Source organism: Dermacentor andersoni, chromosome 1, assembly GCF_023375885.2.
Source record: "Dermacentor andersoni chromosome 1, qqDerAnde1_hic_scaffold, whole genome shotgun sequence".
NCBI classification, from domain to species: domain Eukaryota; kingdom Metazoa; phylum Arthropoda; class Arachnida; order Ixodida; family Ixodidae; genus Dermacentor; species Dermacentor andersoni.
This window is the reverse complement of record NC_092814.1, coordinates 386,644,044-386,716,132: the sequence shown is the minus strand read 5'-3', so window position 1 is coordinate 386,716,132 and position 72,089 is coordinate 386,644,044. Positions and strand designations below refer to the sequence as shown.

Genomic DNA, 72,089 nt, shown 5'->3' with positions numbered 1-72,089 from the left:
TCATGCCGGACTCCAATCTTGACAACGGGGTACGAGTGATGGGATTGAGCCCCCAATCCTGACAACTGGCTGAGAGCGGTGAGATGGACGTTGCGACGTGGTACTGTGTCTGCGGTGAATGCTTGGTTCTTGATTTGACTCTCTAGGCTTCATTCCGTGGTTGTTCTGTTTAGAACAGTGGGGAAGCTAGATTGTTGAGTGTTAGCTAGGTTGTGTTTTCCTAGCTAGATTTAGCGAGCAGGACCAAGGCAGTAAAGCAGCAATCATGGGGTTAAAGAAACTGCTGAGAGAAGAATTGTTGATTGTTGGCGAGGAACTGGGCCTAGATATACGCAAGGAAATGCTAAAGTCGGAATTATTGGAGCGAAGTTCCGAACAGGCCAGTGAGGAAGAAATTGAAATGGGATTCGAACTTCTAAATAAAGATAGAGAAACGGGAAAGAGAAAGAGAAGAACAGGACAGAGAAAAACGAGAGAGAAAGGAACGCGAGTTAAAAGAAATGCAACTTGAACTTGAAAGCAAACGTTTCGAGTTGTCTCAAGGAAGTGAAGGGGCTCTGGGATGATCAAGTGAGGCAGAGTCATACCGCATGGACAGGCTATTAAAGCCATTTGAGGTCGGGACCGACATTTGCTTGTTCCTAAGCCATTTTGAAAGGACTTGCGAGAAGATGAACTTCGGTCTGAGTACATGGCCACAGCGGTTGCTGTCTATGTTGCCGTGTGAGGCGGCGGAAGTAATCCCCAGACTGAGGGCACAGGATGCATATGATTATGCAAAAGTTAAGGCTAGTCTCCTGAAGAAATACCGCCTTTCAGCCGAAGCTTTTCGGCAAAGGTTTAGGAGCACCGGCAAGAAAGATAGCGAGGGGTATCCGAAGTTTGCATATGGCTTAAAGGCCAACCTAGGCGAGTGGCTGAAAAGCGCGGAAGCGTACGACACCAGAGACATGATCATAGAATGCATTTCTAGAGCAATTTTGCTAAAGCATCGCCCAAGCTGTGAAATTGTGGGTGCAAGACAGAGGGAATGTAAACACTGTGGAAAGGGCGGCTGATTAGCCGAAGAGTACGCAACGCGTATAAAGTTGAACGCCGAAGACGGAAACTGGGACGGTCGAAATGGACCGCGGAAACCATTGCCGTTCAAAAAGGGTTCGCAGACTAGACGATCGGAGCCTGTAGACGTGGAGGAAAAGCCCGCAGAAAAGATCGGGGAGAAACTTAACGGAGAAACCGCACAAAAAGAACACCAAAGAAAATTCGAATCTTTTAGACCAATTCGCTGTTATAAATGCCACAAACTGGGACATATAGCTGTAAACTGCGGGAAGCCTAGCGTAGTTTTCTCCTACGTGGAGGAAGAAGACGAGAACATGGAATTTTTAAGTCCATATCATCACGACCTGCAAGTTAACGGCAAACCGTGCCGAGTGCTAAGAGACAGTGCTGCCACGATAGACATTGTCCATCCGTCTTACGTGACGGTAGATGACTTCACCGGAGAATTACCATGGATCAAACAGCTTGTAGAAGAACACAGCGTGTGTCTGCCCATGGCCAAAGTCAAAATCAGTGGACCATTCGGGGAGCTAGAGACTGAGGCTGCAGTTTCCACATTTTTGTTACTGCAGTACCCTTACATCTTTTCTAATCGTTCGAATCAATTACTGCATGACAAAGGGCTTAAACTGGGAGAGGGCATAGTAGAGGCATTGACGCGAGGCCAAGCTCGTAAAATCGCGTCGCTTTCGGCTGAAAATACACAAGTTGCTCCAGCGGAAGCAGAAAAGGGGATAACTTCAATACCTGAATCCGAGCTAGGCTCGAGGGATGAAAAATCAGTCGAGGAAAGCCTGCCAGCTGACCAGCTCAATGAGAGCGCATCAGTAGAGTGTCAAAGATTAAAGCCTGCAAGAAGAGCAAGCTGACGCAAACGCAACCGAGACAGGGTCGTTATTATCACCCACCTCAAAGAACTATGATAAGCTCTTACGTGTGGATAGAGAGTCATTGGCAGCCGAGCAAAAGAATGAGAGCTTAGCTAAATTACATCACACAGCTAGAGAGGACATTGCTAGGCGCAACCTGACGATACATGAGAGAGGAGGATTGTTGTATCGGCACTACAGAGATCGAAAGGGTAGGATTTTAGATCAGTTAGTCGTATCCACTAAGTATAGGGAGGACCTTTTGAGTCTCTGTCATGGAAATGGGTGGTCCAGCCACCTAAGCATAAACAAATCAAAGGAAAGATTGCTTATGGAATACTACTGGCCTAGCTGTTTCAAAGACGTAGAAAACTTTGTAAGATCATGCCACGCGTGCCAGCGCTCTGGTAAACAAGGAGAGACATCGAAAGCTCCACTGAATGTAGTGCCCGTAATAACAGATCCTTTCAGACGACTTGTAATAGACAAGGTAGGGCCTCTACCAAAAACAAAATCGGGCTACAGGTACTTCTTTACCATGCTGTGTCCGGCTACAATGTTTCCAGAAGCATTCCCTCTCAAAGAGCTCAGCTCCACCGAAGTAGTAGACGCGCTTTTGACAGTGTTTGCACGAGTAGGGTTTCCAGCCGAAATTCAGGTGGATAAAGGGTCAGTATTCACGAGCGCACTGACTTCCACATTCTTGCAAATGTGCGGGGTAAAATTAATACACAGTTTTGTCTATCACCCTCAGTCAAACGGTGTAGAGAGGTGGCATGCAGTGCTTAAGCGAGTTTTGCGTGCGCTCTGTTACGAGCATAAGGAGGACTGGGAGAACTGTCTGCCGCCAACTTTCTTTTCTATGCGAACGGTTCCACATGAAGCGACAGGGTTCTGGCCAGCAGAACTAGTGTATGGGAGGACACTCCGTTCTCCACTGAGAATGTTAAGAGAGATGTGGGAGGAAAAGGGGGAGTCCAACAGTGGTTGAATATGTGCTAAATCTGCTGGAACGGCTAAGCGCAACCCAAGAACTAGTCGAAAAGAACATAGGAGTAGCTCAAAAGACCGCCAAATTCTATTACAACAAGAACGCGAGGCTTCATACGTTTAACGCCGGAGACCAGGTAATGATCCTCAAACCTTCAAGAAAGAACAAGCTTGAAGTTCACTGGGACGGGTCCGTTAAAGTGTTGCACAAACTTTCAGATACTAACTATGCTCTCAAAATGCCCGGTCGCAGGAAGGAGGTGAGGATATATCACTGCAATTTGATGAAGCCGTATATAGAACGGAGCGGAGTCGTTAACTATACCACCAAAGAGCAGGATGGCACTAGTTGCAAGTTTAAGGAGTATAGGGCGACCTCCAACTCTGAAATCGGCCTAGAAGAAGTAGTAAAACATTCGGTAAGCTCGCACGCTCTAAGACCCGAGCAGCTAGATGAGCTAAAAGGGGTGTTCGGGGAATATATCGACAGGTTGAGTGATCGGCCAGGTAGAACCGAACTAATAACGCATGAAATAGAGCTGATATAAACCGAACCCGCGAGATCAAAACCTTACAGGGTGTCTCCAAGACAGAGGGAGATTATGGAGGCAGACATAAAGCGCATGCTAGAGTTGGGAGCCCGCTGAGAGTGGCCACACGTCACCGCTAATACTGCTAGAAACCCCTAACAAGGCCTCTCGTCCGTGCGTTGACTACAGGAAGTTAAATGCCATCACTAGGGATCAGCTGTACCCGATACCCAACATTGAGGAACGAATTGAAAGAGTTAGCGCTGCTAAATGCATTTCAACTATAGATCTCGTGCGGGGGTACTAGCAAGTTCCCCTTTCAGAAAGTGCCAGCCGCTATGACGCATTCATCTCACCTGTAGGCACTTTTCGCCCTCTCGCACTCAGCTTCGGGCTTAAGAACGCGCCATTTAGCTTCTCTAAGTTAATGGATATTGTCCTGAAAGACTTGCAGAGGTTCGCCTTGCCATATCTGGATGATGTAGCAATTTTTTCGGACAGCTGGGAACAACACGTATCGCACCTCAAACAGGTGTTCTCATGGTTGAGGGAAGCGGAAAAGTGTAGATTTGGGTGTTCGCAGGTTACTTATCTGGGCCATGTTGTCGGCCAGGGCACGAGACGGCCAGCCGAGCTGAAAATAGCTACGATTGGAGAATTTTCTCAGCCGCGCACGAAAACAGACTTTCGTTCATTTTTGGGACTTGTGGGGTACTATCAACGGTACATTCTGAATTACTGGCAAATGGCAAGTACATTAACGGACGCTCTCCGAAAGGGAGCACCGAATAGCGTACACTGGGATAAGGACAAAGAGAACGCTTTCCAAAGTTTCAAAACGCTATTCGTTTCTCATCCTGTGCTTCGCACGCCAGACTACACAAAGGAATTCATAGTTCAATGCGACGCAAGCGACAGAGGTATGGGCGTGGTACTTAGTCAGGTCGGCGACGATAACGAGGAGCATCCTATCCTCTATGCCAGCCGTAAACTAAATGTACGAGAGGAGGCCTACTGCGCTTCAGAGAAGGAATGCGCTTGTTTAGTTTGGCTCGCCCAGAAGTCGTGTTACTTGTACGGAGCGAAGTTCATCTTCGAGACCGACCACTGTCCTCTGACGTGGCTCAATGAGATGTCACACAAAAATGGCCGCTTGATCCGATAGAGCCTCACTCTCCAAGAGCACAACTTCTCCGTTAGATATAAGAAGGGAAAGTTGCATAGCAATGCGGATGGTTTGAGCAGGCTAATTTGAATTCTGCGTGTCAGGGTCCCACCTAAATTTTAGGGTTACTAGTGTTAATTTTGTTAAAGATAATCCCCTCTCATTTAGCAGGATTCCCTCCATGATTGCTGAATTTGTCACCATGAAATTGCTTCAAAAATTGGCATAGCGAAATGCAGCATATTTTGTTTCTGCACTTATGTTTTTTTGAAGCCTAGCGGGTCTAAAGTGAGAGCCAATGTACGTCATCTCGGCGCAGAGCCGTGTTGTAGGGTTCATTTTGCAGTTGCCTGTCCTTGTTGGATGTTTTGGGACGGTGACATCATTACACAAGTGGTTACGGCGATCCAAGACATCACCCGCTGGCCACCAGCCGTTCTCTTCCTGCCCAGCGGTTATCAGCGCTGGACAGTCGAGACATTCCGGGCCATGGAGGCGTTGTTAGGAACGGCTCAGCTGATGTGCAAGTGTTGCCAGCCAGTTGCGACGACGGCGGCGTCAAATTTCAAGGACTGCCACCATTACGCTCTTGCCTCGTCGCCGTTGTGACTGAATGAGTTCGACGAAGCAGGCTTTGTGCCGCAACACGACACCACCAACCGGGTCGGCCGCGAGCGGTGGAGTTGCCGCGGGAACGTCGTCGGGGGCCCCTTCCCACGCGCCGACCAACACGCAGGTCAATGGCTACCCGGTCGCGCTGCGAGGGTCAGCTCCAAGTTCTACGAAGTCGGTGTGACGTCGGTTCCAGACCGGACCGTGAACCTTTGTGCGTGTGGGTGCGTGTGTGTGTGTAAGCCGTCCCGGAGAGAGGCGGTGTGTTTACAATGACTGGACGAACGTTTCTGCCCCCTTGGAATCAAGGGGGGGACCGAGTGTTTATAAACCGCTGTTGTGCGGATGCTCGACACAGTTTCTTAAGCAGTCATGTTGGACTGAGACACTCTCTCAAGCAATCGTGTTAGACTGACGTACTTTCTCTCGAAGTCATGCTAGACTGGTGAACTGCATGTAAATGCTGTAAATAAACCCTTATTCTTCGTTCGCGATGAGAAGCAGTCCTTCCCTTCATCAACGTCCTCAGCGTGGATAAGTTGGACGACGGCGTGGGCCAGCTGCCTTCTAATTCACTCCTGCTAACAAACAGAATATTGGTCATTGTCAGATGTCGTAAGTCTGTAGTTAGTCTGATGTGTCTCAAACAGCACTTGTGACACATCCTAAGCACGTGTCCAGTGTGCCCCCTCCCCCGCACCATCTCTGGCTGTGCCCTTGTTCCAGCCATAATTTGAGGATCATATCTGCAAACATAATGCTCAGTAGGAATGAAAATATGGTCCTCCAGTTCAATGGATACAACTGGATGTGCCTATAGGAAAGAGCAACAACGCTTGTTATGGCAAGCTTACCCACATTTCAATAATAACAAGAAAGTTCACTGCGGCCTGCATCTAAGCTTACTAAAAGGCATGGACTTTTCATTTACGAGGTGCACAATGGAGTTCATTTTGGCAGACTCGACTAGTGCTGCAGTTTGAAATCCAGCATTTTACATTCTTGAAGGCATGTAAAACTTGCAATTAGATAGCAGTTATTAGTTTATTAGAGCATCTCTTTGTTTTGTGTACGACAGACGAACGACTGGTAACACGGAATTAAATCAACGTTTTTTTTTTTCGTGTCTTCACTAAAAATAAAAAAAGCCATTAACACAATTTGACCTGCCACGCAGGAGCAAGATGCACACAATACGCTTGTAACCGCGGAGGAAGGGTGATTTAGCTGTTCATATTTATTTATTCATATACCCTAAAGGCCCATTCGGGCATTACATAGGGGGGGGGGGGGGAGCCAGTTAGATTTACAAACGTGTAAAAAAAAGAGCATTGGTAATGTGACATAACTCAGAAACGCCAACTCAATAGCAAATGCACAAGCATGTCCAAAACATCAAGCGTATGAAAAGCGCTCTTGCAATTGTAATTTCACACAGCATCCGTAATATTCTATGCCGATGCATAACTCGCTGCTTGACAATTCACCGATTTCGTTGACATAAGCACCCATTCAGATTCGCACCGTGCTCTAAAACCGCAAAAGGAGACATAAAATCACACATATAATCACACTATTTCAACACATGAGCAAAAACAGTTCAGTCTTAGGGCTAAACCCCATGACAGCGATTTAGTGCGCGACGGCGATGAGCGACGGCTTCGAGCGACAAGACGGGCCAGCACTTTGGGGCTCCCAGCGTTCTCTTGTGTTCCGTCTGCATTTCGACACGGCACCGCTGCACTACTGGACTACAGCAAGGTGAGCAATTTTGTTTGACAGTCTGCGACGCACTTCAAGCACATTTAGGCTTACTGCACAAAACTGAACCTACATAGTGACGCAGTTATCAAAAAACAGCTCCGCCGTCCAAGCCTAGTTAATTTGAGTTAATTACTCGTACTGGGAGATGTTTGTGACGCTTTCTATGAGCCCAAGCATAATTATAAGTTATTTCGGTAGTTCTTGGGCACGCTCGCCGCACTTGGCTTTGTGACGAAAAGAACCTGCCGTGTCACGCAGTTTCGCGTGCACTGAATCTTACCGGGACAAGTTTTGGCGCTTTCTCTGACACAAGACATTATTGTAACTAATTTCGCTACTTTTGGGGGTACTTTTGAAGCACAGTGGCCGCGCTCGGCGTAGTGGCGCAGTTAGCGAAAAGCAGCTCGGCTGTGTGCCGCAGTTAGTTTCGCGTGTACTGAATCTTACTGGTAGAAGTTCGTGACGCATTCTCTGACCCCAAAAAGTATTGTAATTCATTTGGTAACATTTTGGAATACTTTTGAGGCATGCTCGCCGCACCTGGGGTTGTGAAGCTGTTAGCAAAAAAGCAAGCGGGCCATAGTGCGTTAGTTTTATGTATACTGAATTTTAGTGGGACAAGCTTGTGACGCTTTTTATGGCCCTGCAACAACATATCCCTTGTTTCTGTACTCAGGCTTGTCGAAAACGCGACGAGCGATTGCCGAGAGTGATAACACGGGAGTGTGTTGCTTGCGCCGGCAGGATACGTAAAACATAACACTGAGGAGCTCAAGAACTTGGCATTTGTCTTCTGAGCGACTGAAAACAGGCTTTGAACCCACAATTCAGTCTTTAGTGCGACTAGAAGGCATTCTGCGAGCGTGTAACATGGTCTGGCTGAGCCTGTCTTGTAGCCACCTCTGTGTACTTGGCGTACCATCGCGTCGACTGAGGCCAAGTTGTTTTGGAAACGGGCAGTCACTCGTGTATTTGTGCTCTTAAAGTGCAGCAAATAATGCCCAGGAAGGGAGGCATGCTTGAAAATTGGATGTTTTCTTCAGATTTTATGGCATTGTTTGGGAGCAGTCTTTGCTGCGAAATGTACGTAAAAGTGAATTTATCTGTAATGCCGCTCATTCACCACTTACGCACGTTTCGTCTCTACACGCAACATTCCTGTTAGGTCAATATACCAAAATGATACATGCTTGTAATTAACTTTTTTTCAGCTGATGGCATCCGGTGGAGCTTCGCACGGCAACGACTGCTGCTTACCTGGTGCCACAACTTTGGATGAATGCAGAGGAAGCCCGGAACGAGCATTTATAGAGAGCAAAATAAACATTTCATCATTTCAGAAGACGTCTTGCATTTTCTTTATGAAATTGCAGCTGACAGATTTGGCGGAGTCTTGTAAAGGTCGTTCGCAATCATTTTTGCTTAATAATGAAATGATTCCACGCCAAGGCCACGCGTGGTTCAGCAGAAGCGAAAAAAAAAATGCCGCGTGGAGCCGGTGTGGCGTGCACCAACTGTTGTTCAATACGCGCGCGACCAAAACCGACACCGGAAGGTGTTAATACCATCCGCTTGGTGTGCTACAGTCAATTCGGCCGCTGGGCTCTATGGAGTGTCCGCTCTTGTTGAAATTCTTTCTCTATGCTCTCACTTCAACGCGAACTTGGCAGGCGAGAAAAAAGAAAAAGACACGAAGCCATCAGCTTTCTCAGGTCGGCTAGCCTTTGAACCCACAGCAGATTACCTCCAAGATAGAACGCGCGCGACTGTGTTCAGCCCCTCATCCTCCTCCTCCTAGCACTGCGCACATTTCCCGGCTGCCCCCTTGCACGCGCATAAAGGCGGCGCGCGCGCTCCCCGTCTTAAGGCGCGATCACAGTGGCGGGAAAACGCGCAACGCAAAACGTTTTCCGTGCGCCGCTTCCCGCAAAAACCGGTTCTTCTCCCGCAGACAGGCTGCTGTGCCGTCCCGCAGAGCGATGGGTCCGGTAGCTATTTTTCCCGCGCCGCTGACGAGAACAGCCAATGGGGGCCGACCGTGAACCGTGACGTCGGTCCCAGTTCAGTGACCCCGTCGGCGGAGCGGAGGCTGCGGGCGTGCTGTGGGACACTCGGCGGTTGCTTTGCCAGCATGAACATGCGACTTGAGGCGACGGTGCAGAAGCAGCGAACAAGCTAGGATAAGTACGTTTACCGTAGCCAACAGCTCATCGTTCGAACCAGCCATCCTCGTGACAAAAAGGGCGACGGGAGGAGAGCTAGCAGGCGATCAAGACGACGACGGGGGAAAGGAGCGCGCTTTCCAGTCTTCTCTGGTGTCACGTGACTATCCCCTTCTCTCTCTGCTCGTTAGGGTCCTCCCTCAACGCCTCCTCTCTCTACATTCCAAGACAACCGCAGCGAGAAAACGCGCGCAGTGTGAGCGTCATTCCGAGCAGCTGCGACGCAGCGTCGACGATAACGCTGTGCCGCTGCGGGAAGTCTCCCGCTAGTGTCACGCGCCTTTATTCCTTTTAGTGCGCGAGGAGACGCCGCCGCACCAAGAACTATCCTTCTCGGCTCCCTCGCATGCTTTCCCTCACACCTACACCATACGGCGCGCGCTTGCGATCTTATCGCACTTTGATTTTATATGAAACGTCACGGCAGCATCGACATCAACGGCGACAACGAAGACGGTGGAAATTCACCTGGAGTGGGCTTATAATTTATATCGCAATATAAGAACACGTTGCAACTTACAATAATAAATTGTACGGTTCCTTTGCCGCAGATCTCACCACCCAACACCGTAGATCATTTAACCGTATAGTACACCGCGATTTTTTTTTTTCTTCCTTTATTTCTTCTAGGAGCTTGGCCAACGTTAGCTGGGGCGCAATATATTTTGACATGACATATAATATCGCCAACGTAAATCTGAGAAAGAAAATAAATGAAGTTCATTTCTCAGAAACTTTGCCAGATTCTTTTACGTGTTATCTTCATGGCATACTTGTGCACGTTTATTCGTCAGTAAACGGGAGAGAGCATAATGCGAGTGCACAAGCTTCAGTACACCCTGCGCTATATCTAGTCGATGAGGGTAACGTCACCAGGGCAAGTCGACCGGGGAAACATAAATACATTGATACATACATACGTACATACATACATGCATACATACATACGAACACGCGAGCGCGCGAGCCGACGTCATCACGTAATTTTGATAAAGACATCTTGCCGGGATTTAAAAAAATTAACCGACGATTACGATACCCCCTAATGCGAATATTGAGCGCAGCTGTTTAGGTGCTTTTAATTCGCGATATATGGTGATAAAGAATTTGATTCTGAACGACAGCGTCTTCTCGGCGGTGGCGCTGAGACTCTGACAGTTTGTTTAGCAGTTGCGGCGTGCGAAGCACTTCCATGGGTTGTGTTGCTCATTGTCATTGTTCAGAAAGAGAGCGTGAACAGGGGAACGCGTGGCTCGCGCGGAGCGTATTCTCGAGCAGCTGCGGCGGGGGAGAAGTAGCACATTCGCAGTGGGTCCGAAGCTCTCGCCAGCGCTTTGTTTCCACATATGATATCCATGAACACGCTCGCGGCATGCCTCGTCGCCGCCGTGTAGCAGGTCTCGTGCGACACCCCGCTTTCCATCTCATCCTTTAGCCGTACTCTTTTCCGCTTTCTTCCTTGCGATATCCTGTCAGTCTCGCCGCCCTTCATCTGCAGCTGGGCTCCGCGTTCGCTCTTTCATCCTTCACTGTTCTCGTTCACTCGTTTTCGCCCAGGACGCCCGGGGACACCGACGCTAAACGCAGGAACGGGCGCCTAAGTAAGAACTGCGCTCTAAAAATATACACAAAGTACGCCTGTGGCTGATTAGAGCGCATGAGATGGTCAGTCGTACGCATGCATTCCTGCCCACGAACCCGAGAGACGGAGCGAGCTTTTGATCTCGCCGCTCGCCTCACAAGCGCTGACCAATGTGTGCTAAGCAGCAAAGAGCGAGAGCTAACGAAATTCGCTGTCGCTATGGTTACATCGCGCCCAGGTGTCTGCGTAAGCGTTGGGCACCGTTCGGGGCGCCTCTGAAGCATCACGAGGACCTCGGCCAGCGTTGCGCAGTTAGCCTCGCTCGAAAAGTATTACAGTTTCACTGCGCATCTCCTCCAGTGTGTGCATGTTTGTGTGTTCTTCACGCTTTCGCAGCGTAACATTATGGTAACAGCGGCTGCGGTGACGACTCAGTGCCTATCTGGGCGGCCAAGCAACGATGCGCAGCCCTACGAAGCGAAGGCTCGTATCCGCACGCTTAAACTTCGTGCCAGGTGGACGATTGGCCAACCGACTTACATTGTCTCGCCTCACGCCCTCTGCAAATGTCCTTATCTGAGCCCACTGAAAACAAAAGCAAACGAACCAGCACGGATTCTTAAGACGCGTACTTCTATGCACCCTTTCCATTTGCAACTATAGACTAAAGAGCCAATTACCGAATGAGGGGCGCAGTATGAGAAACATGGTATGCGCAGCTGTTGTACCTTTTCGTGACTTCCAGGTGAAGCGATGATAAAGAAGTGACACAAGTGCTGTTTGTGTTCGATCAACATTTCTTGCTTTCAAAGCGCATGCGTGATAGCTTTTTTATCAGAGCAATATCATTTGCGAATATTATTTGGCCCCCTAGGTAACTGGCGATGCTCCTGCGTGTCTCCCCGTTTTGTTAACTAAAACTGAATATTGGGTGAGTTCGTGAGGGTTGATTTCTTTAGTCGTGTTTTTCTGTGGCGCCGTTCCAAAGAAATGAGCTTTTCTCAACGTAATTATGTCAACTTCAGGTGCTAAAATTATGGATTAACATAGTACGACTGGGGAAGTTTAGAGCACCGACAAGTGGAAGGGCAACTGTCCTAGAAGGCTCTGTGTATTCCCCAAACTAGTGACGAAATGAAGGCACTAATCGATAGCCAACAATGCACGTTAACGAACGTGGACTGTCCACATTATGTCGGTGCGGAGGTTGTAGAATGACCACTGCACGATGACCTACGCACAAGTGAAGCACGAAATCTAAACCGTGTGTATGAAATATCCCACAATTTAAAAACTCAAAGTAGAAAAAAATCTGGGGGGAAACACAAGAACCGCAAGCGCTTCAGCAAGCCGTCTTTACAGCTGTCAAAGAATGCATACTTTCCATGTGGGAAAGATTGGTGTTTTAAAGTACAAAAGCTACACATGTGCTGCGATTGGACAGCTTAGCGGCAGCTTAGGTGAGGTCTTCAATTTCGTTGCAATAGCGCCTAGGCGGGCCCTTGACTGCCGCCAGAAATATGAGCCCACCAAGGGCGTTGAGGGAGGTGCAATGTGAGCGCGCAAACGTCTTTGCTAAGCCTTGTGTCACGCTTCGAGTGAATAGATTCAGCCGGATGGAGTGGGTGTCGTCATAAGAAAACCTATAGACTACAAGTATCGTGCGAAGCCTCTCTGTGCTTTTAAATTCTCATTTACTCTTTTTTTTTTATCATAAGAAAAACAGCTTTCTATACAGAGTGAGGCAGCATGGAGTGCAATCAACGCGTAAGGCAGAGTACGTGTACAGGTTTCGCACCGGAAATGAAGCATTTCTTTCTTTTTCATTTCTCCTTCATTTTTTAAAAATCAAGTGCCTGAAAGGCGACTTTCGCGTATCAATCAAGGGTACTTTTTATCGAATATTGATGCGAAAAGCACGAATTGTGTAATTTTTGCACATTTTAAGGTATAATTACTATGACTTCCTGGTGTTATTTACTGATGCCAGAAGCTGAAAAGCTGCCCAGAATTCCCTTTGTGGTTCACAAAGGGTTATGGTCACTTATTCATGTTTAGCCTAAAAGACAATGAAGAGGTCGAAAACATTTTAAGTGAACGAGCACTGCCTACCAGGCAACATACTCATTTTTGATGTAGCCAATTCCGTTCGAATGCACTGTTGTCAGTATGTATGGATTGGACAATTTTCCTTGCCACGCGCGAACTATAACTGTTAAGGTGGTGTCGCTCCCATTGCCTTCTTTGCGCTCGCGCGAGTGCCGCTTCACCAGCTGAAGCGGTAATTGCCATCGCGGGTATGGATTCTTAGCGCTGCCAGGGCCTCCCGGGCTTGGTTGTTCGAAATGGCTTCGCGGTGCCAAAACGCGGCCCGTGCGCGCCGCGCCGTTTGCGTAAAAGCTTCTATTTTAGCGCGGGTGTGCGAGCTCTTAGCGCTGGGGAAAAATCGGTCCGCCGTGGACAGCAGTGCGTGACGAACCAGAAGCGCCTGCGCCAGTCCACGCCTCGATGCAAACTGCTGCCGCGCTCCGCATTTTTTCTTCGCGGCTTCAGCAATCCCTAGGGACATTACGAAGCGCGGCAGCTGCGAGAGGCGCCGAGGTCACACTTGCTTTGCCTCGCGAGGAAAGCGAACGCTTCGGTGCCAAGTGGCCGCGCATCTGGGCTCCGTGCAAGTTCAGCGGAGAAACGGAGACTATGCATGCGAGCAGAGCGAAGAAACCGCGCCGTCGAGATTTCCCCGGCGTGTCGCGTGAGCGAGAAAGTGAACAGTTGCAGATTGTACGCGTAAGGAACGAAGGCTGTGGGATGTCAGGGGAAAGGAACACCTTCTCCTTTGCTCCATACATCGCTTTGATCCCGCGCATATGCTTCAGCTGGGCGCAGCTCGGGATAAACGCATTTCCTGCTTTAATGCACGGGTCGCTGCTTTCGAGGATGCGCTAGTTAGTGGAGGCCGAGGCTTGCAACCACGGTAAGAAACAGCCGCTTGGGGGTGTGTCTTCTAAATGTGCATTGCTGGTGAAGACGCTGTAATACCACGATTCTCCGTTTTATGGTTGCCTCAAGTTACGCGCGCACTATAAACCACATCTGAGAACTTGTCCTTTAAGGTACCTTAAAGGCAAACACTCAGTAACGTTTCATTGATGAATCATTCTTTTATTACGCCAGTCAGATTTATTTTGTGCTGAAAGATCCAATATTTAAAAAAAAAAAAACACGTTCAGAAAGTGAACATTGATGTGATGTTACGGGTCTTAAAGTTCTGTTTTTAATATATGGGTCCTTGTTTTTCAGGAAAAGTTATTGAAACACTTCCTAAGTTCAGCCTTTGGCTCTCTTAGAATGCAATGTAGTCTATCCTTAGCGTTAACAAATTAACTAGGCCCGAGTCGATAACGTCAAAATCGTTTACGGCACGTCTCCAGGGTGACGGAACTTAAGAGGAAGCTTTAGCTCGGGTGCTCCTATCTAAATACATGTAAACAGAGAAATCATTTTTCTCGGCAACAACTGCACCAAATTTGGCGAAGTTTGTTCCATTTAAAAGAAAAACGTAAAATCTACCCTATTGGAAAATCCTATTTAAATTCAAACTGGGTTATACAGGTTTAAACTGGTTTTAACAGGGACCTGTTTAGCAACAAACAGGTATAAACAGGACCAGTTTACACACGAACAGGTTTGAACGGGGTCCCGTTTGGCATGCAAACAGGTATAAACTGGACCAGTTTACACACGAACAGGTCTGAACGGGGTCCCGTTTGGCATGCAAACAGGTATAAACTGGACCAGTTCACACATGAACAGGGCTGAGCGGGGTCCCGTTTGGCATGCAAGCAGGTATAGGCACGACCAGTTCAAGCAGAAATGGGTCTTAACAGGGGCCCTGTTTGCAACTAAACTGGCTTATACTGGACACAGTGGCACCATATAGGGTCGCCTGTTTGGCACAAAAGCTGGTTTATTCTGGAGCTTTGTGGCAACCATACTGGATGGTATCATGCATACGAGTTTAATGCTTGAATAAAACTGGGGAGGAACTTTTTATTGTTCGACATCCTGACAATTTAGCCCCTAGTGCTAAATTGGGGCCATTATCAAGCTCTACAGAAATTGCGTGACCACCTCGGAACATTCACAGACCAAACTGCGATATGCTAGCTGCGAATTTCAAACCGATTCCCGGTCCTGCCCAGTTGAAAAAGACACAGGAATTCCTGCTGCAACTACAGCAATTTCTGTTGTACGACAGAAGTTCCTAACGTTTCTGAAGTTGCGACAGACATTTCTGACGTTACGACAGCGATTCTGACGTCGCAACAGAAACATTCGGTCGCGACGGCCAAGAGTTCTGAAGTCGCAACAGAAGCACTTTCCGTCGCGGCCCTTTAAAATGTCAGCTTCGCATCGGTGGTGTACACTGTACTTTTTTTCTTGCGCGGTATTCAATCGTGCTTCTTTGGAGCCGGCAGTACTGATAGCACCGACACCGGCATTAAAGTCGACGTTGCCAATTGTTATAATTGTGCCGTGACGACGCGGCACCAGCAACGCCCTACCGGCCTCCTCAAAATCGGCCGCTGATCAAAATCATACCATCTGCGGGAATGGCTGCGTATCCGCTTTGTTTTATTTGGTAAGATGGGGCATACAGGCCTGTGGACTTACATGTGCGGTTACACTGACACATTAGTTAATTTCCCAGAAATATTGCACAAGCATATACGAAGCGGGAAAGAAGTTTTGGATTGTTCCACAAAGTTGCGTGAAAAGCTGTCTCGCTCGGGTCTCATTAATCTGGTACAGCGCTGCCGTGAGAAGCCAGTATTCTGTCGAGATGAAGACTCACCCACGAGTGTTTATGTAGCTATATAGTATTGAACACACGAATTATATGCGAGCTCAAAAGTGTAAAGAGCAAGAGACAACTGTCGAAATTAGCAGTAACAACCCTCAGTGTCCCCGGTCACCGTTGTCTGTTTCTGAATTTCGTATGAAATATGGATATCGTTACAGCAAAATCGATGGTCTAGCACTCCACGATGTACCTGTCGATGGTAACAACACTTTTGCTCATCTAGAGATGCGGCAGTTGACGCGGTGAAGTGAAAGCGCATCGTGGCTTTTAAAATGCAAATGTAAACAGCAACCCAGACAGCAATTTACACTCTTGACATAGCTTCAACATACGCTAGCAGTGATGTTTGGCGTGGTGCAGTGGTAAGATGCTTGTCTCGGAACCGTCAGGTCCAAAGTTCGAATCCTAGGCAAAAGGCATTTTTTTTTTCTACTTTTATTTTTTTATTTTATCTCGTATTAATAATTTTACATAACCTTAAAATGACCTCTGTCAATTTTTAATCAAATATTGATCAGGAACTACAGAATTTTCGACTACAGGGCGTCACACTACAGAGAACAGAACGACAGTCACAACGTCCCAAAATACGACAGACTGAAAATTTGCTGTTGTGTTTTTCAAGTGGGTGAGACGTCTATACGGCGTATACGCAGATTGCTGTCCTCTCTATTAAAAGCAACGTTGCTGAAACACGTCGTACAAGACGCTGTACGACTCGCATAACATCGAAATACAACGCCGTCACCATCCATGAGATCACCGAAAGCACGGTCGCTTTCGGTGGCGGCCTACAGATGGCAGCACAGGTAGCGCCGGTAAAGTTACAGGTGATATTATTTTGCCGTCCTCAGTTGTCGCCACATGTGAGTGCTTGCTGCATTGACGCCGTCCGATGTAGTTGTTTAATCGTGTGTACGCTGTGCCGAGAGAAATTGTGGTGCATTTTGTATGCATTGAGAATCACAAAACCCCTGGGACCGCGTAATGTAGCCCGCAGTATCCTTCGTGTGGTGCGCCGATGTCGAAGATATGACCCTTCGCGCTTCCTTTGTTCCGGGCTCATGAACAGGATCTCCTCCTCTGGCACTGTCGCATCGTATCGCGCTGTACGGAAGAATTTGGTGAAAGTTGTGCTCTTACGTCCTGTAGTTGATCCGCAATTCAACAGTGTGTGCGCCGGAAGGACCGTTGGTGCAGTCGATGCCGCGGCACCTGTGACGCTAAAAGGAGCGTTTTCCGAGTACGCCTAGAAAGGTAAGTCCGGCGCTTGCGCGCATTCTTCCTGTCGGTAACACTGAACTTAGTGTCACACATTACTTCCCCCCTCTCCTTTGGCTTCTGGATTGGATTGGCGCGGCTTGCTACGTGCTTGCGCGCGCTTTTCCGAGCGCAGATTGATGTGCGCCTGGTTTCTGCACTAGGTATGTACACCATCACTTTTCCGAGCGCAGATTGGTGTGCGTCTGGTTTTTGCACTAGGCTCTTATACGATCACTCGTCGCTGCTTTCCTTTTCTCTGGTTTGATTCGGCGCGGCTAGGTGCAGGCGCGCATATTTGGTGTGCGCCTGCTTTCTTGCGCTGGTCTTTGAACACATCGCTCGCTGCTCGCGCTTATATGTAAGAAAACGCTGCGCCGCTGGCGTACCGTGTACGTAAGCGAGCAGCAATGCCGGGAAACATTCATACAAAAGCAAAGGGTCAGAACTTTGCGCTTTGTTTTTCATTACTTTGTCATGTACCTTCACACTGGGTAGCGCCGAGCGATCGCTTCTAACAAACGCAGAAATGAGTCTTTGCAGCGCGTGTGGCCATTAATTGACTACACAACACAGCCATGTGAGGTGCGACTCCAGGCGGAGAGGAGGTGGCGCTTCACTTTCTGCATGCCAATAACTTTCCATTTTTTGCGTGTGAACGCCCGTGATCGGGTCCACAAATTTCATGCTGTCTGGTTTAGTTTCCCATTGCAGATTGAGGCTCACTCCGTTAGCATCCACTAAGTTCGGGATGCAGTTGAATGCGGCCCATTCATCACTGTGGATGGTGGTCCCCGGTTCAACGTTGGCTGCAATAATGGGGCCTAGCGTCGCCGCGTCTCGTCTGTCTACCTTGAATAGTCGGAACTGCCCGGTGGTCACGCAGGTCATGCCGAATACCGATGGTCCAAGGTCTGCAATGCCGCCGTGATTTTGCCGGCTCGGCGGAACCTTGTCACCCGTCATCAGGCGGCCCCGATTGTGTTTTCGCTTGCCGCGAAGGAGGCATTCATCAATTTCCACAATCCTTCGGGGCCATCGAGTGGGTGTCGCGCCAGCAACTCGTCCCGCACGACTTCACGAGCTATCACGGGCGTTCACACGCAAAAACTAGCAAGTTAATAAACTGAAGCGCCACCTCCTCTCCGCCGGCTGCAGGGTAACTGCACCGCTGCTGGAGTCGCACCTCACATGGCTGTGGTGGGAGTCAATTAATGGCCACACGCGCTGCAAAGACTCATTTCTGCGTTTTTAGAAGCGATCGCTTGGTGCTACTCAGTGGTAAGGTACATGACAAAGTAATGGAAAACAAGGCGCAGTTTTCTGGCGCGCTTACGTACACGGTACGCCCGCGGCGCAGCACTTCCTTATATATAAGCGCGAGCAGCGAGCGATGTGTTCGAAGACCAGCGCAAAAAAAAAGCAGGCGCACACCAAGTATGTGCGCCTGCACCAAGCCGCACCGAATCAAGCCAGAGAAAAGGAAAGCAGCGACAAGCGATCGTAAAAAAGCGCTGTGCACAAACCAGACGCACACCAATCTGCGCTCGAAAAAGCGACTGTATAAAAGCCTAGTGCAGAAACCAGGCGCACATCAATCTGCGCTCAGAAAAGCGCGCGTAAGCGCGTAGCGAGCCGCGCCAATCCAATCCAGAAGCCAGAGGAGGGGGGGCAGTAATGTGTGACACTAAGTTCAGTGTTACCCTTCCTGTCTATGGTTCGTGAAGTGTGCGTTGTTGTACGTATCGCAAGATCCGTACAACTACCGGATCCGGATTTGTAAAGCAGCAAGAATTATAAATGTGCTTTTCAAATGGTTGTTCTTCATGTGGCAGTGCACATTTAGCAAAAAGTTCCATGGAAATTGCCCTAAAACGTATTCATGTTACCAACAGCTCTATCTGTGGTTTATTTACTTTCACCTATGAAGCACGCTAGCGCGGGTGGTTCTTTGATCTAAATGGGCACAAAAATTCAAGCAAAGAAAGTTACTGTTTGTGTACATAATTTTTCATTAAGAAATGGTATAGTCATTTCTAGAAGTAGTACGTCGATGTGTCGTCGTCACAGCTAACAGCTGCGCGAGATAGCACCCGATTTCTTCGTCGACGCATGGCCAGATTTTTAGCTTGTATGGAAATTCTTCTGTTTATAGTGTGTCGTCAGATGACGTGTATTAGTGTCCTGTGTGTTTTCGTGTACTTGTAAAGGATTCCGATCTAGCAGAGAAGCCGAAATTACATAAGCAATGTTTCTTTTTAATCGAAAAATCTTTCTCTTTTCTGTATTGTCTCTCCAGAAATGAGGTGGTCTGTTGTAATTTTAAGCGCATCGTCCTTTGGGAGCAGTGCTTTGTTGCGCCGCATAGACAAGTTAGGTTTTGGAACGCTTTTCATGTCCTAAGGAATTTTTTGATAGTACAATTCACATTTCACGTTATACAGCTGTACGTTTGTGTGAACCTTTTCATAGTAGATTCATGTTCTCTACAGTTCGATTTACGTGTTATTTAACCGCCTGTGATGTTACAATCAGATATTTGCACAACCAGTTGCAGCTTCATGTAACTGGTTGTATGAGACTTTTTTCAAAATATGACGTGATCTTTTTATATCACAAGTTTGCAGTTTCAGCAGGGATTACAATAAATAAGTATTTATTATTATTTAGGGATGGCAAGATTTTGTGAACCAGAGGCACCTCCACATATGCACCTGCGGCACTTCTGCAGCCTCAACAGCACGGAAAAGTACCTGATGTGCATGCTGTGACAAGGTGTGTGCAAAGCAGTTGCTGCCACTTACAAGAGCTGCAGATTTTGTTGGTATCATCCATGTTTGGAAACTCCTGAATTTTTCGTGGGTTTACAAATGTGGGCTCATTTTACAATTTTATTAATGTCATTTTAGAAAGACAATGAAGTTGTGTTGGTTAAGATGTTTTAAAGCTGTTGAGAGATTGATGGTGTGACATTGTTAAAATGCATGTAAAAAATTAATTATAATGGTACTTGTACTGCTTTATTATTAGCGATGCAATATCTCTAACGAGAACATCAGAGGGGCACGTGCTTTTAGGAAGTTTAGTCAGATAAATTCCTGAAGCAGCGTAAAGCTCTGTAATCTAAAAAAAAATGTTGTCAGTTACTGGTTTCAAGTTCGCTGCTGCTTTTCGTGCTGCACGACAAGTTAAATAATGGTTGATAATGTGTGTGTGACGTAATAGTTCTGCGCAAACACACGAGGTGGAGAGAAGTAATTAATAAAGGGAAAATCAGACATCCACCCGCTCGTACCATTTGCAACAAAGGAAACCTGTATGTGTTCCTCAAAAGGAAAGCCGCACAGTTGAAAAAAAATTCGTCCTGGTCCGGGACTCGAACCCGGGACTACCGCCTTTCCGAGGCAGCCACTCTACCATCTGAGATAACCAGCTGGCTAGCACATGGCAGGGCGAAGTCGAATTACTTGACAACGCGAAGCAAAAGCAAGGGTTTGACATAATATTTTTTTCTCCTTTATTAATTACTTCTCTACACCTTGCGCATTTCCGCAGAACTATTACGTCAGACCCTTGCCTTTGCTTCATGTTGTCGACAAATTCGACTTGGCCCGGCCATCTGCTAGCCGCCTGGTTATCTTAGATGGTAAAGCGGCTGTCCCGGAAAGGCGGTGGTCCCGGGTTTGAGTCCCAGACCTGGACGGTTTCTTTTTTTCAATTGTGAGGCTTTCCTTTCGAGGAATCCGTACGGGTTTCTTTTGTAGCAATTGCTACGAGCGGGTAGATGTGCGATTTTCCCTTTATTAATAATGTGTGTGTGTATGCAACAATGGGGGTGCTGAGAGCAAGCTTTAAAATAATGTGTGCTATGTCCCCAACAAAGAACTTAGTGTCTGCAGCATTTTTACAAAATATTATGTTCACAGGTTGGCAGGTATGACATAATGTACAACAATAATGTACAACACTTTTGCTGTAGATGCATTTTCATAACGTCCATTTTCTGTCTACTTGAATCGTATATATAGAATTTGGCCCACCTTCAGTTTGATCAAGTTACATAGGTAGCCCCCTCTGAGTTAAATATAATTAGGAGCTATTGTAGATATGCATGATATACCTACTCACTGTATTGTGACAGATATTTTTAGGGACTGTGTTGTGAGGCATGCTTTACCTGTATGTCTTGCTGCAGCTTGCCTGACAAAAGCATAAATGCTTTGCCCACCTTTATTATTATGCTTTCATGTAGACTTCTAACATCTGTGCCCACATAGACTCCATGTTCTTAATTACATTTTTCTAAGTATTCACTGTTGTGCATTACATTATTGTGTTACATTACTGTGCATTACATGTTTTTCTTTGTTTTATTTTGGAGGGGGTATTCATTTCTATAATAGTACAGAGAATAGGAGTTCAAAACAAAAAGCCACGAAAGGTGGCTTAAAAGTGTATGAAGCTTGGAATTCTACATTCCATCCCCTAAAGCGCTACCAGTAGTAAAAGATTCCTAATTGTCTTTTTTAGAAGCTAGCTGCCAGATACATAGTCCCATTAGGAGAGTATGTTATTTTTTCTTCTTTGGTCTGACTTGTTTTGTTGAATGTTCTCCTTGTTCAGAATTTGTTTTCTTGCCACCTCATGCAATACTCCAACTGGAGCCTATGAGCTATGTGTATAATAAATAAGTAAATTCCTAAAGCATGCAACAAACCATGCAGCATAGCATTTAAATGTTGCCAGTTTATAATGCTTCTTGAGTGCAGCGCATCATGGAGCTTGAGGCTGATCTCTTCAGATGTAAAACAAATTGCAGGGTATGAAAATGTGGTCCTACAAACTGCTGGTTACGCATGTCAGTCAGCCTGTTGCAGTGGTCACAAGTGAGAATGTAACCAGAAGCTGGGCGTGCTCGGCCATTTTGCATATGGCACAGGATAAAGCTTCACCTCTGCCATTGCTTCTCTTATAATAATGGCCTCCGAGTATACATGCCGAGTTATGCTTCTGGGGACACCTATTAGTTAACCTTATCAGGTTAGCCTTATGCCATTAGCCTTATGGGTGCTATAATGTTGCAGTGCCTGCAGGATGGCCAGCATTACAACACATTAAAATTATTGTACAAGTCATGCAATGGTATCGGGATTGGCCCACCAAGTGACAACCTTTAATTACACTATACCTGGGATCAGCTCACTCAGTCAGGGAGACATCCATGCATAAGGGGAGGGGTATGGCAAATAGAGGGCGTTCGATTAATCTTTCTCACATAGATAGCTGATACATATAATCTTTCTTAAATTGGATGCTTTGTTGCTCAAAGTGAAGTTACTTATGGGCATAATGTCAGCATTTCGATCCTATTTATGCTTAACGAAAGTTGCTTTGTTCAGTGTCACTTTTTATATTGTTTCGCTTGTGATTCTAAGCTCACTTGTTTTATAGCTGCTGTAGGTATGGCTGGACCTGGAGAAGAAGTGTAAGCAGACCATGCTATGTTGCTGATCTGCGCTGATCTCCACATCCAAGTTGGTCCCGCGACAGTTGGGCACCATTGTGCCTTGCTTCATTGACAAGGTGATATAATATGGTGAGCTTGTACTTCAATATCGGTATTGAAAATTATGTTAAGGAAAAAAGACAAGGATTGGTCTTTATGATAGATACACTCATGTTCTTTCTTTAAGGTGTTCTTTTGACACTGTTCTGCATGGACAAATTTTTAGAGAATTATAACAGTCCTTTATTGCAAAGTGCCATGGCGCTAGTTTATGCGTTAAACTAGCACTCTTTCATCAAAAAAAGCCTTATTTAGCACACAATTCACAAGGAAAGAAAGGAGGCAACAGGACAGAGTGCTACTAACAGTTCAGTATTATTGCTCGCACAGTGATATTGTGCAAAAGGTGAAAGGGGGAGAATAGATCTGAATACATGCTGTTCGCACAGAAACATGGTGAGTGTGACACTTGTTTTACAATGATAAGAAGCAGTCTCACTGTCTAGTAATTCTCTGCATGGGGAGCTAGCGCTAGGTTCCTCGTCATACATATAAGAAAAGCCTCGGATATCTCTCCAGCGCTTTTGTCTTTATATTTTGTCACGATCAAGCAGCTTTCAAACATAGGTGCATGTGCGCCGAGAGCAGTGCACTACCACTGCTAACTGACCCATGCATCAAGTTTGCTTGGTCACGCTGCCAGTCATTTATACATTGGCCGGTTTATCCGATGTAGCCTCTACTGCACGAAATAGTATGTGATAGACACTGCACCTGTGTACTGTACGTGCTTTGTTACATGATTTTTTTTTCATAGATAGTGATGCAGGCCTTTTCATTATTTACATGCCTACACAACAAACCAAGCCAGCATGAGGCAACTGTTCTCGGCACGAAACAAACTTGATTCGTTAGTTTTCGTTCATTGGTGCGATCACACTAAGGCAGACAAGCTTGTAGGCTGTGCTTCTGCAATTTGTACAGCACACTGACAGCACTGGTGTGGGCCTCATCTGTGGGCTGACTTATGGCACCTTCTACAGCGCAGACCACTTGTGTTGGGCGAGGCACCAATGTTGACGTTTGTTCCCTTGTGCAAAACAGCAGTCCTAGGTTTTGAGTAGTTGTAGGAAGACAAGGTAAACACAACTTCCGTGGCTTGAGTGGGCTCATTTCTCTTGGGGCATCTAGCTTTTTTTCTTGCAACTGTGCAGAGGTGCTTCCCTAGAGTCTGTGTGAAAATGGCATAGAGTTGTGCATTCGGGAACTCCTGAACAATGATCTGCTATAGTTAGGGCTTTGCGAAAATGCACTGTCTACCAATTGGTAGAAGGTGCATTATTCAGCCACTGATTTCCTGTTGGCATGCTTGCACTCGTGCTGTCAGTAATTTCTTGGCTTGCCGAATTATCTTGAGGCCCCACGCTGATGATGCTACCGATGTCGTCATGTGCAGACTTTTCAGGATGAGGTTTTTTGCTTTGCAAATGTTGTTGAAAGGTAGGTGGTGCTTACAGGTAGCTATTCTAGATATTAGTGGAATGAATTGGCCCATCTTGCTTCATCAAACATCGTCACGCCGACATCAGTTGCACAAACAAAAAACCTGGCCTACTCGCAGCGTCGTGCACGAAGAAACAAACAAATCAGCTGCTGGATTGTCTTGACATGACATACTAAGCTGAGACCGGAACTGCTGTAGCTACAAACCAGGCAGAGACGATGATGATGAGCAGGGATTTGCAGTAGCGCCACTTCGTGGGGCAGCAAGGAGGCTCCGTTCAAAACAAAAATGTCGTTCAGCAAGTAGAACCATGCAACGGTCAGAGTCGGTGCATGGTGCTCTCGATCAAGTTGGCTCAAGGAGTGTCCGAAAAATCAGACGAGAGGTTGCAAGGCGACCGAACTTTCGGAAGTTGTTATACATTATGGTCCATGGGGAGAATGGCGGTGCCGTGAAGCAGACCGAGTAATCAAGTCCGAATTTTCGGAGTCCGGAAAATCAGTCGGCGACTGTACCTATACCTATGTGTCTATGTATACCTAGGTGCAACAGTGTTTGCTATGATCTGTGCAAGAATTGCTGTTGCCCGTAGATGCCCAACATGTCGGGTGTCAAGTTGTAAAATACCTTGCAAAAGTGATCTACGGAAAAATACCGCTTCTGCTATATTTCGCTTTTGCAAGAAATTTTGCGGCTGCTGGCACCTACCTTAAAAGGCTTTATATGGTCTTCGCATGGCCAGGGCCTTCTACTTTTGTGAGTTTGCTTATCTCGAAATTTACCCCGGTTTTTATAACTTCAAGTTGGCGGGATCCCTAGTCTCCTTTAACGTGTACCCAATAGACCTTACATAGGGGTTTTGGCATTTCCCTGCCATCTAAATGCAGCCATTGTGGCCGGGATTCAATCCCACGCCCTCTGCCTGAGCAGCGCAATGTCAAAGCCAGTACACTACGGTATTTTGCTGGCAGAAGGGTTTAGTTTCTGAATAATTTATTATCTCAACCTGTCGGTGTTGTTTTTAAAGGTATTTCATGTTTGTATTCTGTTGCTTCAATACTAGTAATTATTGCTAATCAAACGATGTGTCCATCTTTTTCCTATAACACTTGCTTCAATCGCCTGCTAATTATGACAGCTTATTCTCCCACAGTACTCCATGTTCCCTTGAAACATAGGCATTGCATGAAACCACATATTTTTCAATAAGATTTATTCATTATCTCCTATGACCGGAATGCTGAACCTTTCTTATCGGTGGGAACATAGGCGAATTTGCCTATGTGCCAACCTGTTGCATGAGTCAAGATAAATTATTGGCTTTACTTTTTCAGGTGCCCTGCTCGCTCTCACCCAAGCAACCCACTCCAGCGGTCTTCTCTCGGCAGACTGGATGCATCGAAATACCGTTAGAAGGTCCAATAAACAGTGCTTGGGACATTTATGACATGCTTTTTTTTAAGCCGGATGACTTCAGGCTTAATGAAAGCTCAAGTTGGTGTACAGAAATACCTACGTAAAGTATACTTGTCTTTTTCACTTACAAGTACATGCCAATACTTTGCCTGACATTTTTCACCCCAAAATTACGCTTTACTGTGGATTTGTGAACAAAGCATTACAACAAAAAGCACTGCATTAAAATGAGTACAAGTAATCGAACAAATACTAAATCTGCAAGAATTACATTTGCATACTAGTAGTAAATATGAAAATGAGGTACAGTCTTCTTCAGGGTGCATTTTCTTGTAGGTCATACATAGAGAACGTACTCGTGGGTCATACAAAACTTGTTCATGATGTATAACATCAGTGTTGGTAGTGCTAATCAATTTATACCGAAAATTGTGTTTATCTTCGTATCAAGCAATGTACCAGGCAAACCTACATGTGAAAGTGGCATTCTTGTTGTAAACATAATGCAGATCTACTTCTCTTCAATGCTGATCGCAAATACACAAATGTACAAAATAGGTTTAAGAGTAAATTATATTAAGCAACATCAATCCATTCTGAAAGGACCAGGTATGAATGCAGCAAAATATAGGTCTGAACAGGGGCAAACAGGTCTGGGTTAGATAGGACGGGATTAAACGGGTCAGGATTAAACAGGATTTAAACGGGTCAGGATCAAACAGGATTTAAACGGGTCAGGTTTAAACAGGATTTAAACGGGTCAGGTTTAAACAGGAATAAACAGGATTTAAACAGGTCAGGACTGAACAGGATCAAACGGGGTCCCGTTCCATAACCCTATTTGATGAAACCCGTTTGAAAACAAATAGGATTTTCTAGTAGGGTAGTGACTGTTCGTATCGAATTTTAGATTTTCGTCGTCTATTTTTTAATAAAAATTGGCAAAATCGCAAATATTCAGAAAACGAAATTATCAAGTTTACAACTCTGCCTTTCGGCTATGAAAAGTGATATCACTATTATGTGAATTGCATCTAGTAGTACATCTAAGGCGAACAAAATTGATATGTTACACATTAATCTAAAAAAAAATATAATAATATGGAAATACGGCTTTTACTGAACCCTTACACACAACGTAACGATATAACGTAAGTTATAAATTGACATATAGAATTTGCCCACTTTGAATGGTCTAATGCAGAGCTATTAATTTGTAAACTTCGTGCTTCGATTTTTTTCATAATTTCGAATTTTTGAAGATTTGTTAAAAAATTCAAGGCCTAAATCGAAATTCCGCTTCCCACAGTCACTAGAATTTAACCTTCTATCTCAAATGCAACAAATTTCATTAAAATCGATCCACCGGTTATCTCAGAAAAATGTTTTTGCATTTTACATGTGTTTGAATAGACCGCGTCGAAGTTGGGCCCGAGCTAAAGCTTCCTCTTAAAGGTGGCATCCGCATCTCTCTTTCGTTTTTGCGCGTTTCAAGCTTGCTAATCCTCCTCTCACAATAACAGCCGCTCTTTTGGTGTTCTCAAAGACCGGTTTACTACTTGAATAATACAGCTCCAATACAGCCAAAGTAATGCTTATCTTTAGTGGTCCTTTTAAGAATGCTAGTCAGCGATATTGTTCGCGTTTAATATTTACCACACCTTGTGCTGGAAACTTCCTTGTCAACAATGGCTGAAACTTGAGCAGATTGGGTGAAGTTCATGATACTGAAGGGCAGGCGAGCAAACCCGGACTCCCGAAGGAACGCAGGATGACAAGGCGTATTTGTACGCCTGCCTTTCGCGATTTCCTGTCTCCCGGAAATGTGCATGCCGTTCGTGACCTGGAAGCACCGGACGTTCAGCGTCAGAGAAAGAAATGCGCGATAGATTACAATCATTGATTGGTAACAGGATAAAGACCAAAGGCTGAAATGCTTTTTAGAGCGTGCCGTCAATTACATTTAAAATAAATTATGGTGTTGTATGTGGCAAAACCACGCTTTGATGATGAGGCACGCCGTACTTAGCTTGCGGTGGCTCATCGACAATTGCGGTGGTATGCAATGGAAGCTAAAACGGATCGTCAGCAATGAAGAGTTGGCATAACGAGGTCGTAAACGCGCCGAAAGTTCTCGAAAACGTTACACGGCCACGCCAAAGGAATTATTACACGCAAATAAACCCATGCTCTCCGGCAGGGGCCAGTAGCCAGTGTTGGAGCGATCGGCGGCAGCCATCTTTTATTCCTTTCGGAACGGGACAGCCTGCGGCTATTCAGAAGAAAATTCAGTTTTGTTCGGCATATTAATGAATCTTTAACGCATACGCGTCACTTTGAAGTGGTAAGTTATTGCGGTTTTGTGACGTCACGTAAGAGGCAGGTGCACAGGGTGCAGCCCGAAAACTTTTGACCAATAGCCGAGGGCTAATGGCAAATAGGCGTCGAATTAGAAATAAATATTTTTGTTTTGTTTGGTCAAATTGTGCAGAATCAGCGTGTACATGTCACATCAGATGGGGAGCTATCGCGGTTTTCGTGACCTCGCGTGACAGACAGGTGAAGTGGGGGTGGTCCAAAAAAGCTTTTGACCAATCGCGGTGGGTTGCTTGCAGAATTCGAATAGAAAAGTTTTGAATAGTTTTACGTTATAGCGCCCTTGGTTATACATTTTCCTAGTACGTTCTTTAAGCATCAGGTGTCCCATTTTCTTTAAAGAAAGAATAAAACTATGTAGCACACGTGCACCCATAAAATATCGCAGGAAGCGCGAAGCATGAAATTCTAGAAAAGACAAATGCTGAAATATGGAAATGTAGCAAGTTTCTCCTGTATGGCAGCTGCCTTGCGAGTCATGGACATCTGCGTGTGAAATACTTCGCGCATACGTTGAACGAGTGAAGTGCAATAATTAGAGCGGATTGATGGTATTTCGGTTGTGTTGCTAACCCCACGTTTTCTAAAGGAACGAAAAAAAAAGCAAGCTGGCACAACATAAAACCCATCCGCTTTTTTCCAGGCTTCTTTCAAGTGCGTATGAGGATTCGCTGGTGGGCTCGGTGCATTTATTTGCAAACTTGATCGAGCGCTGTAATAAGTAAATAATCCGATAGAACAGGCTGCTTTTGTGGTCTACACTCGAGCTGCCACCAGAATGTGCGGCTGAATGGGGCTCTTTCAGACGTTGAGTGCACTAGTGTGCACCGCTAGTAAGTGCATAAATAGCAAAACATGGATCAAAATATCGATAACGTGTCGCATACATTTTGAAAGACTTCTGATTGTACATTTGTTGCAAGTTTGTGTGGTCTGTGTAAAGAGTCCCAGAAAAACGAGTTGGACGGCTCGGTTCATGCTTTCGGCGTCAGTGAGTCGCCGTATAGTGGGCTCAAGTCATTCATTGTTGCCGGCAATGCTCTACGTAAGGTGTATTTTTCAAGTTGATGGATCGATTCTTTACAAGTATGCTACGTAATAAATAGTTCATGTTCTCGTATGCGACGTTCCTGTGGAGAGTTTGCGCATGAAATCAATATTCTATGCGCCTGACAAAGTTCACTGAATAATGTAAAATTCCTAATTGCTTCTGAAAATATACGCTGTTTATTATTCTGTGGGTGCAAGAAATGCCGCCATACTGTATTTGCAATGGAGAGCATAAAGTGGTGGTAGAAGCAAATAACTACGTTGTACTGTATTGTAGTTGCCCGCTTGTGAGCACTACTACACTTGAATCATATTCAGGCGCCAATAATTTCATCTCGCAAAAAGTACGTAAAGCCACGAGTTGCTCTGCAGCTGGTTCATTCCAAGAAAAAATAAGTAGAGTTCAGAATTTCTGTATACATATTATCGGCTTGTAAATACAATATTACGCAGAACATGTGCAAGAAGCACTACCACTTAATAGCTTTGTATAGGTCTAAAATAAACGGCGCTTGAAACTAGCGTCGCATTGTTTGCACAGTATATTATAGGCTTTCTAACAACAATCTTATTTTCAAATTGTGGCTTGCTGGCACAGCAACTATCGAGTAATACGATCATTGCATGGCTCAAGTCGCTCGATATGCGACAAAGCAATCTTAGTGAGAGTGCCGCGAAATTTCTAGTGGTTGCAACTAGGTAAATAGTAGGGTGCAACACAATGATTACGCATAAGCAGCGTCTAATAATACTTCATGCCCCTAATTGAAGTACCAGGTCAAACTTATGTGATCATTTCTAGCTTTAATAGGTTTTGCGGTTACCAAGGCATCCATGTCTTATCAACCGTCAGTAATCCATCGATCTGCAACAATGATATCCCATAATCTCACATGATTATGGTATGGTTACTTGTATGCTTGCGTGAGGAGAAGAGTGTGGATGCAATACGTTGAGGACTTCTGCTATTCTATTGGAAATAGTTACATGTGATAATATATGAGTCAACCAACCAATCAATCAAATTTTATTTTATATAATACAGGTTGAATGTTCCCTGTGTTCTTAAAGAATAGTGTTTGTCGGGATTTCAGCAATCAATTTAGCACTGTCATTATATTCCTAACGACATTTTACATTGGCTGTGTCACTATCATGCTCTTTCCCATGTCCAAGGTTCACAAACATGGCATATATTCATGAATGATTAGTTTCGCTACATATACATGTACAAACATCAGAGGTACATAACAAGAAGTGCACTTACGCCGAACTGTGTAACTTGCATAATCTGTCACACCTCCAAATTAGCACAGTCTCACAGCAGAAATTAAACACCGAATACCTGCATGCGCAAAACAACTAAACTTACTCATATTGCACCTCGGGGTAGCGTTTGGCCCGGGCATTAGCCAGGCATAGGGATGAGTAAGTCCGGTAGTAGGAGCGGAACAAAAACGTTTATTTACATTTTGAATCAAGTTTCCAGATTCTAGTAAAAGTTCTCTTTGCCACATTCGAGAGGTCCTTCTTAAGCAGTTCTTTTTCCTTAGCGCCAAAGAAATTTGATTACCTTGTTGTGGCCAATCATAGGGGCCGTACTGTTCACAGAATTGTGAAACATCGTTCGAGCGCACAATTGAACACGGACGAGATGAAAAAGACAACGCGAACGCTGGAACACCGGCGTTCGTGTTGTCTTTCTCTTCTCGTCCGTGTTCAATTGTGCGCTGGAACGATGTTTCATAATGCTAATCACAACCAACTAACCCAGCTATCCAAACTTAGCTGTTCACAGAAATTTGCCTCTGATGTGCAACCTTCGAAGCAAGGACGAGGCAATCCGGAAACAGGGGTTCACGCTTCTTTTACGAAAGTCGTCCACACTGGATCCTTTCTCGGCGTGACGGTCAGCTTGCTAGGGTCACGAGACTGGCCTTCGCGGCAGTTACAGCTTCCATGGGGAGCGGTGGTTGTTGTTGCCTCGAAGTGAGCTTCTTTGTTTGCGCACCCAGCCGGTGTCGGGCCCCGTCGCCCTGTGGGCAGGAGCGGATGAAGGAGCTGTCTCGGGGCAAGCACCCAAAGAATGCGCACGAATGCCCATTTGGGACGCAACACTGCACAGACAGCGCAAGACACCACATGGTAAAAGTTGCCTGCTTCTAAAATAAGGAAATTTTTCTCCATGTATTTGAAATCCAGGTGCTATAATATTTTCGTAATTTGTTTCCGCAAATATGACATAATGACAAATGTTTATAGAATTTATATGGTGCCATTACTCCACACGGTTAAATTCATTCAAGAGCAATACTCGAAACTATGTTTAAGGCCGATGGTTACATCAGATGACGTTTAATTCCTTACGATAGCAATATGCTAGCTCTCCAGAGTGTATTGAAGCAGTTGATCTGTTCTTTTTTCAGCTAGTATTGTCTAATGCTGATATAGATGACTGGCGAATTCGGAAGGTCATTCCAGTTTTCAAGAAAGGTGACAGATCACCCCCAAGTAATTACCGACCCATTTCGCTAACCCGTGCATGCTCTAAGATCATGGAACACGTCATTTACTCTAAGGTTGCCACATTCCTAACATCGGCCAACTTTTTTCATCCAAACCAACACGGATTCCGGAAAGACCACTCATGCGACACCCAATTAGCTTTGTTCCTGCATGACATTCATTCCTATCTTGACCGCAATATCCCAACTAATGCGCTATTTCTAGATTTCGAGAAAGCTTTCGATAAAGTACCCAGTTCCCGCCTTTTACTTAAAATGTCTCTGTTAAACATTCATCCTAGTGTCTTGAACTGGATTCGAAGCTTTTTAACTGACCGCATGCAGTTTGTTTCCGCTAATGGCTTCTCATCATCCTACTCACACGTTCCTTCAGGAGTACCACAAGGCACAGTTCTTGGCCCCTTGCTCTTTCTAATATACATTAACGACTTGCTTTCCACAGTAACATCTAGTATCCGCCTTTTCGCGGATGATTGCGTACTCTATCGCCCCATAACTAACGCCGAGGATGCTTACATCCTCCTAAATGACCTGGATAACATACAGCAGTGGTGCACTAGGTGGCTAATGTCCCTAAATACTACAAAGACCATACAAATTTCTTTTCACCGCCGCCGAAATTGTACTCCGTCTATTTATAAAATTAACGATACTGCCATTATTTCCACTAACTCTTTTAAGTATCTTGGCATTAACCTTGCTAGTGACTTATCATGGTCTTGCCACATTCACCGCATAATAAATTCATCTAATCGAGCAGTTGGGTATCTCCGACGTAACCTGCGCATGACACCTTCTTCCTTAAAATTACTAGCTTATAAAACATTTGTGCGACCTAAACTTGAATACGCTTGCGCAATATTTGACCCCCATCAGCCTAACCTTATCTCAGCCCTATAATTCGTTCAGAATCGTGCCACTCGCATTATTCTTTCAAACTACTCGCGATACTCTAGATTATCCGCCTTGAAGTTGCAACTAAAACTTCATTCTCTCGTTTCCCGTCGCCGAATTTCACGTCTCTGCCTCTATCACAGGTTTTTCCATTGTTCGCCCCGTGACAGCAAGCTCATCCTACCATTACGTCGAACACCCCGCACAGGCCATCCAAACAGCGTCATCCCGCATCGTTCCCGAACAACTACATTTCAGAAATCATTTTTTCTCCACACAGCTCGCGACTGGAATGACCTTCCCTGTGACTTAGCACTAATCCCTGATCCAGCCCATTTCAAGACTGCCATCGAGGAAGCCATGTCACCGTCATGATTCTCATGTAACATTCATTGTTAACCGCCGTTCTTGCGCCCACCCCTCATGTAATGTCCCGCCAGGGACCCTTGAGGTTCAAATAAATAAATAGAAAAAATATTGTCACATAGCATTGACGGTGAAGAAAAAAGCAAAAACTGCGTAGCACAAAAGTAGCTCCTTGTTGGGCGAATTTGTTGCCCTAAAAACAATCGGTATTCAAAGCACAACGGTAGCGGCGGGCACAGTCGGTGATCGTCGAAGATCTGATCAGCGGGTCAGGCGCGTCGACTTTGATCGATCACTCGTCGAAGGTTCTAGCGTAATCGCTGCTACCCCCGTGCCTTCCAGAAGGTACTACACAATTGGCGTCACAGATACAATCAGATTACACAAGGTTCAATGAAGCGGACAACTGATAGGGCCATTCGTAATACTCGCGAAATTTCCAATGCATGCAGGCTCGTTACGCGCCTGGCAACAGCGTTTAACATTCGTTAGCCGGTGGAAAACGATCACCGGAGAAAGAGATAAATAAATAATGTATGATAGATCAATATTATATGTAGCGAAGCTTCCATTGAAGCCCATAAGTTCAACACACGGCTACTCGGCGTCGGTTTATGGAGCTTAGCCTCATCTTTGTGACGAGGAAAGACTTCCGGTGGAATAAAAAAATGATGTGACGCCATATCGGTTCAAAACCTAAGTGAAATCATTTTGTTCCCAAAGGCGCGCAATTTGTTTTCGTGGCCCACCATTAGAGCTGTATATCCGACTTCCCCGCCATTGGACTTAATGGGCGTTTTGTGCTTTCAGCGGGCAAAGCTATGCAGCAAAAGGTCAGCCGTACGGCTATTGAAACCGCCCCGCCCTGCGCAGGACATACTTTTTTTTATAGGCCGAAGAAAGCTTTCGGTGTAGAATTCTCGGACCATGGTCGGATGGCAAGTCCGTCGGCCAGTTCAGCCGCACGAAACAGCTAAAACAGACAATTATCTGGTGGTCGTAACTCACTACCTTTGGCTGAAAAGGTTAAGCAACGATGAAACTACACGCTGCACGAAATTCACAACGACGTCGCCAAAAAAAACAGCACATCGTGTGATGAAGGAGTAGAAGGAGGAGCACGCCTTTCTGCAGACTTCGAGAGCAGTATTTCATTGCAAATTATACCGGCATATGCGGTCTTACGGTCGGTGCTCAAAAAGGTATTTGTTAATAAGGATAAAGTAAAGCAGGTTGCCTGTTCCTTTCTCGCTAAGCGTATATAAAATTTATTAGGAATTTAATTTTTATTGAATGAATTCAACTGTGCCGCGTATTAAATGAAAGCGCCTTTATCATTTCCAATGCTTGTTCCCTCTTCACATACTCGCCCTTCATTCAATCGCTGCTCCCATCACCACCCAGATGTCGGGGACAATTTGTTCTGAGCCGCTTTTCGCCCGAAGCTTGCCGAATTATTTGGATTGACCTTGTCCATGCACAAACACAAGAGCGAAATACAAAAGAACCCAAAGTATACGAAAAGAAAATACAACAAAGCAATAAAGAAACAAAGTTATGAAGTTTATCAGCAGGCGTAGCAAGGCTTAAGGCAAACTACGTGGCAGACTTGAGGTCACGCATGGCACCGCGGTGATTTCAAAATGGCATCTGGCACGACCTCATAGTCTAGTGCGCCAATACGTCGGGTCATCTTGTAGCGTCCGGAGTGGCGTCGCAATAGTTTCCCGCCGCCGCACTGGAGTCCAAGCCCAAACAGGGTCGCCGGGTTGGTATTGCACGTAGCGTTGTCGAAAACTGTAATGTCGGCTGTCCGTCGTTTGCTGGCTTTTGATGCGCAGGCGGGCAAGTTGTCGTGCTTCTTCGGCGCGTTGCAGATAGGCGGGGACGTCGATACTCCCTTCATCGTTAACGTGTGACAGCAAGACCTCGAGAGTCGTTGACGGGTTCTTTCCGTAAACCAGCTTGAATGGCGCGATCGGCCTTGTTTCCTGCACTGCCGTGCTATAAACGTGGGTTACGTACGGAAGGACCACATGCCAGGTCTTGTGGATGGATGTGGTTTATGGATAACATGTCGTCGCTGGTCCTATTCAGCTGCTCTGTAAGGCCATTCGTCTGTGGGTGGTCAGCGGTTATCCTGCGATGACTTGTCTTGCTGCATTCAAGAATGGCTTCAATGAGCGCCGCCGTAACAGCAGCTCCTCTGTCGGTGATCAGGACTCCTGGGACACCATGTCAAAACAGGATGTTGTCGACGAAGAAGTTCGACGCTTAGGTCACGGTACCGTTGGGTAGGAGCACAACTATATTCCAATCACACAATCGCAGTTGTCTTCGTCCGATGCAACGCACAATCATCAATGCTTATGCTTATGCGCCGCGCAGGTCAAAAGGAAAGGAAAGCTTTGTTTCTTTAGCCCATTCAAACAAGCTTTGGTAAATAACTTTTTTTAGTAAAAGCACTGTCACCTTGCGCTATAACCCTTACTAACGAATAACTTGCAGTTTAACTAATGCTTAGGTAACTTTGTGCTGTAAAAGCCTGCCAGCCTCTCGAGTTTGCCAAGACAGCTGTTCTTGCACCTTCAGTACGTTTTATTTTATTACGTATAATTTTCATCCAAATATATGCCTTTTATACAAAGATCATTCGCTTCATGCTCAACAAATTTCGCTGTGGCGCGAGCGACGTTTTTTGCTGCTTCGAGCGCGCTATTACAAAACGAAGCAGCGACTGTGTAAGTCTAACGTGGATCAATATTGCCACTATATTGGCTCACGTTTGTCTTGCGATGGGCGGGAATCGGTCCCCTTTTCTGCGCTACTTCGGTAACCTATTCATCCTAGTAATGGCTTTCACTGATTGTCGCTGTGCCAACCGAATGATTAATTTATTGTTGAGGCTTAGTACAATGAGTCTGACCAATACATAATGTTATGGAATATATGCCGTAGATGTGCAAAAAGATGAATTACTAATTAATTATTACACAAAACTCCACGTAATGTTTTGGTCGGGCAAGCATCTGCTAAATGGCCTTCGGACAATAGGCGCTCATGACTTTTAACATGAAGAGGCCGCACTAAAGTTCGAAGCCTTGTCATTGAACATCTTATTTTCAAAAGCAATATCCGGTGGTAGTTTCCATAACATTGTTCCTTGAGTTTCCCTAAAATGTAGTTTGCTTGGAGAAAAATCCTTTTGATATTTTCGCTATGACCAATGTACTGCTTAATTTAACGCTAATTTCAGCAGACAGAAACAAGCTGTCCCTCTCTAAAAAATATAATAGTATCTTTGAAACGTTCTGAAACATAGGCACAGAGCTGTCAATAACGGTTGCTTTAATTTGTTCCTAACCTTTGTTAACCTCTGGCCGAACCAGTTTGGAATGCTTCCATCGGTTTCCTGGGTTTCAGATTCAACACACTTTTCGGTTCGGTTTCAGTTCCGACATGGCAGCAATAAGCGGTTCTACTACGGTTACTATTCTAACCTCTCGTAGAATCTTTCGTTCGCAAGTGCTTTTTGGCAATCGCCTGCTGCCTGCTCTAGTGGTGTGTGAAATACCAGCATTGGCTGGTATTTGCCATTGCGAGCAATTCTAGAGTAGGAAGATATTCCAAAAGGACTTCTTGGGCAAGTTGGTGCTTAGATTTTCTATGTATACTTGATTGCGGCTGCAGTATTGTATTCTGTAGCCAGATTAATACTCCAGTATAATTGTATTCTGCAGGAATGACCTTTATCCAAATTATGTTATCATCACCATGCTGTTCTATGTCACACCGTAGCTCTCCGCGCATGCGCGGAAGTTGTCTTTTTTTCTATACGTTTTTTCAGGCTCTCATTAAACAGTTGGTAGTTGGCGCTTCACTGTCTTGTTCTTTCTGTCCCTCTTAACGATATGTATTTCGCGCCACAATCAACTGTACCTAGGAAATATACAGCAGGAACTTTTTGTGAGTACGAGCCTAGTTCCGGTTACAGTTCTTCCCCGTGATCAGTAGGACTCTTAGCATCAGCAATACGTCTCCACCTGGGTGGTTCGATGTCTCACAAGATAACATTGAAACACGTTCAGTACTGAGCTCTAAATTGTATATATATATATATATATATATATATATATATACAACTACACAACACCTACGGGCTACAACAACAGCTGAACTCCACCTCCCTCCTCTCCCCCAACCTATCGAGAGCTGAAAATGCCAACTTAAGGGAACATCGTTCCAGAAGTCATTCAGTTATATATAAAGAGCACCTATACTGCAACGAAGAACGAGAGTGCCCAAAATATAAAAGTTCGAAGTAGAAGTCCCACACTCTATATTTCCATTTTTTTCTACATATGGTTCACCACTACTTGCAGTTTTGTTTTTCGTTTTCGCACCACAAGTAACCGTTCTGTTGAGCATGCATTGAAACTTCTACGTCTGACGCGCATTGGCGTTGGCTTTCCTAAAATGAATAATCGGGAGGTGTAGGACTCCCAAACTGAGAATATTTACAACTATTTGCTCGACATGTACAAGAGAAGCAGATCATCAATCCGAAGTAAAATTGACGAATTCGTGGGAAGCGTAAAAGAGCATCATCGTGTCTATACATCGTCAAGCATCTAAAGAAGCAATTGGTTCGACATGACTGCCCAGCTCCCCTCTAATGCCTGAGATACAAGTGTTTGCTGGTAACATATAGATGCTGCTACTTTCAAAGCCACTTCAAAACACGACACTTGTAGGAAGGCATCACGTTGTCTGCATCCATTTTTTCCTCAGTACTACACAATGGTCACGACTTCGCATAGTAATTTTTCTTTAACACGCTGTATTTGGCATTCCCTTCGTTTCACTAAGAAACTGCAACATTTAAATTACCTCACCGCAACTGCCGATTAGCTACAAGTTGCGCGGTTCCGCACGAAGAGATAGGCGTCAGCATGGAGTCAATGGATGAGTCATATATAGTAAGTGTCAGAAGCTTTGAAAGGTTCCGTTCTGAATTCGCATTGCTCCATATAAACAATGAGACGAGCTCCAAGCTTCCTCCGAAGGAATCAGAGGAAAGAAGTAATGAAGTGATTTCAGGCAAGCTGCGATATCATTTGGTTAAGGCTCTCATTCTTTTAAAAGCCGTATTATTAATTGACGTCGAATTTAGACGTGTACTCTGTATCTGAACTCGTGAACACACTTCGTCTGTTTGGCAACTGTAATACTAACAAACAATTATTTACATGCTGGCACAAATACAAAGGTAATTTGCCTAAACGTTCAGCTATTATTGGTGCAATAAAGAGTAAAGACGGCAAGGAGCCACAACATAACATCCAAATGGGGCTAGAGTACGAGCCAACATGCAGAGCAGCGAGGGCGTCACACGAAGAGCCCGCTCTATTGTCACCGTTGATGTTCCGCAATAAATATGGACATTTTGTATCTTTAACCCCAATGCCAGTGGCATGATGAGTTGCTTGTGCATCGCCACCGGCAAATGGTGAAAGCCTAAAAACTGATAATGAAGCCGCCAGTCAATTACATGTAGCTTTTTGCGCACAAAAACTTTTATTCTAATGCCTAATATCCACGAAATTGGGGTTTGATAGCAAATCTTTTTAGCGCCTTAGCCTTCTATAAACAGAATTTTCTTGGCCCTTAAAAAAAACATTTTTGATGCAGTTAGAAGCGCTTTTATATGAGTTTAGGGCATGGAAAAATTGGTGCCACATTATTCCTACAAATGGATTTTGTTATATCATTAAAAATATTTGAAATTATTTTTTTCTTTAAGTACAACAAACTTCTTCAAGATCCGCTCGTTTACGCACTTTACAAAGTTCGAATTGGCAGGCTAACCATCTCGCATCTTATAGGAGCCTTGTAATGCAGCCAGCGCTGCAGAGAAGACGACTGCAATTTCTGTGCCTGAATATACTCAATGAAGTGAGTTTCATAGAGTGTTTACCCGCGTAAAAAATGCGCGGGCAGAGCTTTCTTCTCTGCGACAGGGATGACGACAGGCCCAGCGTTTTTTGTCGGATGACTTCAATATAATGAACGGCCTCTCTGGATGATAAGTTTCGCTGTCCTCTCTGCGGGCTCCTTATTGTACGTTGCTAAAAATAAAGAACGTCGTGGTTTGAGCGCCGCCACCCGAAGTGCATTTTTATTTTCAGGGGCACTTGAGCTTCACGAGCGCATGCACTTTGCTTTCAGTCGTTGAAAATGCAAATTGTAAAGTGCCCGCTCAAAGTGGTTTAAAACATCGGCGCCAAAAAATGAAAAAAATGCAGATGTTATGTATAACCAACGCACATGGGTAATCTATGCGAAACGGCTAATTAAACGTTATACAACTAAAAGCGATGCCCGCACAATCGTCTCTAACTTCATCGACCGCACCGTGTAATATGAAAAAGAAGCTTCTCTTTAAATGAAATATTGGCGAGAACTGTTCACTTTCAAAAGAGGGGGGCCTCTGAACACGAAGTTTTCCTTTAAATATCAAATCCAGAGAACCGCAATATTACGGCCGAAGAATTTCTCTCATCCCAGAAACCCCTGCGTAGCGTAGCGCTAAACGACGAAGCACGCTTGGCGCCTCGTCGTGAGTGATGGCATTTTGGCGTGCCTGGTTGTGCAAATCCTATGGTAGCAGATGCTGTGTGCCTCCAACTCTCTGTTGTGCCTGCAGCGTGTTTCCGTGGAGGGCGGCCTCCTTTCGCACGCCACTCTTTTTAACCACCTGCTTGAGGTTGTTTGCAAGGCAGCCTAAATAGGCAATAATTTACCTCAACAAAGCACCTGGTTTTCCATGGATGGCGTCGCTCTGACGTTCTCGTTTTTTATGCACCCCATTTGCGGCCGCAATTGCTTCGTGAAGCGGACGGCAAAACATTCCTCGCCTTCTTCGGGGCGGTTGGAAACTTACGCAAGTATTCAGGGAAGCTTGTAGCGCCCCCCTTCTGTTTAGCGAGTAAACGGGCAGTGTACCACAGCAACAAAATACTCCGCACGGCACTGCCGCAACGCACGGCACGGCAACACACCCTATATGCACGGAAACTCCTCGGCTGTTTGCACAGCGTGGAAGCGATCCCTTATAGTCTTTCCTTCTACTAGCTAAAACGGTATCCGTATTGCACAGAGTACTTACCATCTGTGTGCTCCTTGATTTTGCAACAGATTCCTCTTCACTTTCAAACCCGTAACGGCTGTGACGAAGGGGACTCTGTTATAGGAACATGTCCGCGGTCCGCGGTCACTACCTGCCATAAGTGTATTTATTCCCTTACCACTTCCAGTGCCTCGCTACCTATCGTAAACTGCTGTTCTCTTCCGAGACCGTTAAACATTACTTTAGTTTTCTGTAGATTAATTTACAGACCCACCCTTCTGCTTTGCCTCTGCAGGTCCGTAAGCATGAATTGCAATTGGTCCCCTGAGTTACTAAGCAAGGCAATATCATCAGCGAATCGCAAGTTACTAAGGTATTCTCCATTAACTCTTATCCCCAATTCTTCCCACTCCACGTCTCTGAATACCTCCTGTAAACACGCTGTGAATAGCATTAGAGAGATCGTATCTTCCTGTCTGATGCCTTTCTTTATTGAGATTTTGTTGCTTTCTTTATGGAGGACTACGGTGGCTGTGGAGCCGCTATAGATATATTTTAGTATTTTTACATATGGCTCTTCTACACACTCATTCCGTAATGCCTCCATGACTGCTGAGGTTTCGACATAATCAAACGCTTTCTCGTAATCAATGAAAGCTATATATAAGGGTTGGTTATATTCTGCACATTTCTCTATCACCTGATTGATTGTGTGAATATGGTCTATTGTTGAGTAGCCTTTACGGAATCCTGCCTGGTCTTTTCGTTGACAGAAGCCTAAGGTGCTCCGGATTCTATTTGCGATGACCTTAGTAAGTACTTTGTAGGCAACGGACAGTAAGCTGATTGGTCTATAATTTTTCAAGTCTTTGGTGTCCCCTTTCTTAGGACTAGGATTATGTTAGCATTCTTCCAAGATTCCGGTACGCTCGAGGTCATGAGGCATTGTGTATAAACGGTGGCCAGTTTTTCTAGAACAATGCGCCCACCATCCTTCAACAAATCTGCTGTTACCTGATCCTCCCCAGCTGCCTTCCCCCTTTGCATAGCTCCCAAGGCGTTCTTTACTTCTTCCGGCGTTACTTGTGGGATTTCAAATTCCTCTAGACTATTCTCTCTCACTTAAGGCAACTATACGTTGCCTTAAGTTAAAGGAGAACAGGGAAGATACGTTCGTGGTTCAACAGAAAATTGTCCCTTCAATCTCAAGGCGCGATATCGAGCCAAGCTTCCAACCAAGGAGCTACTCGGTGTGGCTCCACCACATGTCACTCGAAGAAATATTGCGATTGTTCTGTTACTATTTTAATGCTATATTTATATTAATCCCAACAGGCATGATGTCCGTGCCTATATTTTCGCATCGGTGAGGTCCACTCATCTGAAAGGTAGAAGATTCTGGCGCCATTCATGGCATGTCCTGTGGATGCGTGAAAACACAGAAGTTTGTAAGCAGTCTAAAGACCCTGGCAACAGCAAAAAGAAAAGAAGCTAGCGCAATCACACGGATTTTCAGATTCTAACAGCATTAATGAAATGCTGCAAAATAAAGACACAGAAAAGTATCATTTTTGCCAGGAATCACGGGCAGTAAGACATCGAAATATAGTTATCACTTGGAAAAGAAGTAAAGAATTAATGCTTTCAAAATTCACCGAAATAACCTAAAGGCCCCCCCCCCCCCCCTTTCTTTTTGTATTCTCGCTTTTGCGATATGGTAACAGAAAAAAATGGAAAAGCAGCTGTCATTTTACTTCTCCTCTACTTTCCATATTTTGGCCACTCCTCGGTGAACGTCGCAACTAGTCGCATATTTGTATAACTACGACCTTGGGGCACCGCTTTCTCCAACGCCCTGTACGAAGGTGTCATCGTTTGCAATGCCAAAATGCGCAAGCGCAGATATGCCCTGTATGTCAAAAGGCTTAATTCTACATAATAATGTCTCTTTATCGTAAAACTGATTTTGGACGTGTTAAGATCCGAGGCGAAGGCTAATCACGGGTTGCGATTGCGTAAGCGCAGTACAGCCAACACGGGCCCTAAAGAAATTAGATTGTGGGGTTTTACGTTACAAAACCATGTGCACGGTCTGATTATGAGGCACGCCGTAGTGGCGAACTCCGGAGATTTCGGCCACCTAGGGTTATTTAACGGGCACTCAAGTCTAAGTATACAGGTGGTATCGCATTTTGCCCCCATCGAAATGCGGTTGCCATGGCCGGGATTCGAACCAGCGACCTTGCGCTTAGCAGCCCAACATCATAGCCACGAAGCAACCACGGCAGGTAACACGGGCACTGGATAGCTTCTGTCAGAAATCATGGGCCGAATGAAGGTGTTCCTTAAAAAAAAAAACGAAAGTATTTTCAAATATGACGTAAAACAGCGGCGAGAAATCGACTGTTAAGCAAGGAAGATAAAAAAAAAAAAAAACTACGGCTGTACTTGATTTAATTCCACAACTACATACAGGGTGTTTCATGTAACTTGGGCCAAACTTTAAAAATGTACAAATGCCACGTAACTGGACCGATCCACGGTAATGTTGTTTGCCGTCACTTGGAGATACTCAGATTATTTTTTGCATTCCCCTTAAATAAATAATTAGTTTTAATTAATAAATCAACTTATCAGAAATTACACTTAGATGAGAAGTGTCAATGAGAAAAATGTAGAGCAACATGAAAAACTCCCGATAGAGCTTTCTGTTGCTCGATACGTGCTGCATAAGAGTGATTTTCCGAGCGTGAAAGAAGCCCGCGAATACAGGCAAAATTGCCGCGCGACGGACCGCGCGAGTTACATTGTGACAGTTTCACATAATCTGTAGACTAATTAGTCAATTTTGTCCTCTTTAGATGCTCTAAGGGATGCAGTTTACAGAACGGCGATATCTGTCTATGGTACAGAGTCACGAATTTGTGAAGTTTGTGCTTGAATTTTTATAAGCTTACTAGGTTTTGTAAATTTCCGAGAAAAAATTTTAGCTTTTAATAAGGAATTCTGCTTTCCGGAGGCACCAAAATTTAACTTTCTCTTTCAAATTTAACCAATTTCATTCCAATCACCCCAGTGAGTGGCTGATCGAAGTATTTCTGAGTTTTAGAAATATTGGAATAGGAAAATTTGAGTTTGCCCGCAGCTAAAGTTTTCTTGTAAAGTCGTCATTTCCCGGACAGCGTATTTCTTCTGTGTTGGCAATCAAACGGTGTCATTGGCCACGATAGTTTGTAGCACAGAATAGAATGCTCTTGTCCGAAATATTAGGATTTAAATCTCCATTGAAGGATATTGTCCTCGTTGTATTGACGGTGAAGAACCAAGCACTGTCATAACTGTGAGTTACGTACGCCTCTAACTCTTCATTGGGCAAATTTGTGCTCATAGAGGCAAGCAGCACTCAAACACAACGATAGCAGCGAGCATAGTCTCAATCGTCGAACGACAACAGGCGGCTCAAGTGCCTCCGCTACTGATACATGCATCACCGTGCATACATTCCAGAGTAAATTGCCGGTGCTTGCGTACATTTCACAATGCACAGCGCGAATCGCGAGACGCTCGCAACCTAATACGATCACACGTTTTTGCTACGGAACCAAGCACATTCACGAAATTTCGTTTTGCAGTTGTTCGCTCAACTGTGCAGTCATGCGGTGCCTCACTACGACCTGAATGCGGCGAGATGCGGCTGGGATATTTCGAGGCACGTAAACTTTCAGGATCGGTGAAGCTACTGTGAAATTTAGCCCATTTTACGATTTATATATTGCGCTACAGTGTTATCACGTTCCATGTACCACGTGCAGGGATTATGAAAACATGCCGCTTGTTTCAACCACTGCTTTCGGTTTTTGTTCCCTCCACACATGGCCACTCGTGCGTGTACCACCCGCTTGTTATTGCGTGCGTTATTTACAGGCGCCTCCCCGTTTCATTCTTGTCCGTGTTCTCTATTGTTCCTGCCGACGGCAAACTTTTTTTTTTTTTGCGGGACGAGCTTTTATTCTTGAGTTTGAGCTGATATCATTGCAGACACATAGGAATGATGTGGCTTCCTCGTTCTTTAAGTAATGCACCGTCAGTTGCCGTTACATTTTTGTTTTTCATGTGCCTAATTTAAATGTTAAGCGTACGACACCTGACGCCTGAAACAGACTCGTAGATGCCCTAATGTGAATCTTACAGACACCGAGCTTGAGCAGTTGTGTCAACCTGAAGATATAGTTGATGGATCACACTGCCGCAATGGAGAGTCTGGACTGGACGTGCCCTGGGCTGGCCTAACTGGTGTTTAGGGCATGAAAGTAACAAATGTTTGCGTAACACCTAGAGGCGTTCAGTCGAGGATGAGGGAACAAACGTACCCGACGTGTTGTGCGCGTGCATGCATGCGTGCGTGGGTGTGAGTGTGTGTGCTGGTGTTTAACACACGTTTCTCTTTATGGGCGGTTTGAACGCAAGCAAATACACCAGCAAGAAATACACTCATCTCAAGCCGCATAATTGTCTTGGATGTACGTGCCATTCTGAGCTAGACAAATGTCCCCCTACTCCGACCACCTGATTGCCCGTTCTCTTACCAGACAAAGGCCCTTTGTTTTGGTCACTCTAACATTTAAGGTGACCTCTAAGAATTACGTGCAGGAGGACAGTAAAAAAAAACGCACTATATTGAGAATTGATGTGGATCTATGCTACCGCACATGGCATGACTCACCTTTTCACATAGAGGTAATAAACGCAAGCCTAAGCACTAAACTTGCATAACTGCTAATACGGAAATATTTAAAAGACAAAAAACTGCAAGGTAAGTTAACTCATAATTACCCGTAACAGCCTAGGAGTATACTGATAATAACAGGGAATATAGAAGGTCCGAAATGCTGTGGTAATAACAAAGATATTTAATCATTTTTGCTGACTAATTCGGGAAGAAAAGTACACTGGGGCCATGCGTTAAAGCAATTTCGTGTTTTTAAATTTTACCGCCTTCATTGGCTCCACACGTCCGTGCTCGTCGCCTTAGCTGAAACCGGACGCTCAACGTACGAGACGCCGATGCTATAGCCTTACCGTCATAAACTATATTCAGGAGTTGTATAGTTATATAGGGCAATTCATTAACCAATCATAAGCACGGAGACAGGGTAGTACCGGCCCGTATGCGCCCAAAGCAGCCACAACATTGTCACCGCCGTGCAAACCATGAGCGTGGTATTTTCATCGAGCGTGTCGCAAAGCACACCTGCCCGTGAGAGCATCAAAATGATAGAAGCACAAGAAATAAATCATAGCCAATATAACTATTCTGAGACGAAGAACAAGCGCGTTGAAGAACAAGCACGTTTTTACGTAAAAAACGCGCACATAAATAGAAAAGCCTGCTCACGACACCCACGTGATATACTGAAACAGCTTCTTCAATTAGAAAGCCTTTAAACACCATATTTCTACTTTCTTGAATAGATTTCTCTTTTAGAAAGATTTAGATTTCGAAAGACACAATTGGTGGTATATTGCATAGAAAAATGTAAAAAAAATTTGCTTGCCCCAGTCCTCTCTGCACAGATTAACACGACGGGGCTAGGTTTGAGGGCGTTATGTATTGCTAGAGAACTCCTTTTCACGTTGGTAAAGTCCAGCTAAGTAGTCGAAGTTGGAAGCTATCACTGTAGCACACAAGCCTAGAAGAGCGCACTCAAACGCAAAGTGTCTGATGTTATTGAAGGCAATGTGTGTGCTACACACACCGAACTAAATTATCTTCGACGCGGGAACGTGAAAGAATTCCCGACGAGAGAGGGTGAAATGCCCAGGGAACATAGGCAGCGACAAATGCAAACTGCCACCGCACTCTAGTTGAAAGAGGGTTGCCGCAGTCTGGCAGCAAACCATATGGTCGAGCGGCGTGTGTAACAAGGCATCAGGGTAATCCGGAGGTAGGTACAGCGGCGATCCTACCAGAGTTCTCTAGGCGGCAACAAATAAATTTCTCATCGTCGACGTGCCTCGAAGAGCGTACAGCATCCAGCGGTCGTAAATGTGAAAAACACCAGAAAAGAACAGTTTGATCATTTTACGCATCCTTTATTTTAACTTCTTCGAGTGCCCTAAAGAACGTCGTTTGGCCACAAACGTTCAGCGATAATCGACGTCGCGTGTGACATGCTGGGGTCTTTTTCCTACGCTTCGTACAGTTAACAAGAAATCGCCAAGGATTGGCACTTTGTTTGCTATTGAATGAGTGTATGTGGACGCAAATACATCTTGATTTTGACAACAGAAAAGCAACATGAAAGCTCGCACTTCCAGTTCAAACAGCCATTTCAAGTGCTGTTTCTACCATTCAACCGTCACTCCCATCAGTTCTGGGTAACACTGTTTCGCGGTGTATCACCCAGCTGCCGGAATGACAGACATCAAGGATACTTGCCTAACGAAAAGCTAAGTTTGCCAGCCTTACCAGGGTCTCAACAAATATTCTGCTGCCTTACATGAAGTGCCCAGCGATACCACGTCAGGACAGCAGAAAATACAAAAATAAAGTGTCATGCTCGTTCCCTAACCAGCAGATTGGAACACTCAGTCTTCAAAGTTCTGACACGCAAACTTGATAACGATGCTTAAGATAAAAGCGATTATATGATTTATTGCAATAATAATGGGGAGAGAAATAAACTGTGGGAAAAAAGTTCGGGAATGTATATCTCGAAACTGGTGTCCTCTTGAGAATTCGTTCCAAATATATCCACCATGCGAACTCCACGGCTATAATTTGTAAATTGCAATACGGGCCGTAATCTAATTAGGTAAAACTTTAATTACCTAATTTTTATTAATTTGTTGATTTTGCACCTCAATTTTTTGTGCGAGTATTGTCCGCCGCTTCGAGTAGAGCAACCAGCTCGTGAACTATAATTGTGATATCTACCGCAAGCAACTTTCAAAGATTTTTGACAGTGTTCGCTGAAACGCCATATATATATATATGGTTTTATGCTCAGTCGCTATGTGTTAGGCTGCTGAGCACGAGGTCGCGGGATCGAGTCCCGGCCATGGCGGCCGCATTTCCGTGGGGGCGAAATGCGAAAACACCCGTGCACTTAGATTTAGGTGCACGTTAAAGAACTCCAGGTGGTCGAAATTTCCGGAGTCCTCCACTACGGCGTACCTCATAATCAGAAAGTGGTTTTGGCGCGTAAAACACCATGATTTAATTTTAATATATGCTTTCCCTCGCGCGATAACAGCAGCGAGAGAGCGTGCCTGAGGAACTTCCGGTCACGGGCCTCATCAGTCGGCTACGCCGCAACACAAAGCGTGTTTTTAAGTTCTTCCACTGTGCGGAAAGTCAATTTTTAAAATTTTGAGATACAAGACATGCGCATTACGCCTTAATATTACTACATGAAATTTGTCCCATAACTTGCGGTAATGTCGACTTGTAAAATTGCCGTTATGTACAGAGGAAAAATTGAAAATCTGCGGGTTCAGATTTTAACGCGCTCCTTGTGCTCCATATAGTGGCAAATGCTTTCCTTGCTCGCTAGATTTAGCGGTCTACGTCGGTGAGCAAAACCGGAAGTCGTCCAGGGCCTATGTTTCCAAACAGTGAAAGCATCTATACTACGAGCTGCGTCCCAGAGGTTCATGCTCTGAGGGAGCAAAGAAGTGCAAGAGGTTGTAGCGACATCGCAAAAGAGCCTGTTGACTTGTGTATAAAAAGGCAAGCTTTTACTCACCCTTTTCGCCCAACTCACCCGAGAGCATCGTGCGACGCTCAGCTAGTTGGTTCGACACGACTTCTCACGGTAAAACAGCCGAGGAAACGAAGACGTGCAGAATGAATGAATAACACCACAAAGCGCTGAAAAACAAGTCAATGGCCTCAGATGGCACATCGCATCGTGGCAGAACTATTACACTTGAATAGGATTATGGGGCTGTACGTTCCAAAACCACAATCGGATTATGAGGCACGCCGTAGTGGCGGACTGCGGATTAATTTTCACACCGTGATGTCCTTTAACGTGTCCCGAAATCAAAGTGCACGTGTGTTTTGTATTACGCCCCCGTCGAAATGCTGCTGCCGCAATTGGGATAAAATCCACAACCTCTAGCAATGCGATAACCGCAAAGCTAACGCGGCGGGACCAGAAGTATTGATTTGATGGTCGACCACTTCGGTAGTGTCTCCTGGACCCTGCAGCGCGGTTTTAATTAATGTGGCTCTGCTTCTGCACGCGCTGCGTAGGTTGCCTGTTTGCATATTTGCATGGCGTCTTTTTTTCAGAAATAACAGCAACGTACTGTACCGTACCTTGAACTTAAGCTTATCCTCTTTCTCCGCAACCGCTGTCGTACAGTAGTGAGGTTTCTTTGCCTTCTCACGTCACCTCCCCCTCTCTTATATGGGAACTTCCTCTTCTCCTCCCCCTCCTTCTTCTCCTCTCCTCCTCTCTACAGTTCTATCTGCATCCCCTCTAGCCCAACACCCTCTAGAGTCCGGGTGGTGTTGTCTGGCCTCGCACGTTAGTAGAAAGGGAAGCGCTGCAGTTCTTGCAGTGCTTCTGAGGGGAGTCACGGATAATTACAGCTGTCAAACGGCTAATGTGGTGACGGCCAGGGAGCTCCACAGTTAATTATGCACATTCGATGCGGAGGTGTGAAAACGAGTTTCTCCTGTCGCCTTTCCTCGCTGATATGCTCCTGTCATCTGTATACACGCTCTGAACCACGCCCCGAGGCGGTGTGCGCGACAACAGCTCACAGCAGCCCACAGCAGCAGCAGCAGCCGTGGGAAAGTCGAAGGAAGAGGCAGAGAAAACTTCGCTTTAATAACAACAACAACGAAACATACGCAAACTTCCGCGAACTAATTTACTGTACACTAGCGAGGTTGGCGATTCTCAGTCAGCACTAGTGATAGGACGGTTCCTGGACCATCTTCCAGCTGTTTAATAGCGTGCGCTTCAGCAATCAGGCAAGCATACGTCCGGTGATACGGTCCTATCATATTGCCATTTTAATAGACTGGAACACATTCGCACACGACGCAGTGAAGAGCGATATTCCTGCCTGCTTTACAGCGACAGTTGCATTGCCAAGCTCGGTCAGCCGTTGGTTGAGAGAACGACCCGTCTTTCCAGCCCTTTCAAAAGGTCTCCATTTCGCCTTTCTTCATTTCATGGGCAGTTTTACAATGATATGGCAAACATTATTCGGCGCATGCGTTGGACGTCCAGGATGAGCTCGAGCAGTCTACTGCAATGGCATCGTGGGTTGCGTAGGTGTGCACCAATTCATTGCACAATTGCAATGAATTGCACAAATATACAACGCGCATCCACTCAAATATAGAATGGCCTCGATTGTAATTAGCCCCAACAAATTTGGAAGAGCAAAGAAAAAAAATTAATCTGCAAATATAAGCTGACCAAGAGAAATGTAAACTACAGCAGGGGCCGTATAACGCAAAACTATTCCAATAAGTTTTTATTCCAATCTCCTGACGTCAAATTTGCCTAACTGCCGAAGCAAGCATCGGGCGGTCACCCGCAGGATTGTCTGAATAAACCAATCAAATGCTCCCCTCGTTCATAGGAGGTCACTTTTGTTCGCTTGAAAAACGAATAACATTGTCTGCACTGAGCTGTTTGCCTTGTCTAATTGGCTCACAAGAGGCGAGGAGCATGCTCAAGTGGAGAGGAATTCAATGGGGCCGAACCACTGCACTGAATATCTATAAACGGATGAAGAGGGTGGTGTCGGAGTCTGCGATTGGTCCGCTTTCTCTTACTTAGCTTGCGGTGGCTCGTCGACAATCGCGGCGGCATGCAACGGAAGATTAAGAATGACTTTAAAACGTATCCTCAGCAAAGAAGAGTTGGCAGAACGAGGTCGTAAACATGCCGAAAGTTCTCGAAAACGTTACACGGCCACGCAAATTGTTTTATTACACGCAAATAAACGCATTCTCTCCGGCAGGGGCCAGTAGCCAGTGCCGGAGCGATCGGCGGCAGCCATCTTTTATTCCTTTCGGAACGGGGCAGCCTGCGGCTATTCAGAAGAAAACTCAGTTTTGTTCGGCATATTAATGCATCTTTAACACGTACACGTCACTTTGACGCGGTAAGATTTTGCGGTTTTGTGATGTCGCGTGGGAGGCAAGTGAAGTGGGCGCGGCCCGAAAACTTTTGACCAATAGCCGAGGGCTAATGGCGAAAAGGCCTCGAATCAGAAATAACTATTTCTGTTTCGTTCGGTCAAATTATGCATGATCAGTGTGTACACGTCATATCAGATGGGGAGCTATCCCGGTTTTCTTGAGGTCGCGTAATAGACAGGTGAAGGGGGGGGTCGTCCAAAAAAGTTTTTGACCAATCGCGGTGGGCTGATTACAGAATTGGAAAAGTTTGGAATAGTTTTACGTTATGGCGCCCCAGCACAAAAAAATTTAATTATATCTATTACCAATGTTCAGCACCAGCCACGTACTGGTCCAAGCTCATTGTATTGGAAACTTCGAATTTACATGACGTGCTTGGTACCAGCGTCTAACCTCAAGCGGTGCTTGAGAAAATAAAAGCAAGCGCACAAGAGAGCAAAGAGCGACGATGCCCACACTGCACCCATTCAATGCGGTCAAAGTGGACTACTGTTAAAGGAAGCTTTTTCGGTCGTGCTGTTTGGCAGGCGCAGCGGATGGTAATGGTTACTGTACTCTTTTGGAATTGACGTAACGGGTGCGCCATTTTTCTTGTTCCGAGAGCGCCCATACAAATTGTCGAATCTAATCTGATTTAGGAGTTCGGTAACTAGCGTGCACACACCGACACACACAAAAAAGTGACACTGGCTAATACAGGAATAAATACCGCATAACGCCACTTGTAGGATTTTGCGCCTAACTGTGAATTATGGCACGCACAGGTTTCGACCTCTTTAAGGGCTTATAAGCGCCGATAAACTGCGTCACCCCAGAGAGTTAAGTGAACATGTGAACAGGTTAAGTGAATTCACTGGTAATGTTTACTGTTTTCATGTCACTCTTACCTTGCTCAACATAGCCAGCAACGAAGTCGCCCGCAGGTGAAGATAAGCAAGATATGGATGAAAAGACGAGGAAGCGCCAGCGAATCCCAATAATGCGTCCATTTAAATAACCATATCGCGACAGGAATTCAAAGAAGTTTTTTTTAATGCATTAGCATTCTTATAGGACACTTTCCGCACTTTCCGAAGCATATCTATCTATGTTTGCGTATTACCGTTTTCCCGCCTTCCTAGATCACTAGATAGCCAGCGGTCGAATGGGTACCGCATCGGCGGCTCTGCTGAGGTAACAAGGTTCGAAATCAACTATCCGACTAGCATGCGTCACTGAGTATGTGACAATGTGTACACACGTACGCTATTCAACGAAGCTCTTTTACTCCCACTCGGGTCAATATATATGGGGGCTGGGTTAGCCTCGCTGCTCGAAGAAACTCGTTGACATCGACTTGGACCACTGGGTATTTGACACTCTATCTGTGCTGGTCTTCAGTGGGCCTCTCTAATGTCAACTTGGGCAACTAGGTGTGTGCCACTGGGGATGACAAAAAAGCTGCTACTCGCATCATTTCAAGAATGTGGGCGCTGTCGCATCATGCCTGCATAAAACGTTTCTCGATACAAGCAATGTTGCATGCAGAAACGCGTAGTGATGCTGAAATGTGCGACCTTTGCTGATATGCTTTCCACTTGCGCAATATATACCACAAACCTGAAGATAATGTGATGATGGTATGATACTGATTGCAGAAAGCTCTTTCAACGTGGTCTGCAACACATAAATATGTATACAATGTATAAACCTGTATAAAATGTATTCACCTCTACTAAAGCAGCACACTGTGCATTTGATCAATTTTACTGCGTCTTGCGCAATTAATATGAAATTACCAAGTATGTTCTAGTGTATTTCAACACGTACAGCTTTTTCTATGCGTCGTGCCTGCTATACAAACTGCTTGTAAATGACCTGCACTGAAAAATAACAAGGCGACAAAGATGATTTATACGCTGTCATCGAGACTGTCTTTGAATATTAAAAAATATAAAATATGAGGAAAAATCTTGCTTTTTACCGAAGAAGTTTTAAAGCAATGGCAACAAAATTTGCACAATAATCCTTATACGAATATTTTTAATACTTGACTGATTAGCAAGTAAATATCAAATTGTGGTCAAAGACAGGGCTGAAGTCAATCACCACTCCCCAATCAGTCGCTGGAAGCTTTCTGCCATAGGATAGTCTCAGAAACACATACTGAAGACATGCCGTAAAATTCATTGCTGTTCCAGTCGAGTTTTTATAATCCCGGCCACGGCGGCCGCACTTCGTTGGGGGCGAAGTGCGAAAACGCCCGTGTACTTAGATTTAGGTGCACGTTAAAGAATCCCAATTGGTCCATTATTCCGGAGTCCCCCACTACGGCGTGCCTCATAATCAGGTCGCGGCTTTGGAACGTAAAGCTGAATACTTAATTAATTGAAATAAGTGCAGTCAAATTATTCGTCCACTTCACGGCAATACGAACGTGAGACACGAACGAGGTGCCCGTTGTTCGAGCCCGGTGCGACGCGCTAGGGCCCCGTACAGTAATGCTTCGCCAAGGCCGCGAAAGATGTCTGACCCGACCCACCTCAGTTGCTGACTTGCGTTCAATCGGGAGTTGCGCCCCAAAAGGCCAATCGGCATAACATTCGACATAGTAGAAAAGAGCAACGGCAGTTTAGTTTTGCGCCAGCCTTCGACGTCACAGCGGGGCCGGACCGCGAGCCGCGTTTTGCTGTCCCATGTACGTAATCAACTGATTGGAAGAACAGCTTGACGGCAGTTATTTATATACACATAGGCATTTCGAAACGTAGTAACATGGAACTAGATGTTTGTAATGATTCCCTACAACTTTCTTGGAGAAACATGTACCTTGAAGTTTGTAAATGATAATTTAAATGATGTAATTACCTCATTCATTGCACGTTGCATTTCATTCTTTTAAAACGTTTTCCACCTCGGCTGATGATTCATCTGCAGGTACGTAGCATTAGCAAATTTTATAAGCATTCTTTTATCCGTTGAAAGGAAAGCTATACAGAGGCTAGAGGCTGCGAAGCAGTTAAATCAAAAAGAAGGGACTGTGCATCTAATTCTTTTTAATTTCAGCGTAAAAATTTACGCTGTGACAGCAATGAGGCAGGTCGTTTCTGAACGCTGCTTGTTGCATGTAGAAGAAAATAGCGTGGATAGGGAACCAATTCGCGTGGATAGTTCGAAAGCCACTTGTAGCATGAAACAACTGTTACGAGCAATAAATTACTCATGAGTTTGTGCTCGACTGCTTGGTGACTATGCATGAGGCACTGCTACGAACAAGAAATCACGAAAAAGCACAGACCATTGGAGAGAACCAAAGAGGCCGCAGAGTCGGACCGCCACAACAAGAGTAGCAACCATAGCAACAACAGTTGAGCAGTGGGCTGAATTGTACGCGCTTGTATGTTAGTCTCAGTCGTTGTCGACAAGTTCCTGCACTTCAAAGTGTTGATGACCAAGCGAAACCGTGGAATGACTGCTTGACATGATGCGGTTTCTGTGCTCGCCACAGCAATGAACGGACAATGAAATCGTGCTTGAAATATTACTCACTGGAAGCTCCCCGTCTCTCCTTTGGGCTTCGATTATACTCAGATGAACGTAGGCTCGACATTTCACTTCTCAGAGCATCTTGGTTCGTATTTTTTTCCCTTCTCCTTCACGTCTACTAGTAATTTGCAGCGAGGCCTGTTATCGCAGCTGTGATAACAGCCCGCGCTGCATGTCCTATCCACGGCCAGAGTGCTTGAAAATAGTGACCGAGAGCTGTCGACGAACCCGCGCGGTGCCGTGCAAGTGACCCACGATGGCGTGCCGACCCCCCCCCCCCCCCTGCCCAGCGCACTTCGCGGAACGTAAGCTTCGACAATGGTCGAGTAGGATCTGTGTCATGCCCGAATGCCGATGCCGTACAGTGTCGCTAAGGCGCGCTTGCGGTAAAGCAGAGCAGCCGGCGGTATCCACATTTTTGTTGCTCTTTCTCTCTCTCGCCGGGGCAGGAATGCCTCTCTACTATACGGTGCTTCACGTGAGGTGTGTGCACGATAGGGGAGGCCGCTTCCTGGCTGGCCCGCGAAGGTTATCGCCGAGCCCCCGTGGCTTTTGGTGGCCACGAGCGGCGTCGCCCTCCGCTTTCTGACTCCGCTGGCGCGGCGAAACTCCAGCGTCCAGCATCAACAGCAGCAGCAGCGGCGGCGGCCGAAAGGAACGCGGCGGCGCGTATTTATTTGCCGATCGAGGCCAGTGAACTTGGAAAGGAAAAACGCAGACGTGAAAGGGGCGCTCATTCTTTCCCCGTTATGGCGGCGAAGGGCGTCGCGAAACCAGAACGTGTGCCCACACGCCGCACGGCCAATGGAGGTTAGTATATAAGGCGTCGCGCGGCATTGGCCCAGACCTAGATCGCCCCTACGGAGCAGACGCAACCCGGTGAGTGTGTGTGTGTGTGTGAGCGCGCGCATGCCGGCGTCCTTCCCCAGGCGCCCCGAACGGGCGCTCGCTCGCCGCAATGCACCGGCGTCCGCGCCGGCCGGCCGCTCGTGGGGCACCGCTCTGGCGGGTTCCGGGATGGAGCAAGATCCATGAATGAGCGCCCATGGTGCATGCAATGTTTCCGGAAGGCGCCGAGAAAGTTTCTGTGTTTTCGCAGATTAGTGAATTGTGCGAGTGTCTTTGCGTGGCGGTGCTGAGTGGCGCGCGGTCGCCTGCCGGAACATGGACTCCCCTAGGCTGTACGAGGAGCACGAAGTATTTGCATTCTTATTGCCAGTAGCACCGATAATATCAGCCGGTTGTATTAACCAGCTGGCAGAACGCTTACATTTCCTTGCCATCGCATCTGGTGGCCCTAACTTCCTAGAAAGTGTCAAAAAAGGGCATTTAAGTGGAATGAAAAAAACAATATTGTCCACTATAATTTGCAGAACGTCATATTTGAGTTAAAGATATATGCTGCAGTTTATGTGCATCTTCAGTAAAATAACCTCTTGCGGCGCTGTCCCGATGCCCAACTGATTTATTGGTGTGCTCTTCCTCATTCAATGTTTTAGACTCCCGGAGCAGGCGAAATGGTTAACCAAGAAAGAATGCAGAAACAGGGCCTCTAATTACCTCCTGTCGATCAACATGGAATGTTTAGGCAAAATCCGTAGCATCACCGATTTACTTTGGTACGCTTCGCATCGAATTAGTAAAACTGTGCAATTTTGAAAATTTAGCAAACTGAGGGTCATGAAAAGCCTTTCATGAAAAGTCATGAAAAGCGACCCTCTATAGAGGGCAAAGCTCAAGGGGACGCAGCATGTCGTTGTTGGCATGAATGTTTTCCGGAGAGAAAATTACAAATCAATGCTTTCAGACTCAGTCAACACACCAACTTGTTAGCGTGCGTTATGGCAGCTTATGCACGGTCATTCCGAGGAAAGACCATGCACTCGCACCATTGTACTCCATGCCTGCTTGTCTTGCCGAGCTGGCTCTAGACTGGACGCAGCTTGTCAGTCGTGGAGTAGTGTCGGCATCGCTCCGTGAGATCATCTACAATAGGAAAGGAATAGAAGCACTTTTTTTTCAGGTGCCGAAATTGTATTCCAGGTATTTGCAACCAATCCTAGGCTCAAGGATTGGCGCTGCAGAACAGTTCTTTCTGAAGTAACTTCGAACAGACAAGGCTGCAGAATTGGATTGTGTAGCTCGTCTAGGCTGCGTAATCAGTCCAGGTTGTGCTAACGCCGAAAATATCGCATTCCCGTAGTGAATGGCACTGTGTTAGCGTTTCGTAGTGCTGTGAACTGAACTACCCTTTGTTTGTGTCTTATAGCTTGGTGCATACTTCTAAATTAACTCCGCCAAATTGCAGCACTTGCGCCTCTAATGGTTGCCGTGTAACATATCAGTGATTATCAACATATGATGGCGACATTTATATTCTTTGGTGGCAAAGTGTATGGTAATAAACGCGAGGGTCCTTTCCTTTACTAAAAATATGGGGTTTTATGTGCGACAACTACTTTCTGATTATGACGCACGGCGTATAGTGCAGCACTCCGGAAATTTCGACCACCTGGAATTCTTTAAGGTGCACCTAAATCTAAGTACACAGGTGTCTTTCGCATTTTGCCCGCATCGAAATGCGGCCGCCGTGGCCGGCATAACGCGATCTCACGCTCAGCCTTTAATTTATTCTGTTTGCTTGTACCTGTGTTGCCTGTCTCCAGTTTAGGTTAGCAGGATTCTCCTTAGTGTCTTAAGTACGCATACAATGCGTGGGTTTTTTCATGCCCTTTAGTGCCCAAATTATCGACGCCAAGCATTTTTATTCGTATTATCGCTGTTATTACCCTAAGTGGAGATGAAAGTTCTACTGTCATTGCTAAGTGGTAAAGGTAAAGTACAATATAATAATAATAATAATATAATGATTTATTTCCATCACCATTACATTGATGGTGCCGTTCTTATTCAAGTCCATTCGTTCTTGTTGAGCGTACATGATGTTTAGGTTGTTAGGTGCCGTTAGGCATGCATACCGGCCCAGAAAAGTTTTCGTAATGTGGACAGTACGGAAAATCTCAAATACTTCGACCACTAGATCTATGCTTGAATGTGGAATTTGCGCAATGCCCTTCACAGCTCCGGAGGCATGTCTTCATGATGATGCATTTACGCATATTCTTTGCACATTCGAAAATAATTTGTTGTCTGGTGTACTCGACTGCCAGGACCAAAATTCAGCAATAGTCCTTGAGATCTAATACGGATGAGAGCAAACTGTCGAGATCTTCCACCACATGGTAGCAGCACGAAAGCTGAAGATACATTTCCTGCGGAAGCTTACAGCGTCAAGAACCATGACAGCTATGGCTGTGTCTAGATTTCGATGTCTGCTAAGATCTTGTTTACTCCAAGCTAGAAAAATGCTGACATACTGAGCACTTTTTCCTTCAGTATACAAAGTTCCTTAATTTTTTTTTTTTTTTTTTGCGAGAGGTGAAATAAATACAATCTATCCGGGGTTCCATAGAGCCAAATATTCTGCGACCATGTCGATGGACTTTGTCGAGCCCATCGCAGTAGCAGCACGTGAAACACAACAGTGTAACGTGGGTGCCACGAGTGCTGACAGAGCGCGTAGTGGCATCCATTTCTCCTCCTTGAGCCCCTTCTCCTTCACGCGCTGCTCGTTCGATGCGTGATTTGTTCATTAATTCCCCTTAAGCTTCGCAAGCTTCCCCACTCATTTGGATACAGCAAAGGGGGCTTGAACTAGTGTGAGCATTAAAGTAATAAAAATAACCGCAATGTAAAAACTAGCAGCATAAAGCTACGGAACGGGTACATATGAGATGAACTTGACTACCATAAGTGGCTAGATTACAAAAAAGGTTATATTATAGAGCTAGTGTGCCCTATCTTAAGGGCTTCACTGGCTGATAACACAGCTGATACAAACTTCGTTACTTTATTTTGCATAAATCGAGCGCAAGTATGTTCAGTTGCTCTAAAGTTGAAGTTTCTTACAGCACAGCATTGCGCCCATCGCATTACCTAGCTCTGACGGCACTCGGCCTGCCTTTGACCATCTCTATGCACCCCACTCCCATCTCCTGCAACCGCGACGCACATCGGGGCAACACGCCGGGCGTAATAGCGAGGCTGCGCCGTCATCATCGCCGCTCAGAAAAATGGCTGCGCACGAGCCGTAAATAGCAACAACGGCCAGTGCACCGGCGGCAACTGCTCGTCTTGACCTCGATTTTGCGAACGCTCGCGGGACATCGAGAAGAAGGAGAGGGGGACAACATGCAAGCAGCAGGTGCTTGGGGAGAAGGGGGGAGGGCTAGTTTAGCTGGCGCGATGTACGATCGTTGACTGGCGTCCGACCTCACCTCTTCTCAGGCGCTGGAAACGGGTCACGCGCGACCTGACTGTCCGATGAGAGCCGCACGGTTCGGGAAGCTTGTCTATGGAGGGCCGGTCTTGCCTCGCCTTTGCTGGCGCTCTGGCATCTGACAGCAAGCGCGATCGGTCTCAAAGACGTTGCTGTGAATGGAAAATGAGGTAGCATTTCAAGAAGGTAGCTGAGGAGAAGGCCGAAAGTAGACATTCAGTTTCGGGCAACGATCCTCGCAGCCAGGAAGCCGGGCAATTAGGAGACTATAATATCTCGGTTTTTTAAGCGATAATGGCACTCGAAGCCGACGCCTCAATATGTACGTGCATCTTTCTTGTCTCGGATTGTTGTGCACCTTGTGTCTTCAGAACGCGCCTCACTTGACAGCGAATTGAAGCTCGGCGCACAATGATTAAATGACGTGCTACTATTGAGATTCCGCACGTATTCCGCAGAAACCTCTCCGATATGAAAGCATATTGCCGTTTGTGCATATATTGTAAATAGCACACAGCAGCGCCGTTACACATTCTGCGCTTATTGAGCTCACCGGGAGCAATTTCCGAACAGTTCGTATCTGGAGAGGGCGCCCCTACAGCTGGCAAACTTATAAAGCAGGTCAAGTGGACCGAGGTTCGCGAAGCATTCGAGACAGTTCGCGAAGCTTGCCTGAAGCCTTCGGGCTTCGCAGTCTGACCAGAAGTCTTTCAGCGTGTGATCGCAATGTCAGGTGTGATGAGGACGATTGCGAGCGGTTCCTGCTGCTGCCAAAAGAAAGTAGATTCGAACAGGTCCTCTTAAATCGCTCATTCTGTAGAGCCCACAAAATATCATGCTCTGCAAATCGCACCATGCTCTGCAAATCGCACCTTGGTTCATATGTGCTTGACAGATGGCGATCAAGTAAGAGATTTGCAACACTTTAGCATTGGTTAAGCCAAAAGTCTCAGCTATACAAATAGTGACGCAATAGCGCTGATTTTTGCATTCACTTTCATTGTTCGTAGCACTTACAAAGTGCTAAGCAGTGCTAAGCAGTGGCAAGCAGACGGGCGCTGCAGACGGGTCAGAGGTACCTGGCCGGCCTTTGCCCTATCCGGCAGTTAGCCTTCTGCGCGCCAAGGTATGCGAGTGATTTCAGAGACGAACTTAATTGCCCTCGGACCATCGTCTATCACAGCTATGCGAAAGATGGCAGCTCAGATTTGGGTCGAATGGACCTTCTAATCCTTTAGTTGTGGTTGCTGTAGCGAGAGCATCAATTACCGCTTGACGCTTATGCTTGATGTCAAACATATTACGCTCCAATGCTCAACAGATGACGAAATATGTCTGCAACGGCATAGGCCAGAGACCGTGCCCTCACTGTCATAAAATTTTATCTTTTTGTTGTGCGCGCTGGTCTAGCAGCCCAATATTCTGATTCACATTACGCTATAGCATGAGTAGAGCCGCTCAAGGGCAGCCAGAAAAATGCATCTGATCATCCTAATACCTGCAACATGCTTTGCCATGCTAGGCTCACTCCCGTTCAGGGGGCTACTCCGGCGAACGAATATGCTGCACAAATGCCGGAAGAAAGTGCAGCAGTATTCTGGCGACTATGCTTGAAAAGAAAGGTTCTTTAGCTGAGAAGGTCAAGAGAATGTACTAGGCAAGTAAAGCTTAAATGCAAATGGAATATTGCGTTTTGGGTGAGGCTATTCAGCTACCTCCTTCCGTGCGGATGCCTCAATTTTGTTCTTACTATGCCGGAGAGCAGCATTCGCTAGGAAAATAGGAAGTACAACAGTGGTGAGGCATAGGGACGTACATTTTTCTTTATATACTCATACTCTCCGGATTTGTGCACCATCAAAGCAATAACCACACAAAAGAATAATAGGACTAGGAACCGCTCCATCGAAAGATTTGCTTCGTTTTTTTATACGAGGCATTTTAATGGTGAGAATTTTCTGAATCGGTATGCTTGCATGTGTGTGAGTACTCGAATTGGAAGACCTCCCTAGTATATCTATCGTGATGTGACAGACCATAACGGCATCTAAAATATCATCAGAGATTTCGTTTCTACCGTATTAACGATCTCTGTGCGCAACATGACACCGTTGCTGGAAAGGTCCCGTGCTGTCAACAACAACAACAACAACAATAATAATAATAATAATAATAATAATAATAATAATAATAATAATAATAATAATAATAATAATAATAATAATAATAAAAATTGCCATCAAAAACTCAAAACAACGTAAACAGCTCGGTCTAAGCCTCAGTTGGCTTGTAGGACCGTGCCTATGAATAAGATACACATTGCGAAAAAGGAAAAAAAAAAGCATAAATTGATGAAACATGTAGAATAAATAAAATGAATGAAAAATAAATGGGGAAGGCCCAAGGTAGCATTTGTTTACTGTACTTAAAACGAAGGAAATTGAAGTAAATAAGATGATACAAAAAAAAAGTTCTGGAGGTTAATTTCATCGTCGCATCTGTAATAGTTCTTTCAGCGTGCTTTTCGATGTCGCATTAAAAATTTCATCTGGTAATTTGTTAAAGATGGTGCAGCACATATGCACAGCGTCTGGGGGCACCATACCTTGTGGCTGAACGAGGCAGTACATACCGGACATGTTTTCTAAGTTCTCTTGTGGCGGCACTTTTTTGCTTGAATGCAGAATTCCAAAAATGTTTGACGAAAGTGTCTCTATAAGCAATGAATGAAAATTCGGTAGACGAAGTTCATGGAAGATATTTACAGTTGTTACTGTTGAAGAACTGTAGGAAACATTTTTAATAATAATAATAATAATAATAATAATAATAATAATAATAATAATAATAATAATAATAATAATATTGTTTATTGTCAGAAAATTTACAAAACAACACGAGCAGGCCGCTCTAAGCCTTAGTTGGCTTGTAGGACCGTGCCAATGAATATGGTAGACAAGGCGAAAAAAAAAAATACATAAACTGATGAGACATGAAGGAAAAAAAAATAAAAACAAATAAAACGAGTGGCAAAAAATTGAAAAGAACAAGATAACATTTGGTTATCTACATATAACAAAACTTGAAGAGGTAAATATTGCGATGCAAAACAATGTACAAGAGGTTAATTTTACTGTAGCTGCTTTAAGAAGTGTTTGAGCGTGCTTTTTCATGTCGCGTTAAAAATTTCATCTGGTAATTTGTTAAATATGTCAGGCACATAAGCACACCGTCTGGCCGCGCCATACCTTGTGGCTGAACGCGGAACTACATAACGGACATGTTTTCTAAGCTCCCTTGCGGCGGCACATTTTTGTTTAAAAGCGGAATTCCAAAAATGTTTAACGACAACTCTTTCTATAAGTAATGAATGGAAGTTCGGTAGACCAAGTTCACGGAAGATATTTACAGTTGTTACTGTTGGGGAACTGTAGGAAACATTTTTAAGAATGTTTTTTATAATCCGGTCTACCCTGCATCTCCAACGATCAGAACAAAAGCCAAAGACTGTAATGCCGTACCTCAACACGCTTTAACCTAGTGCATGTGCTATAATATTTTTTACAGACAAAGGTGCAATACTTTTGATATTAAACACCAGCCACGCTACTGACCTCAGTTGAGAACAAATAAGTGATAAATGATGTTGCCACGATAAATTACTATCGAAATAGATTCCGAGATATTTCACACAATCCACGTATGGAATAGGCGCACATTTACAATGAACACAGTCTGACTCATGCAAGTAGAGAGGCATGTTAATAACTGTAGTTTTAAGTGGGGAGCGGAAACAAACATTTTGTTTTTTGCGCATTTACAACAATTTCGTTATTAGCGAACCAAAGCATTGCTTTGTACACGTCATTGTGCAACATTAATAATACTAATAATAATAATAAATAAATAACACTGATATAGTTTTTTATTTCCACCCATGTTTAATTAGGTTTCGGCACAAATAAGCAACTGAACACAACGAAATATTCCCTTCAATGTTCGGGTCCGCGACACGTTTGCGAATCGTGTCAACCAAAACGCGTGATACACGTATCTCACCAAGTCGTTTCTTGAACTTTTATCGCAGCACTTACGGGGCACGTTGAACGCACGCATGTAACGGTACTCTGTTGACATGGCAGAGGAGAAACACAATGCACAAGGAGCCTTGATCGCCATCATCACTTGCACCAAGAGTCCTCGATGCGCTCTCACTCATCGGTGTATTTCACCGATGAGCCCACACAGTCGCGCACACAGTCGTTCGTTATGTGGGGTCCTAGCCGTCAAAAGTTTGATGTGTGTTGTTTCATAGTTTACTGAGATTACTTGAGATGCTAACGAGCTGCCTTTCGAATGTGTTCGTGCGCTACCGTCTATGTCACTGTGTACTTCAACACTACTCGTGGCCTCTCTTTCCTCAAGTTCACTTATTCCACTTAAAGCATTACCTTTTCCCACATTGGTGTTGCAGCAGTGGTTGAATTTTATTTTACATCTCGTTTACAGTTATTGTGCTGTGCTTTTGTTCCTTGAACTTATTGTGCAATATTGACCCAACAAAGAAGTAGATTTTACTATTTGGCTGCATCAGTGCACTTTTTCTGTGCTGCATTTTCTAGAAATGTAGCATCCACATGCGAACATAGGGGCTTTTCTTGCATTAGCCTTTTTCTTGGCTCCTCTTTCGCTCGTTGTAATGCGGACGTACAGGGATATCATGAGAAGCGAGTCGTGCTTGAGTGGCCATTTGAGATTTGGTCACTTACAGAAAGCTCATGTAGTTCTTAACTTGCAGCAGCCATGAATCCGATGCACCTCTTCCTCGCTACCGTGGTTTGCGCGCTGTTCTTGGCGTTGCCGACGAACCAACAAGGGCTGCTTGGTCTGATGGCCACGGCGGCCATTATGAGGCGATTCCGTGGAAACAACCAGAACGAGAACAGCCAGAGCCAGTCCCAAGGTCAGACGCCACTGGCATCGCATCCGGAGCCCTCCATCTATGGCCTACCTTCACAGAACGTCCCGTGAGTGAATATAATAGACGGTTAAGGTGGAAAAGACATTTGTCGGGACACCTGCTCAAGTCATTGAAGACCGCGCTATTATGCACGCAATTTATTTGTCATGCAAGTTAATCATGGACCAGCAGCGTGTTCGATAATAAAATGCATAGCCTTTACCAACAAACCCCATGAAAGAACTTTAGACTGTAAACGTTTCGATGATGATTGCTTCGTTCATCTCGAAGCAGAAAGAAGGCAAATGAAGTAACTATATCCATTTCATGCCTGAGAATCTATGAACATGCTGATACACCTTCTGTATTTTGGTTTAAGGAACCTAAAATCTTCAGCCCCAAACCAGAATAACTTCTAACATCAGCGCAGACAAGAGATAATTCATAAGAAGTACCGCTTAATCTAGGAGACGTGCCACCTGTGGGGGTTGTTCGTCATGCGAGCTAAAATAATTATTGTTCGACTTGCCAGCTAAAAAAAAAACACCTTAATTGCTATGTTATTGTATAGTTTGTTTCTGGGCTCCAACTCAGTGATGCTACCAGTGGAGTCTGGCTTGATGATGTGGTTATTACAGGATGCATTCTAGCAAATGGAGAATGCACTGGCGATACCTTGTGAAGCAGTTAATTACCCAAGGTAGAGCAGTCACAAGCCACTGAAAACACCTATGGGCCTATTTATCATTTTATTACAGCACGCCCTCGAGCAGGTTACATATTGAAAATTGAATAAGCGATGCTATAGCTGTTTTGTCTGGGCCCAATTACCGCGCCGTGATGTGACAAGCAGGTCGGCTATAAAAAGTTTAGCGCCTTAAAGAGGCCTTTTGCAAGCCTGAAGGTGAAGGACAAATTACAACGGCTGATATCAAAGCCCATTCGCATACTTGCCATCCTGAGGCAACCTGCCTCCCTCAAGGAAACTTGAGGCCCCCACTCACGCCAAAGCACCTCAAAGCAACACCATTAATAGCCTAGCACGTGGCTGCAAAGGAATTACTCCCAGATATTGGGTCAAGCAATCAAATGGTGCCTAGAGTGTTGCGCAGAAGCACTCAATACCTTAGTGCTAGACGACCTTTACAACAGTCGCGAGTTGGCGGCATACGCAGGGTTACTCCGCTGCGCTGCTCTTAAATTATGTGTTAATGAATATCAAACGGAAGTTTAAACGGCTTTCCACGTGTAATAAGTGTAATAACTACTAGCCGTGGTTGCGCAATGGCTATGGTGTTGGGCTGCTGAGCACGAGGTCGCGGGATTGAATCCCGGCCGCGGCAGCCGCATTTCGGTGGGGGCGAAATGCGAAAACACCCATGTACTTAGATTTAGGTGCACGTTGAAAAACCCCAGGTGGTCAACATTTCCGGAGTCCTCCACTACGGCATGTCTCATAATGAGAGAGTGCTTTAGGCACGGAAAACCCATGCTTTAATTTAACTGTAATAACTGCTTGCCGTTGTCCAGCCTATATCCGTTGTGATTAACCGTTATAGCCTACGGAGCTTTCCCGTCAATGTGTCACGCGAGATTAATCCTTCTTGATATCTGCACAAGGAATAGTCAAACTAGATAAATTGCATAAACGATTGATAATTGACTGATAATAAGACTAAATTCTTGCAGTGCGGCGTCGTGCCTCCAGTGTAAGGCTATCTCTGCGTGGTTTCACCACCATTGATCACTGCCTTCTCCTCGCAGGTTTTACGCGGGCGGATACCCAGGTGCCTATGGTGGCTCCCTGGGCGCGCCAACCGGTCTCGCCCAAGGCTTCGGCGGAGGCTTCCCCGGAGGTAGCGCGGCATTTGCTCCTGGTACCGGACCTAGCACCTACTCGGCCAGCTTCGGCGGCATGAACTTCAACACGGGAGGCTTTGGCGGCGCTCCGGCGGCTTCCACGTCTTCCGGCTTTGCGCCTGGGGGTTTTGGAGGCTTGCCCGGTGCAGGCGGTGTGCCTTACGGGGGTTAAAGTAGCTACTGCCGCCGAACACACACCATCGGCACTCTGTGCTTCTGTGATTCCGTGCTGAGCTGCGCAGGTCCCTAATTCCGGAATGCCGGCGGAAAGCTCACACATTCAATAACAATATCCGCGTCGGAGCACCAACACCTTGGCATCGTCCGCGATCGCAAATATTTCTCGCAAACTGGTTCCGTCGTTAAAGGAGCGAAGCGAACGCAATGAGGTAACATGTAGACAAAATTCGGCACTCGTTTTTTCAGTCTATGCTCAACGATTCCAGTTTTGGAACGCAAAGACGGAGTGGAAGACAGACAGGTAAAGTTGGCGTGCTGGTTGGCTGCTTGATTACCGCAGCGAGCGTTTTTTGTTATTTTTTTCTGAGTTTCGTTTCCAAGGACATCTTATAGTTCTTTTCAGATTCGAGGTAGTATCATTGGTTCGCCCATGTTTTTTGACTCAACTGGCTCACCTGTCATAGGAAGTGAGGAGTGCGTGCATCGCAGATGGTCAGCTCAGCAAGGAATCACTGGCACGGAGTGCGCAGCCGCAGTGCTATCTTGCAATTTTCTCAGCCCCAGTTGCAGCTCTCACCACAGGAGAGTGCTGCGATTCTCACGAGTGCTTTCCCACCCTCCAAGTACGTCCGCGCGCGATAATTACCGCGCGAAAAAGGTTGTACTGCACACTGTCATTCCCGGCTCCCCTCACAGTCTCGAAGGTTGCGCGAGGTAGTCGTGGATTACCGAGTTAAGTGCGTTTCCCTTCTCATTGTTTACGTCCACCGCTATTGTTTACCCAAACAAGACAGAGATATTATGCAGATTCTGGGGTTTGAGGCCCGAACGCACCTCCCGTGTGTGTTTGTTCACCATCCAGACTGTAACTCGCAGAGCGCTTTAACCCCGCTACCATTCAACTGAGCCTGGTTGCCGTTAGAATGGTAGCGCTGTTCTGTATCTCACACTCTTCCTTATGCCCTTACCACAGCGTAAGCAGTGCTGCTCAACAAGGCCTAGGGAAATGTAGACTTCAGGATATCCTTATTAATATTATTACAGGAACTCTCTTATGAGGATTTATATGAAAAGATTGAAATGGTCGTGTATTTTCTCTACCTTAACGATAGAGATGGCGTAATACTTCTTCAGTACGCCTTAAGGCACGTATAAATTTAACAGAATTAATGAAGGGCATGGAAGCTTGCTCAAAGGCATTATTTCTATTGTACTATAAACAGTTCGAAACATCTGTGCTTCACCGAGCGCTTTTACGGCGCGGCCATTGAAAGTGCTTGCTCGTAAAGTGACTACGTTGCGTTATTTTCTTTTTGAAGATATTGCGGCGCTCGCCTTAGCTGTGGTTCGGGCGCACCAGGTTTCATAACATAACTGCAGCTAGACTGCAGAAACCGTAACTTCTCACAAGCAGCAAAGGAGCACGTATAAGTCGTTCCTTCAGGGCCGTAGGCCCATGTAACTTACTCAGTGGCAGTTACATATGCTCCACACGTCTCACACTCTCAACATCGCGTGGCCAGGAACGGTGTCTCGAATGCACGCCTGTGCCAATATCACGAAACTCTCGCGACGTCAGCAGTATTGTGACGGCACGTGTGCTTTGAAAAAAACAATTTTAAGGTTCGGGCATCGGCGGCTCTCTAAATATTAGTTTGTCAGCGACTCGCTAGGGGATATGAAGGAGCGTGACCCTCGTCCACCTTGACAAGGAGTGCTCTACGAAAAGTGGTCCGTGATTCGTTTTTAAGATAGGAGCCACTGTGGCGCTAACTCTACGCACCTGAACACATTCTGCGTTCTTGGTTAAATGCGTGGACAATTCCTCAGCTCTGCACAAATATTCTGAGTGAACTCGCTATAGTAGCGTAACGTGTATTGAGCCCATCCAAGAGATAAGCAGCGGCCATAATATATGCAAAAATAAAAATAAAATGACGCAACTATCTACCTACAACCCAGAAGAAATATTCATGGGGTTACCTTCGACATCCGTGAGCCAATACACCGCGGGCCTTTAGGGTCGCAGCTCCTTTCTTCTCACTCAGTCGTCTCTAATCAAACCCTCAAACAGTGGTCAGTGCTCTGTAGTTCTTTCAAGAGACCACGGTTGCGTGCTTATGAATAGGTACAGAAATCTATGGCAAAATAACGTATGCTGCTGCGCTTTCGTACCTTACGCCAGCTGCGACCACCGTTCCCATTGGCACCTCAGCCATGCAGGACGCCGGGGTTGGCTTCCGGCGTTGCTGTTTCTTGAGGTCACCATTCTGTCGATACGGCGGGCAGTGAACACTGTTCTCAGTTGTCCCTGCTTCGCTGCCCCCAGGAAACCTCGCTCAGGAAGTAATTCAATTCATTTCTAGTCTTACACGCTGACGCAACCCTGATTCTCGAACTGCTCTGAGCACTCCAGCCCTACTCTAGGTACGCGCGAGTTTCGTGTGCTTTTGTAAATACTCTTCCCTCTTCAGCGCGGGTTCCCTACGTTGTACCACTAGTGCCGAAAATAAACTGAAATGATAATGAAAGGTGCTCGGACTGTGTCTTTTCTGCACGAATAGCTGTCCGTTTGTGCCCGCATTAGAATGTATCACGTCGAACTTTGCCGTTTCCCCATCCTTCTACAACTACACAGATTCAAGTGGGTCTTCTTTCCTACGATACTTAGCACAGTACAAGGTGGGTATACAGCTTCCTGATTTATTAAGAAACCAGTACAAGTCACCATTTGCGGTTCAATACCAGTGGTGATTTAAGCTAGCTGCCGTAATTTGTGGACAAAGTTATTTCCTTTTTGCTATAGCGATATGATTCCGTGGTTAGTGATATAGCGCTTTTGGGTTGCTAGGGTGACGTTGAGGACAGTGGATTGACCGCTCTGTGGATTTGATTTTTTTTTTTTTGCAAACTTTCTTGCAAAGTGGTTTAGAAGTACTGCTTGTTGGCAGAGAAGAAGCGCGAAATATTCCGTCGTGATGCCAACACAAAAGAAATCAACATGGCGTTCCAGCCGGAAAACTGCATTTTAAACATTGGAACCAAGATCTTACCGAAAGGAACTACCTTGAATGTTTTCTTCCCGCACGATGGAATTCTTCATGCCTGAAAAGGCTAGAAACTTATCAAAGCAGCTGGGACACCCAAGTACTCTGACAGCGCGAATAAGGTGTTTTGCTCCCGAAAAATTGTAGAAGCACTTCCTGGAAAAGCACCAAAATAACAGATCATTCATTGAATAGGGGACACTGATAAAAAGAAAGACACTATTGATGCAGCAGAAAAATGAGAGCTTTCAATATTGAAATATGTCTTCAGAGAAAGACTTGTCTCGAGTATATCTTCACCTTCGTGCATCTCTACTAGAACAGCGGAAAGAGAGCTTTAAGTGGATGCATGCAGTCAAAAGAAGATAATACGGGCGAATCAATGTTTCACTTGTACCATTGCGTACCTGATCAGACTACACGGTGCTAATAGGAACTAATGAGGTGGTAAGTGCACGCTAACGAATCAAGTAAGATCTCCATAAAACCATGGACAGTTCGGCAGTTTGCTGCGGCTGCACTTTTGTAAAGTGCGTCTTGTTGTAAACTGCGAGGCCTGTCACCAGCCATATACCATGTTCTCAGCAATGCATATACGCTGGCTGATGTCACCGAGTAAGCCGCACCATTCAGACGCGTGACTAGTCCGTGAGCTTACAACTGCAGTTCATAGCATTTTATTTGAGCAATGCCGCCACGTACTTTGGTGTGGATGCCCTCGTGTTAACGTAAAGCTTTATCATGACAGTAAAACCGCCATCCTTTGAGGGTTTACTGCAAGTGCCGCCATCCGGCGCATTCCCCGTTGTTCGGTATCGCGACCTTAATACCACGGAAGCATTTCGCATGCGAGAAGACAATATTTGCAATGGATGATGAGAAACGACGACAGTTTTGTCTCGCGCTCTTCTCTTGTAGCACAGCGCCGGACTTAGGTGCGCTACCGAGTACCGAAATACGTTCATTTGTTTTGAGTTGAAGCTCGCTGGGTCGTTCATAATTTATTGCGCATGAAATATTATGACGTTGACAATTGTTTTCCTCTCGTTCAAACCTACTTCAGGAAAGAATGATTGTCGTCACTAAAGGCCACTTTATGCAGCGCTCGCTATATCAAGGCGTCTCTGGCATGTCAGGCTTGCAAGTAGATGGCGCTGTGGGCAGCGTGCGTCGGTCAATTGGATGCATGGAGTGGAAACAAAAAAGATTCACAAGGATGGGTATAAATGAACTCGAAGGGAAAGTCTGTACGATAACACAAAGCGCCGTGCTTTGCTATTTAAGGCTCGATCTGGTTGCCTAAGGACAAAAACATACTGGAGCAAATATTCGCATTAAGATGAGGCATGTGTCTGCTGCAGCAAAGATCCGAAACCCACTCAACACATCCTACTGGAATGCGAAGGGATTCAGCCAGTGAGACAGGTAGGTAACGTACTTCTCCAAAAGCACTTGGATTTGAAGTGGACGGAAGCATCAACCGGTCAGCCGTCCAGGTGACCAAGAAACTTTAGAAGTATTGGGGGGGGGGAGGGTGACAGCAGAGAATATATTTATATGACTGGATCCGTTACAGGCATAAGTAGTAGTATAAGGTAGATAGAGAAGTTTTCAGGAAGAGAAAAAGATTAAGGAGATGTATACAAATATGTTAGAATGAAAAGCATGCATAGCTTAACTGGTTAACTCATGCAGGCTAGGTGACTATTTCTAACCACCCCGTTTCAAAGGGGATGACAGACAATCATCATCATCGTTGGCGTCTATGGATTGTTCTCAAGCACGAGGATTTAGATGGCAATGACGTGGAGCTGGTCAGTCAGATATAACGAATGGAGTGCCAATCCCTGAAAAGGCCGGAAATGTGCACTACTTTATACAGAACTTCACCGAGGATTGAAGCAGGAATGCATTCTATCTCTATTATCCCTCGCGCTTTATGTTGAGAAACTAGAAAGACGACTTACAAATATTAAATTACCCTAGGATTTATCTTAAACCCTTAATAGGAAGGTGGTGAAACATAGCATCCCTGGGATGATGTATGCGAATGACATAATTCCACTAGCAGAAAATGCAGAATATTTACAGAGACTTGAAAGTACGTGTAGCAATGTAACGACATATCCAGCCCTTAATTTTTTACAGGAGTTGTAAGTTATGATCGTTAATTAGTCAACTAACGACGTGGCATTGATTGAACAGTAAGTCATATCTACAGTCCAGCAGTATGAATACCTGGGTGTATACATAAAGAAAAAATTATTTACGGAAACATCAACAAAGGAAATTTGATGACGGGGAAGCGGATTGGAGCTATAATGAAACTTAGAACTCCTGTAGCTACAATAGGCATGAAGTAGTGCAGAATGAATCGAGAAAAGAGTAATGGTGCCTGCACTAGCTTTCGCAAAGGCTTTTCTTAAAATAAGTGGTCGTGTAAGGGCTGGAAGTTAACCGAACTTCGCAGGCCGGATTGTCATTATGGGCCCACATTAAGATAACAAATGAGGAATCGCATGGCGACATGACTTGTACCACTTTAGTAGTCAGAGGACCACAAAACACAACTAATTTTGAAAAAGAAAAAAGAAGCCGGGAAAACAATTTATGAAAAAACATGGGTGGCTTAAGTACATAAAGATATTGTTACGTGCGCAGAGGCAAACAGAAGAACTAAATACAATGTATCTACGAGAGGAGCGCAGCCAGAGACTAAGATGGAAACCAGCTCGTGCCGGTGATCGTCTTCCTTAGCGCCATGTCTCTTAAACGTCTGTTGTATTGTAACGCAACTCACCGGCGGCGAAAGCGCCGTCCCGGTGCCATCAGATATCGGTTGCAAGCAGAGAGCCGTAGGGTTTGAGCCTGGTGACGTGGACGATATTATTGGTGTTCGGAGCAGAGGAGGTTGTGTGGCTGGCTGGAACGACTTCGCAGGTGTCATCAGTGACTTCACAAAGCACGTGCTATGGGCCTTTGTAACAAGAGAGGAGTTTCTCGAAAAGGCATTCTCAGTGGGAAGGTGACAAAAGCCGCACTAAGGCGCGCGACGAAAACGGCACTTCACGGTGACAGAGGTCGTAGCAGCGCTTCTGGTTCTCTTGTGACACTGATAGGCGAGCGCGTGTAAGTTGTTGAGCGTGGTCGGTGCGAGCGATGGCATCACGGGCATATTTACTTGTCGAGGCCGTAATGGATGTTAACACAAGTTGTCCAGCGGTAGCGTGGGTTCAGGGCCATACAAGAGATAGAACACTGAATAGCCAGCAGTGTTAATGCGAGAAGAATTATAGTCGAAGATAATGTAAGTAAGATAATAAAAATTGCGCTGATCAGGTGAACCGGATTTCTTCACAATATCTGTAAGGGTTCGGTTCGATCGCTCGGCCAGGCCATTGGTTTGTGGATGGTAGGAGGTGGTAAGCTGATGCTGAATAGAGCAGACGCGCGTGATGATCATCAATGGCCGTACACAAGAAGGTACGGCCTAGGTCGGTGTACACTTGACGTGAAGCTCCATGCACCAAGATGGCGTCGTGTCGCAGGAAATCTGCCACATCAGTTGCGCAGCTGATGAAAGAGGAAAAGTGCGCGTGATTGCGTATCTGGTCGCGTAGTCAACAGCGAGAGCAACCCACTTGTTTCCCTACTCAGATACCGGAAAAAGGCCCAGGAAGTCCAAGCCAAGACAACCGAATGGCTCCTCCGAGATTATAAGTGGTCAGGTAACCAGAGGCAAGCAGGGATGGCTTCTTGCGGCGTTGACTTGGCTCACAAGCTGTGACGTAACGTCGTACAGAACGTGCAAGACACAAGAAGAAGCAAAGCAACACCGAAGAAACGATGGCGTGCTCTGTCGTAGATTCAAGACACGCCCAGATGTAGTACAGCGGTGGGCGCGTCGTGAAGCTTGTTTAGAACGGTCAACGAAGGCGCTTTGGGATGACGAGAAGGAGATCGGTGCCTTCGGAATGAACATTAGAACGGTACAAAGTATAGTCCGGAGAACGAAACGGCGTAAGGAAGCGTCGTCGGGCATGGATTCAAAACGATCAATGAGCGCTTTGATTGAGGCATTACGACGTTGCTCGTCGGCGATACGGAGGAGCTGAGACACGGCGAAAACACAAGCAGCATTCACGATTTCAGGAGCGTCAGAGCTGTCGACGGGGTAACGCGACAAGCTATCCGAATCTTGGTGCAGGCCTCCGGACTTGTGAATCACAGAATATGAAAACTCTTGGAGCCTCAAAGCACAACGACCAATTGGCCCGTGGGATCGTGTAAGCAGCCGAGAGCATGACGGTCGGTTACT

The 72,089-nt window shown here is 45.5% G+C and overlaps 1 protein-coding gene and 1 long non-coding RNA gene across 3 annotated transcripts; both read left to right on the top strand.

Moving 5' to 3' along the window:
* The first annotated feature begins 15,729 nt into the window (after nt 1-15,729).
* LOC126518606 (uncharacterized) lies at nt 15,730-25,374 on the top strand. Its single transcript, XR_007596425.3, has 4 exons — nt 15,730-16,917; nt 19,591-19,695; nt 22,372-22,516; nt 25,265-25,374. It is a non-coding gene; the product is annotated as an uncharacterized lncRNA (long non-coding RNA).
* A 28,791-nt stretch (nt 25,375-54,165) lies between these two features.
* Nucleotides 54,166-67,255, top strand: LOC126518605 (uncharacterized). 2 transcript variants are annotated; one of them, XM_050168384.2, is made up of 3 exons: nt 54,166-54,264; nt 62,523-62,751; nt 64,449-67,255. In XM_050168384.2, the coding sequence occupies exons 2-3, from the start codon at nt 62,528-62,530 to the stop codon at nt 64,714-64,716; spliced, it is 492 nt and encodes a 163-aa protein (XP_050024341.1). In that variant the 5' UTR covers nt 54,166-54,264; nt 62,523-62,527; the 3' UTR covers nt 64,717-67,255. The 2 variants fall into 2 exon arrangements, with proteins under 2 accessions (XP_050024341.1, XP_054921022.1); XM_055065047.2 differs by having other exon boundaries at nt 54,168-54,264; nt 62,526-62,751.
* Nucleotides 67,256-72,089: the final 4,834 nt, after the last annotated feature.

What these genes read in the sequence shown, in the direction of transcription:
- LOC126518605 (XM_050168384.2), top strand. Translation starts at nt 62,528, where the DNA reads ATGAATCCGATGCACCTCTTCCTCGCTACCGTGGTTTGCGCGCTGTTC. An exon ending in CTACCTTCACAGAACGTCCC is followed by an intron (nt 62,752 to 64,448) that starts GTGAGTGAATAT and finishes TTCTCCTCGCAG; the next exon opens with GTTTTACGCGGGCGGATACC.